The following is a 71,076-nucleotide window of genomic DNA, read 5'->3' on the forward strand; positions in this document are numbered from 1 at the left end:
CCAGTGACCATCTGACTTTTTTTTTTTTTCAATGTGGTTTTTGGGAACTGGATTCAGGATTTCATGCTTCTGAGGCAAGCACTTTTTTTTCTTTACTGAGTCTTCTCTCTAGCCCTAAAGTTCCTTTTGATTTCTTCTTAATCAGTGGCAAAGATGGGGTTTTCAATGTCCCCAGTCATCTCAGAACACTGTGCCCTCTGACACCAGGATATGCTGGTGCCGTAAATCACGGTGATTTCTGCTGACTGGGCCGCTGGGCTGACTCATCACTGTATTTCACTAGTGTATTATTAATGGGTCAGCAAGATGGCTCAGTGGTAAAGGGGCTGATGATGTGTGTTCAGTTGTGGAGACCCGTATGGCAGAAGGAGAGAACCAACTTCCATAAATCATCCTCCAACCTCCCAAAGCTAAATAAATGTAATAACAATTAAAAAATTACAACAATACACAAATGATTAGGATTCATTATGATATTTGGAAACACAATTAGTTTTTATTGGTCCTCCTCCCCTCCCTCCCCATCCCTCCTTCCCACTCCCTCCTGCCCTCACCCCTTCTTCCCCACCCTCCTCCCACCCCTTCTTCTCTACCCTCCTCCCCTCACCCCTTCTTCTCCACACCCTCCTCCCATCCCTTCTTCCCCACTCTCCTCCCCCACCCCCCTTCTCCACTCCCTCCTCCCCCCACTCTCCTTCCCCACTCCCTCCTCCCCCCACCCCCCTTCCCCACTCCCTCCTCCCCCACTCCCTCTTCTCCCCACCCCTTCTTCCCCACCCCCTCCCCTGATTCCAGGTCACATGCTCTAGTTCTCATATGTCCTCAGTACCTCTTTCTCTCCTCTCCTGGTCTTTTCCAGTTTCATAGTTTTTACCACACTCATAGCCACATACGCACATTAAATGTTGGGATTCACATGTGTGAGAGGACATGCAGTATTTGTGTTCCTGACTCTGAGTAACCTTAATACTTTGCAGACCCATGCATTATCCTGCAAATTTCATTTCCTATAGCGGAATAAAATTCCACGGTGTATATAGAGTACATCTTCATTATGCATTATGTTAAGTACATCTTCATTATGCATTCCTCTGTTGATGGGCATTTAGGCCGATTCCATCTCCTCGCTGCTGCGAGTAGTGCAGCAATCAACACGAATGAGGGCCTTTTCTAAAGTGCTTGGTATTTTCAATCATTTAACTGGTCTGACCCACCAAAATGACCACAGTCGGCTCATTTTGAGGAGCACCATGGCAGGTGATGGACCCAAGGTCTGGCAGTCAGAAGTGGTGGAGCAAGAAAGTGATAGGAGGGTCTCACGAGGCCCCTCCCTCTAGGAGGAGGCAGCTAATGGTTGCTGGGGCCCACGCTGCCCCGCCCTCCCTGAGGTTGCTAGACAGTTAGTGGTTGCCAGGGGTGTGGCTCACAGTGCCCCGCCCCCCGAGGATTGATAGGCAGTTAGTGATTGCCAGGGGAGGGGCTCACAGTGCCCCGCCCTCCCTGAGGATTGATAGACAGTTAGTGGTTGCCAGGGGAGGGGCTCACAGTGCCCCGCCCCCCGAGGATTGATAGGCAGTTAGTGATTGCCAGGGGAGGGGCTCACAGTGCCCCGCCCTCCCTGAGGTTGCTAGACAGTTAGTGGTTGCCAGGGGGAGGGGCTCACAGTGCCTGCCCCCCCAGGATTGATAGGCAGTTAGTGGTTGCGGGGGGGGGGGGGGGGGGGGGAGGCGGGGGGGGCGGGCTCACAGTGCCCCGCCCTCCCCAGGATTGATAGGCAGTTAGTGATTGCCATGGGAGGGGCTCACAGTGCCCCTCCCTCCCTGAAGGTTTACAGGCTCCTGGGAGCTGGAGATGGTATAGCCATTGATTAGATGCCCAAGTTCCTATAAGCAACTCCTCACCCATGTTTTGTAAATAATCCCTACTCATTGTGTTACCCAGAAAAGTACATGAGTGTGGATGGGAGGAAACAAGAGGATCTGCAAGAGTGGGGAGAGGACAGGGGAGGGCAAGGGGGGGAAATGCAATCAAAACGTGTTACATGGCAGGATGTGGTATCCAACGCCTTTAACTCCAGGACCTAGGAAGCAGAGGCAGGTGCATCTCTGTGAGCTTGAGGCCAGCCTGGTCTACAGAGTGAGTTCCAGGACAGCCAGGGCTACACAGAGAAACCGTGTCTCAAAAAAACAAACACAAAATGCATTATTTACATATGAAAAAAGGTCCTGATAAAAGCCACTATTGTGTATAATTAATATATCCTACTAAAACATTTAAAAAGAAAACTGTCCTAAGGATGATGAATTTTTGTTTCTGAAGGTCACAGCGTTAGAGACATGAGGATGGTGCTGACGACACATCTTTCAGCTGGAGTGTGACTGCATTGTACAGGGCATGCGTTGAGGACTCAGCTGTGGTGTGAGCTGGCACAGTTGCTTTCTCCTTGCTGTTGTGAGCTGCCAGGCGTGGTGGGCTGCAGTCTCTCCTGGGACTCCAGCCTGGTCTCTGCTCTGGCACAGATACAGTCGGGGACCCTGAGGTCTTGCCACATATCTGTTGGGGTAGTGATACACAATTCTAAACTTGCCGCTGGAAGTCATTCTTTGAAAACAGGGCCATGCAATGGCATGTTACTTCACCCAGCTTCTCTGCTGCAGTGGAAATGTTTCGAAACCCCGGAAAAAATATCCTAGTTTGTTTTCATGGAGCGCATTTGATTCAAAGGACATCACACAATCTTAAGGAGGAAACAAAAAGCTGCCTAGGCTATTTAGCATGGTCCTGTGTTGGGAAATCCCACGTGGCCATCAGTAAGTGACCGGAAGAGAAATAGTTCCTTGGCAGAGTGAAGATACACAGCTGTGAGAAAGATCTGATGAGGCAATGGCATGTGCAGATCTCCCAAAAGAGTGAAGCATTCAGAAATAAATCCTCCAGGAGCGGAGAGGTGACCCGGCCAGTAAAGGGCTTGCTGTGCAAACACAAGTACCCAAGTTCAAGCCCCACAACCTTTGTTTAAGAAAAAAAAAAAAAAAAAAAAAAGCCAGACATGGTGGTGAGTATTTACAATCCGTAGGGAGGCACAGACAGGTAGACCCCCAGGGCTTGTTGGTTAGCCTGTCGGGGTTTCATGGCCTCTCAGAAGACAATGACAGACCCTGTGTCAGTGAAGAAGGAGGTTTGTGTGGTGGGAGTGGGATGGCTCAGTGGGTAAAGCCGTTTGCGGCCACGTCTGTGACCTGCTTTGGCATGTGCTGGCCCCTTTCCCCCAGTAAACAAGTAATTGTAAAAAGGTTTTTAGAGAGGTGGACAGTTCCTTAAGAATGGCACCCTAGGTTGTCCTCCAGCTTCCTTACACATATACATACATGCATCCACACATGTGCACCTATATGCACATATGTATACACACCCACTAAAAGAAACTTAGATGAGTAGTTTTTACTTTTACGCTAGCTAGCGTGTGTGTGTGTGTGTGTGTGTGTGTGTGTGTGCATGTGTGTGTGTGTGTGTGCAATATGAGTGTCTTGGGGAGATATTCAAATGCCTGATAAGTGCCTTTAGACACAGAGGAAAGAGGACCAGTGGGTGGGTTGGTTCAGAAAGGAGCCGACACAAAGTTACGTCCAGGAATGAGAAAAGGGTACCATGGTGATGGGAGCCATGAACCACACTCCAGGTAGGAGGCATTGCGAAAGTAACAGTTCATTATATCTGAGAAAACAGGAGTGGAGCCTCAAAAGGAGGAGCGGTGTTCTGTAAATCCTGGGAGGAGGTGCATTAAGAAAGATAGCATAGCTGGGCCGTGGTGGCGCACACCTTTAATCCCAGCACTCGGGAGGCAGAGGCAGGTGGATCTCTATGAGTTCGAGGCCAGCCTAGTCTACAGAGTGAGTTCCAGGAAAACAAAACAAAACAACAACAACAACAAAAAGATAGCATAAAGTAAGAGGTAGGTAGCCATCATGGACAGGATGGTGGGGAGGCCCAGGCACCAGAACCGCCTCTGAGTCTGCCATTCCCATCATTTCAGTGGACATCCGGGAAGATGGAAGGAAGTTTGGGGGTGCTTGGATGAATGCCAGCAGCATGGGAAGTCTGAGGGTGCAATGGTGCTCGGGGACTAGTAGTATTGGGGACCCCCAAAGAACCATGTGGGTGTTTTCATCTCTGCTTGGCCAGTGGCCAAGCAAGCATGGGCCAGTCCATCGTGTGGATGGAAGCTCCCAGAAGGAAAGAAATAAAGAGAGAGAGACACGGGGGACCGTACCTCTTGTTAAAGATTCTACAAGGTCAAATGACAGAATTTTGAAATTATGGAGAATTAAAATGTTCCAGACCAGGGCTGGAGAGATGGCCCAGCAAATAAGAGCACTGACTGCTCTTCCAGAGGGCCAGGGTTCAATTCCCAGCACCCACATGGCAGCTCACAACTGTCTGTAACTGTCCAGTTTCAGGAGATCTGACACCTTCACACCAACGCACATAAAATAAAGTTAAATAAATTATTTTTCAAAATGTTTTAGGCCAGAGCCAAATTATGTTGGGCAATTTTTAGTCTCTTTGTGTGTTGTCCACTTCCCACCCCTGTGTCTGACCTAACACGGTGGTGACTCACCTTACAGTGTATTGCTAGCAGATCACTCACTTCCATCATCCCCAAAGCCAAGGACATCACCACACGGCACCTGAAATCTGCAATGAGGTTCTCCTGATTTACTGTGACCTGCCCACCCATGGCCCCACAAATGCATTTGGCAAATACTTTGATTTATGACTTTGTTATGTAACTAATAAATCTTATGTAGCCATTTCCACTGTAGAAGATAGACTCCAGGGAAAGATGAATGCGTGTTCCCAGGCCATTTGTTCATGCCTCACTCCAGAATGCGCCATTTCTTATTCTTCTTTAGATGAGAATTGTGCTTTTTACACCAACAAAGGTCAGGGGACAACTCCCTGTCAGGATCTGCTTGTCTCCCAGCCTCGGTGCTGGGTTGCTGAAGAGGCTCTGCACTGACCTCTCAAGTCTAGCCATCTTAAAAGTGCTGGCTCCTAGGGTAGCTGCTGGCCAGTGTGTGTGTCTTTATGCCACTAATACATTCAGCTAACACCATAGAGCAGCAGAGAGGGTGCGGCTCTCCCCACTCCTGCTGTAGAAATCTGGGGAAAGCGGGCCGAAGGGGCAGACGGGAGAGGTCCCCGTTGTGCGGAGCAGGAACAAGGGCGAGAGGGCACCCGCTGGCTGCAAGCCCCAGCTTCTACAGACCCCACGTGAGCAACCCCTGAAGTAAGCAGTAAGGCTCTTGCACTCCAAGGCAAAGAATTGGACATGTGGTTAGAAGGAGGAGAGGAGAGTGTGGGAGCTCACCAAGGTTTCCTAGTGAGATCTGAGCTTGCTGTACACAGCAGGCTGCATTAGGGGATGGCTTGACCACATGCATGGTCACCAGGTGTCTGGGTGTCTGCACTTGGCCGTGCCACCCCTTGGCATTCCTATACAAGTGGTAGAGACAGAAGGGGCTGGTGGGTTTTGACCCAGGCCCTCCCGAGGCTATCTTACGTTTCTAACTGTCTCTCTCCTCTGCACTTTTATCTACGTATTCCTCATTTCTCCCCGCTCAAGAGTACCCTGTGGGGGAAAGAGGGAGCTGGTCTCCCTCAGGAGAGTCGATTAAGAAAGGGGAAGCACTCACGGGAGTGGGAAAGCCCTAAGGTGCTCTCGGTTCTTCACAGGTCATTGCACAGCTGCCCCTCTGTCTCTGGGCTTTTCTTAGGCATGCTCTGTCACTTGGAGCCCACGTGTGGAAGGGTGTCCAGTGGCTTTTTTGTGTCAATCTTTAGGCTGCTGCCTCTAGTCCTTAATTTCTGAAAGTTCTTTCCTGTGGGGCCCAAGGGCAACACTGAGGCAGATTGTCTTTTTGAATAAGAAGTTTATTAGCAGAGTTATTAATGCCAAGAGAAGACAGACAGACAGACAGATGACAGTATGGGAGTTGAGGCCTGAACCCTACGGATAGGCAGGCAGACAGCGTGGAAGGGCTTCTAAGGATAATTCAGACCCATGAATCAGAGTGGGCTCATTTCTCATGAATCTCAGAGGAAGGTAGAAGATTGAGCAGTTAGTTTGTCTCTGACTCCCCACCCAGTGGCAAGGGAGGTGGGAAGACAGGAATTCCAGTGTAGGAGGAGGTATCTCCATCACTCGCCCCCCTCCCCCCATGTCTTAGGGAGTCTGGCAACCTGAGATCTGTGAACTTCCTGTGATTCTCCCGGGGTCCAGGCACCTGGGTTTAGAAACTCACTGATGGTTGGTATGGGCGCTGTGGCTGTGGCCTGGAAGCAGTTTAGTCTAGACTCTAACACTTCCCTTCAGCACCATCTCATGAGGGCCCGGTGAGTCTAGATCCTTGTTGTCCTGACCATGAGCGATGTCCAGGGAGAAGTCAGCTCCCTATATCAAAGCAAATGGGCCAGGGGTGACAGCTGCTTAAAAGGAGCTCCCGGAAGTTGGGAGACAAGTTCCTGAGCAGAGAGAGTTCCTCCTCAGGACCCAGCATGGAATCTCCATGACTAAAGGGAATAGGGGTATTCATATCCCAGTGTCCAACAGTCACTAACTGACCGGGAGGATTATTTCCTGGGTGCCTCAGTCTGCAGAACGGGCTACACCAACCAGGGAGGGTTCCCTGCTGTGGTGGTCACTCTCGTCACATATTATCCATAAAATCTGAAAATCCCCACGGAGATGACTTTCTGGAAGGGAGCTTCTAGATTCGGTTAATTGGGGTGGGAAGATACATCCTAACCACAGATGGCACCATTTCATGGTCTGTAGTCCCAGACTCTCTGCTCTCTGAATACAGCTGCAATGTGAGCTGCCTTAAACTCCTGCGCCACGCCTTCGCCTCCACGATGGATCTGCACCTGCAAACCGGGAGCCCAAGTACACCCCTCCCTCCTCAAGTTGGTTTTGACAGGTGTTTTGTCAGAGCAGGAAAAGTAAGACACCAGCCGCAGAGCTCAGAGGAGGTGGGGGAGGAACTGAGCAGAAGCACAAGAAGTGTGCGGTGTGGGACCGAGGCTCAGGGGACACTGCTGTGACATCACCCTGAAAAGGCAGCTGTGACATCACCCTGAAAAGGCGGCTGTGATGTCACAGTGAAAAGGCAGCTATGATGTCATCCTGAAAAGGCAGCTGTGACATCACCCTGAAAAGGCGGCTGTGATGTCATAGTGAAAAGGCAGCTATGATGTCATCCTGAAAAGGCAACTGTGACATCACCCTGAAAAGGCCGCTGTGACGTCACCCTGAAAAGGCAGCTGTGACATCACAGCGAGAAGGCAGCTGTGATGTCATCCTGAAAAGGCAGCTGTGACGTCACCCTGAAAAGGCAGCTGTGACATCACAGTGAAAAGGCAGCTGTGATGTCACACTGAAAAGGTAGCAGTGACATCACACTGAAAAGGCAGTTGTGACGTCACAGTGAAAATGCTCTGTTTTTTTGCAAGGAGGGCAGAGTTTTGATTAAAGTGAAGCACACAGGTCCTGAGTGTATCCTGTATTTGGTCACAATATTAACTTGCCAAGGTTGGGGACAACCACGAAACCTGAGCCACAGGAAACCTGAAGCACTCCGCGCCCCCCCCTGCCCCACCCACTGAAGCAGAAGCCCAAACCCATAGAGGATGAGGAATCTGACCGAGAAGAACAGGCGCTTTTATTACCATCCCAAGGCCACCAGACAAGAAGAAGGGGCATGGACATGAGTCAAGTTCTTCCACCTGGTATTGGGGTTTGGGATGCAGAGGCTGAGATGAACTGGCTTTCATTTGGTGTTGCATGATGAGGTTAAAGCTTTCTTACAGATCCAGAAATTTAGGGTGTCACATTTGATATCGTTCCAGCCATCCCTAGAGAACTCTGCGCAGTCTTCGTCCCCGACATTGTTGGGCTCCCCTTTATTCCAATACTGCACAAAGCTGCAAAGTCAGTGTGACAGTTAGTTTCCGTTGTCAAGCTGACACAGTCTACAATAAGTGGGGAACAGAGTCTCAGTGAGACATTGTCTAGATTAGGCTGGCTTGAGGAAATGTCTACGAGGGATTTTAAAAGTTGGATTAATTGAGACGGGAAAACACCCGAAAGTGGTGTCATGGTTTCATGGGCTGGTGCCTGAAATGAGTCCTCTCTCTCTGCTCCTGACTGTGGTTGTGACTAACTGCTTCAAGTTCCTGCTTTGACTTCCCTGTAAGAAAGGACTGTGTGCTGGTTAGTTTAATGTCAACTAGACACAGCCTAGAGTCATTGAAGAAGAGGGAGCCTAAATTGAGAAAATGCCTCAATAATATGGGCTGTGGGCAAGCCGTGGGACAGTTTCTTAATCTGTGATTGATGGGGGAAGGCCCAACCCATGTGGGTAGAAACACCCCTGGGCTGGTGATCCTGGATTCTATAGGAAAGCAGGCTGAATAAGGCATGGGGGGCAAGCCAGTAAGCAGCACCCATCATGGTCTCTGCAGCTCCTGCCTCCAGGTTCCCACCCTGTTTGAGTTCCTGTTCTGACTTCCTTCACTGATGGACTACAGATATGGAAATGTAAGTCATAAACCCTTTCCTCCCCAACTTGCTTTTGGTCATGGTGTTTCATTATAGCAATAGAAACAGTGACTAACACAGACTTTAACCTGAACTTGTGAGCCAAATAAACATGTTCTTCCTTAAAGGTGCTTCTGCTAGGATATTTTACCACAGCAACAAACCAAAAAGGAGAGAGAGAGAGAGAGAGAGAGAGAGAGAGAGAGAGAGAGAGAGACAGAGAGAGACAGAGAGAGACAGAGACAGAGAGAGACAGAGAGAGACAGAGACAGAGAGACAGAGAGAGACAGAGAGAGACACACACACAAAGAGAGAGAGAGAGAGACAGACAGACAGACAGACAGACAGAGAGGAGGGAGGAAAGAATGAAGGAATAATAAATACTAGGACACCAGTCCACAGAACATCAGTCTGCCCCAGTGGCACGCCACAATCCACAGCTTTAGCTTCCAGATGCTCAATGCCTTCACATCCTTCCTCGATGTACATGGCCTCCCTTCCTCTTCCTTTCCTTTCATCTTTTCTTTCTTATTTTGAGACAAGGCTGATCTCGAACTCATGATGTGGGCAAGGATGAACTCAAATTTCTGATTTTCCTATCTCTACCTCCCAAGTGCTGGGATCACAGGCATGTAACAGCACCACAGTTGGTGCATGGTGCTGGGTACTGAACCAGGGCTTTACGCATGTCAGGCAGCCACGAAGTCAGCAGCTAGCCTGATCTTTGCTTTGGTAATAGTCCCCTCACCCGTGGCCTTGCTTTATTTTGTATTTTCTATTAATACCCTACATTAAAACCCACACCCCTCAGGGGGAAGCTTCTCTTGCTGCTTTCCTGGGGGGATTTGCTTCTATTCTGTCTTTGCATGGGTACGGAGATCTCCTTCCATCAGCAAATGTGGGCATCTCTTATTCCTAAGGGGCCAGGGAGAGGGGTGAACCCCAAAGACAGCTCAGGCCTGAGTGTCAGAGACGCCCCTACTGCTGTAGAGAGTGTAGCTTTCATTCTAGACCTACCTGGGTGACAGAGGTGAGCCATCCACCCAGTGCCATGTGGCTTCATTATGCACGTCTGACAGCCCCATCCAGGTTGGTCCTTTAGCCTTAGAAGTCTGCTGCAGGAAGGTCTGGAGGGGAAGAGGAGGAGTCCGAAGAGGAGAGATTTTACCTCCCTGAACTCCTGCAGAAAGTTCTACTTGCAATCTGACCTTCCACCTTCTGTTCTATAGTGCCATGTGCAAGTCTCCCATGGGCTTGAACAAAGCATGGCACACCAAGTTGAGGCAGGAACCTGTTCCCCATGCAGGATTACCTTGGTCCAGCCATGATACAGGGGGAGGAGTTTGGCCCTGCCTCAACTTGATGTGCATATATGTATCTTACAGGCAGACAGACTATGGCACACAGACATACATGGCTGGCTTTTCTCCCAACATGCTTAGCAATGTGGCAAGGTTGTCTTGGGAGTTCTGAGCATGTCTGTAGTAGCTTTAATGCGGTGGAAGCATTTGTACCAGTGCATGGTTGCTAAAGATGCATATCAGCTCTGTCCAACTCTGCACTGGGTGATGTCCCACTGATGAGGATAAACACCAAGGAAATGGGTATCACTAGGCATTAAGACTGCTCTTTTTTTTTTTTTGCATGTGTGTGGTGTCTGTATGTGTATTTGTGTACATATTTCTGTCATATGTGAATGCAGATGTATGTGCAAATGGATATGGAGGTCAGAGGTCAGCATTTGGTGTCTTCTTCAGTTGCCCTTTATTATTTTTTGAGATAAATTTCCCACTGGACCTGTAGTTCACCAAATCAAGTAGACTAGCAGCTCAGCCAGACTCATGGAAACGCTGTCTCTGCCTCCCCAGTACAGGCATTGAAGGTGGGGTCTCCTAGCTTTCGAAGAACCCATAAGGGCTACACAGGCTGCTAGGGGTGAAGAGTCAACAACAGCCTTACCCAGCAGTGAACGCCATTAGCTGCAGTAGGAGCTGGCCTGGCAGGACAGACCCGTGGGTGCCATGTCAGCATGAATGCTATGGGGGTGACCAACTGCTTTCTGCTTGGATTTAAGGGCCACTCCACAAGAGGAAACGTGCTTGGTACTCTAAACCTGGCCAAGAACCCATGGTTGGGGAGCTTATAGGTCCCAGGGGAAAATCTATTACTGTTATTTTGCTAAATGGGAATACTATCAAACTACCCTCTAAATTCATGCCTCTATACCTATAGATTAGTGTAACTCTCAGCCCTTATCAGAGAAGTTTCTTTGTGTAGTGGATGGTGCCTACGACAGAATCTCACAACTGGTTAAATGCAGGGAGTACGTGTCTGTGCAGGGCGTAGCCCCAAATGGGACATCTATATGTTACCTACCCTCAAGGCTCTGGGAGCATCATGGAAGAGGAGGCAGAAAGACTGCAAGAGCCAGAGGCTGGGGAGGCCTGGACATGGCAGGACTGCTGGACTCATGGACTCACAGCAGTTCTGGTTGCCTACACAACAAGCTTGTTAACACTGCGGCATGGAGAGAGGAGGTGTTCATGAGGTGCTAGGACAGTTGACGGCTTTGGAGGGAAGAGGGAAAGCCAGTTTTCTCTGCTCTGCAGACCAAGCTTTAGTGGTTGGCCCCGTGTCCACGAGTATGTGGGCAACATAAACCTACTCAGTGGGATATACAAAAAGGGACGGGGCATGAAGTTGGGAGGGGATGGGAGATGGATTCAGGAAGAGTTAAAGGGAGAAGTGTGTGTGTGTGTGTGTGTGTGTGTGTGTGTGTGTGTGTGTGTGAATCAAATAATAAAAATACTATATTTTGGCCGGGCAGTGGTGGTACATGACTTTAATCCCAGCACTTGGGAGGCAGAGCCAGGAGGATCTTTGTGAGTTCGAGGCCAGCCTGGTCTACAGAGCGAGATCCAGGAAAGGCACAAAGCTACACAGAGAAACCCAGTCTTGAAAAAAAAAATATTATATTTTTTTAAAATGTGGGCACAATACCTGGCTTTGTGTGTACATGTGTGCGGTGTGTGTGTGTGTATGGTATGCATGCATATGTGTGTGCAGGTGCTCGCAACCGTGAGTGCACATGCAGAGCCACAGGGAGACATTAGGCATCCTGCGGTATTGCTTTCCACTTAGTTCTCTTGAATGAGGATTTCTTACTGGGCGTGGAGCTAGGCTGGCAGTCAGCGTGCCCTAGGGATCCTCCTGTCTGCAGGCCTCATGCCCAGCGTTGGGCTTAGAGGCACATGTGACCAAGCTTGGTTTTTCCCTGTGGGTGCTGAGGCTCCTAAGTCAGGTCTTCATGCCTAAGCAGCAAGCACTCTTACCCACTGAGATGCTGCCCCAAACCCCGTGACCAGCTTTCAAAACGTGGTTCCAAACTCAAGTCTTCGTGCTCACAAGGCAAGCACCTTCCTGACAGACGTTTCCCTAGTTTCTGCTCTAGCAGGACATCTGTCCCTTGGTGAGGAAGGGGTTTAATCCTGCCCAGAGCACAGGGTGGCAATTACATTTTAGGCATTCTGCAAAGCATTCAGCAATGTTCAAGTCTTGTGTGTGGTTCCTCGGAGAGTACGTGGGACCCCTCATTCCTGCCCTTCTCTAGTCAAGCAGAAAAAGCAGCGTCTTGCTCATACTCTTGTCTCACTCTCAGGTGACCACAGCCACATGTGTTCCAGACAAGGGTGGTACCCCACCAGTGTACCTGCTCCTCGTCAGTCTCTATGATGACCAGCTGGGCCCCCACTTCCTGGCAGGCAGTGATGGAGTTGTGCCAGTTCCGTTGAGACTTGGAGAAGAAGTAACAGCTTCTATGGAAGAACACCCAGTCCCTGGGGCAGGGCTGACACAAGCCATCTGTGGGGGGAAGCAGATCAGATGGACACACTTAGAAGCCTATGTTCCCGTTTCTCTTCAGCCTTCAAGGACCCTTCCTCACCAAGGCACTCTGGGAAGCCCTTCCTCTCTGTGTTCTTTATCCTCTTCTTCACCCAGAAGACTCTAGAAGTCCTGAGGCCATCTTCTCCAGACACAGAGAAGTAGAGCCCAGAGTGCGGAATAGAATCCAGGACTAGCTTGACTGAGACCTACTGTGTGCACAACCTCTGTGAACTTAGAGTGCCCATGATGTGTATGGCCCTTGTTAACACTGAATGCCTTCTGTGTGCAAGACTCCTGTGAACACTGAGTGCCTACTGTGTGGATAGCCCCCGTGAACACTGTACACCTACTGTGTGCACAATCCCTTTGAATATTGAATGTCTGTTGTGTGAAAGGATCCTGTGAACATTGTCTATTCTGCACACGATTCCTTTGAACGCTGAGTGCCTACTGTGCGCATGGCCCTGTAAATACCAAGTTCCTTTCTCAGTGTTATATTGTGATCTCAGTTCACAGAGATGGAAACTGAGGCTCAAAGCGGTCGGATGACTAAAGGAAATTGGTTCCTCTTTCCTGGAGACCCGAGGCCCTGGGTCCCTTGTTTCTGGTCACTCACCATGCACTTCCGTCTTCAGCTGTTTGAGCTCCTGGTAGATTCTGTCCTGATCCTGCGAGCTGGGGACCTCAGAGACTTAGCAAGAAAGAAAGAAAGAAAATCCCTGCAGTTATTAAATCCTACTTTTTTTCATGGCCTGCCCTGGGTCCCTTGGGACACTGTGTCATTTTTTAAAAGATGAGTCTCACTATGTTGTCAGTGATTTCTCCTGGGGACACGTCCTCATGCTATCTCAGCTTCACAAACAGGTAAGATTCCAGGCACATGCTTCCACCTCTGTCTAGAACAATATCTGCCCGATGTCTTTAAACATTTGTTATTATTTATTTTTGTTCTATATATATGAGTATTTTGCCTGCATGTGTGTGTGTGTGTATACACCAGATGCTTGTCTGGAGCCTGAGGTGGTCAGAAGAGGGTGTTGGATACCCTGGAACTGGAGTTATAGATGATTGTGAGCCACCATGTGTATGCTGGGAACCAAACCCAGGTCCTCTGGAGGAATAGACGTGTTCTTAACTGCTGAGCCAACTCTCCAGTCCTGGGTTAATAACATTTAAAGGCCTGGGAACTAGATGCCCAGAGACGGGTGAAGCAGTAGAAGCACGTGCCACAGCTCTTCTCCCACCAGAGGGGAGGGAGGTGTCTCTGAGAAGTTCCTCGAAGCCACTGAAGGTTGTGTTACCGCTTGCACTCCCCATATTTCCCATACAGGCCCTAGGGCTGGATCGGAGAGCGAGGCCTCCATTGTGTCTGACCTAGGACGAGAATGATCAGCAGGAGCCCGGCCAGGAACAGGAAGGAGAACAGCTGCAGGACCAAGGGGTTGCAGCTGCGCTTCAGATACTCTGCAGGAGAGAAGGTCAGGGCGTTAGAATCATAGTGCCCCTGCCTCAGCCTGGCCCCAGGACAGACTTCCTGCCACCATTCTCCTCCTGCAGGGCACGTGAGTCTGGATTCTCAGCCTCAACCTATGGCCCAGGATTCCACCCTCAGCATCCGTCTTCTCAGGACTGAGAAGTTTACGGTCCTGACTCCAATTTCCCAGGACCCACTTCCGGGAAGGGCCATCTACTTTTCCTCAGCCCCTCACCATTGTTGTACCTGCCAAACTTTTGATTCCAAACTTTGGTCGTAATCCAGAGCTGACAACAGAATGCCTGGTACCACTGATCAGGCAGTCTTCATCCTCTGGAGGAACAGAGCACCAGTCAGAGCCCTGGGCAAGCGCAACCGTGAGCTGCCTCTCAGGCCTCCCCCGCCTCAGCGACTCTCACAGCCCAGCCCATCCTCACCTGGAGAGCTCAGATGCTGTACCCTTGGTTCCGCGGTGTGGCTCATGATCACTGCTCTTGCTTCGTGTCTGGAACTTCCAGGTTCCAGCTTTGGACCACAGCTTTTATTTGTTGTCCCCGATGCCTACTCCCTAGACGTTCTGATAGGAAGAGAAAAGGGAACTGAGGGGGAGTGTGGAAGAGCTAGGAGGGGCTGTACCTCTGACACAGCACATCCGGTGCCAGATAATCTGAGAATTTTTAGGGAGAAGTTTGGGAAGTTTGGAGCATGTAGTGGAAAGATCTGGTTTATTCATGTTGTGACGAATTATGGGGTGCCTTTATCCAAGCTAATAGCCTGTAGATGACACCTACTTTGCTACAACCTTTCTGCTTGTGCTGAGAACCTTAACCCACATTCCCGGTAGTTCTGCCCACACGGACTTGTGTTTTCGTGCTTTGCTGGCATCCTGACTCACTGTGGTTTCTGCTGATTTTGATGTTCTCGTGGAATCACCATACTCTTGTTAATGCAGTGTTTGCTGCAGATGTACCCAATTAACCCTCTACGTGGTAACACATGATCCACTTTCATTTCTGCACGGCCAGATAATGTAACAGGCCCAAGTCACACAGCTATTTAACGGCGATCTGACATTTGAACATAGGTGATCTGACTCGACTGTCCTCATTGTAAACCGAGGAGAATAAAATAGTCCCAAGGGGGGAGGGTTCCTAATGGTCAACACATATCGAGTGAGATAAGGCTACATATTTTTGTTGTTGCTCTCGCAAACTGGAACCGTCTTCATGGGTAACAAAGAAACCCATGGAAACTGGGAGTTGGTTCCCTCCTTTCACTGTGTGGGATCTGGGGCTCAAATTCAGGCCAGCAGGATCAGAGGCAAGTGCCTTTATCCGTTGAGCCGTTTTGCTGATCCATTTCACCTTATTTTTGAGACAGGTTGTCACTGGGCCTTGAACTCACTGGTTCGGTTAGATTGGCTATCCAGTGATCCCCAAGAATCCGCCTATTTCTGCCTCCCCAGTATTGGGATTACAGATGTAATTCCCGCCATGCCTGGATTTTTACACTGGGGTCCAAACTCGTGCATCAGCCATAAGGCAAAGCACCACTGACTAAACCATCTTCCCAGCCTCGGATCTTTGCTATTAATTTGAAATGAAGATGACTTTAATGGGTAGGACAGAGACTGACCCGGTGCTTGAGGTGTAAAAGGACTTCAATATTATGGGAATATTTGATAATTTTATTGGAGTGGTGTAGTGTATGCACATGTAAGTGTCCAGGTGGGCATGAAGGCCTCTGCATCGCACTACCCGTGTGGTATAACCTCAGCACCAGAAAGCATGTACGTGAACCATGATCAGTGAGATTATTTCTGGCCTTGTATTTGTTTTACGAACTTAAAATAAAAATGTATGTTAACTGTGGCAGCATTCCTGCTGGGCTATACTGGATCTGGCTCTAGGGAGTAGCACCTAGTCCTTATCCATCTTTTGTTTCTCTTGTTGCCCTCTGTGTGAATCTTGTCTGAGAGTCTCCCAAGGATACAAGCCTATGCAAGAACTTGGTTCAGGAAACCCGCAGAACTGTGGTACCTGATGAATCGAGAAATTTGCACTTGGCATTGTATTTTTGGAGGCTTCATTCAGGTTGTTTCGAGCATATGGAAATCAACTGGTTAAACTGTAAGTATAGAGCAAAATAAAAATGTGCTGGGTGAAGGGAAAGTGCTTCAGTCCTTAGAGGTTGGATCCCCCTGCAGCCGGGAAAGGCTAGATTCATTCTTAAGGTTTCTCTGGGTCTTCATTCAATGGTCCAGACACTTGTGAACCCACACATCCGTGCCACCACAGTTAACTTTTGTTGGCTCAAAAACATAGCTCTCACCTCGAAGGAAATGGGAACTAGAATAAAATAAACTATCTATCTGGAGTCAACTATGAGTGACCAGGTCCCAGGAGCACACATTCAGGTTGCCCTAAATACCATGTTCTACTGTAGAAGAGGCCACATGAGATTTTACTAGTTGTAGAACAAAGAAAAGGTAGGGAGCTACAGGTAGGTGGGTTCAGCTGAAACAGGAAAACCTCCGCTGCAAATTTAAGTTCTCCGGTGACACTCTTGGACTGACGGAAGCTAGTGGTCTTCAAAGAATACATTTTAAAACTTTGGTAGTCATAAGGATGGTAGATCAGATACAGAGGTGGACAACAATGGTTTTCAGAGGGACTAAGCATGGCCGTTTACACTGGGGTCCAAACTCCACGCATTACTTTTTGGCTCTGATCTGTAACATTTTAACTCTCTACAATTTTTTTTTTTTTTTTTTTTTGGTTTTTTGAGACAGGGTTTCTCTGTGTAGCTTTGGAGCCTGTGCTGGAACTCGCTTTGCAGCCCAGGCTGCCACAGCCACAGCCACAGCCACTGCCACTGCCACAGTCACTGCCACTGCCACAGCCACAGCCACTGCCACAGCCACTGCATGCACAGTCCTGCCACTGCCACTGCCACAGCCACAGCTCAGCCACAGCCACTGCCACAGCCACTGCCACAGCACTCCTGCCACTGCCACAGCCACAGCCACAGCCACAGCCACTGCCACAGTCACTGCCACAGCCACAGCCAATGCCACTGTCACAGCCACAGCACTGCACTGCCACAGCCACTGCACAGCCACAGCACAGTCACTGCCACAGCCACAGCCACAGCCACTGCCACGCCACAGCACAGCCACAGCCACTGCCACTGCCACAGCCACAGCTACAGCCACACAGTCCTGCCACACCACCCCCCACTGCCACTGCCACAGCCACAGCCACAGCACTGCACAGCCACTGCCACAGCCACTGCCACTGCCAGCCACAGCACGCCACAGCCACAGCCACAGCACTGCCACAGCCACAGCCACTGCACAGCACAGCACAGCCACAGCCACAGTCACTGCCACTGCCACAGCCACAGCCACTAGCCACAGCCACAGCCACTGCCACTGCCACTGCCACAGTCACTGCCACAGCCACTGCCACTGCCACAGCCACGCCACGCCACGCCACCCACGCCACTGCCACAGCCACAGCCACAGCCACTGCCACTGCCACAGTCCACTGCCACAGCCACTGCCACAGCCACAGCCACTGCCACAGCCACAGCCACTGCCACAGCCACAGCCACAGTCACTGCCACAGCCACAGCCACTGCCACAGCCACTGCCACAGCCACTGCACAGCCACAGCCACTGCCACAGCCACAGCCACAGCCACTGCCACAGCCACTGCCACTGCCACGGCCACAGCCACTGCCACTGCCACAGCCACAGCCACTGCCACTGCCTACAGCCACAGTCACTGCCACAGCCACAGCTTAGGCCTGAACAGATTGTGTGAGATGCTGGCAAACCAGCTTTAAGGACATCTTTGGGAAAATGACAGAGTTTGTCAATAAGGATCTTACAAAAGGAGCCTCAGTGACTGCTGCCCCGGCCACAGGAATGAAAAACACTGTGGTACTGGCACATGCACAAAAGCGATCAGTGGAATAGAATAGGGGACTGAGCTATAGTTCCATACTCCTATAGCCACTTGAGTTTTTGACAAGAAGCTAACAATACATATTGGAGAAAAGACAGCTTCTTTATCAAATGGTGCTGGTCAAACTAGGTATGTACTTGCAAAAGATGGAAACTAAGTCCCTATTTCTCATTCTGCACAAAACCAAATTTCAAATGGACCATGGGTTCAGCATAAGACCTGAAACTCTAAAACTGCCCAAGGGAAAAGTAGGGAGTCCTCTTAAGAACATAGGGATGGATATATCGGGACTCATGGGTCATGGGTGAAGGGAGGGTATACCTATACCTATACACCAGGACTCAGGTATGTTATGGGTATAAGGAAGGTGTATCTATACCTATATACCTGAACACAGGTAGGTCATGGGCATAGGGAGGGTGTACCTATACCTATACACCAGGACTCAGGTATGTTATGTGCTGTGGGATTTATGACAAACATGTTGCTCTGATTGGTTAATAAATAAAACACTGATTGGCCAGTAGCCAGGCAGAAAGTATAGGTGGGACAAGGAGAAAGAAGAATTCTGGGAAATGGAAGGCTGGGGCAGAGAGATACTGCCAGCTGCCACCATGACAAGCAAGATGTAAGGTACTGGTAAGCCACAAGCCATGTGGCAAAATATAGATTAATAGAAATGGGTTAATTTAAGACAGAAGAAGTAGATAATAAGAAGCCTGCCATGGCCATACAGTTTGTAAGCAATATAAGTCTCTGTGTGTTTACTCAGTTGGGTCTGAGCCTCTGCAGGACTGGCGGGTTAGAGAAATTTGTCCTGACTGTGGGCCAGGCAGGACCAGAAAAATTCTAGCTATAAATGGCACCCAACATGGGGCAAGAGTTTCCACCTGAGAAAAAGATTCTAAAAGGGAGCTAAAAACAGCTTCCTAGTCGTCTCTCTCAAGTTAGCGGCAGCCTGTGGGTTTGAACTACTCTATGGCAGGTTCACAGTATGCGAGCTTGCCCAACAGTATGACGGGAAGGAGATGTCTCCAAGCTGCACATCACACTGCTGCTATGTAGTAGATTTAGCCTTTGTTAGTACAAAAAACAAAAAAAAAAACAAAAAAAAGAAAAAAAAAAAAAAAAAGAGGATTCTGGGCTACACACTGCTTTGATAAAAACATAGATCCACTGTTTCTAAGAGTTGATGTCTCCCAGAGCTGGTGGTGAACGCACCACCGCCATGTTGGAAAGCTGAGGTGGGCAGAGCCACCAGCCAAAGCTGCCATTTCAGTCTTAGAATGCTACAGTTTAAAGCAACAGGTTCACAATAAGACAGATTCAGATAAAATAGTTTACAATGTATGTAAAATATATGTAGGCTTAAAAGAAACAAAAAAAGTGATAAATACAGTTATATAAAGAAATAGATAGTTTTAAAAATAAAGTCTTTAAAGAGACAGTAAAGGTAGTATAAAAAATAAGCCATGTAAAGATGTATATTACACAGACAATCTGGATTGTGTTATCTTTGGGATTTTTAACTGAAGAGAGATATTTGATTGTAAAGTCAGTGGGGTTAAACTAATATGTATATTTTAAAGATACCATAACTTCAAAATTTGGATCTAAGGATATGTTGCTTTGGAAAAGAGGCTCTGCCTTTGTTTCCACAGAAAGCCAGAGGCTATGGATTTGTTCCAGACTAAGATACATCAGTCTTGACCAGCCAAGACCCCCTGAAAGGTCTCCAATGACACCATGGCCCAGATGATCCAATATCCAAAACAGTTTCAAGGCAACTGGCTCAGATGATACACCCTCACGGATTACTCCATAATCCTAAAATTTTCTTTGTGTCCCCATAAGATACAGTGCCCCCCTCCAGCGGGAAGTAGTAAGAAAAGCTATGCCCAAATTCCCAAATATACCAAGCTGGCTTTGGAGATGGAATTGGCTCACCCTTTCTCTAAATCCAAACATATTCCTAAAAAAACAAAACAAAACAAAAAAAAAGAGGTTAAGGGATTCTTATATCCCATATCAAAAGAGCCCTCTGATGTGGGACATAAAAACAAAAACAAAAATAATATTTTTATTTAAAACAGGTTGATTATAAATACAATCTCTTTCTCAAGAAAAAAGAGGATATGATATAGATATGATAGGGTGAAAGGGTAGATTAATGAACCTACTTTTAAAGAGCAACAACTTGTTTGAAATGTTTTACATTGGTATAGATTTTAGTTTATTGATATAAATTTGAAGTTAATTTTGTTATACTGTATATATATTTCTACTCTTATTTGAGGTATTATGTTTATGTAACTCATTTAAATTGTAATGGATAATTATAATTAGTCTTCTATGATAATCAAACTTATAGTCATGTTAGTTTAGTCTTCTAGGTATACATAGATGTATTTCAGATAGATAGGTAATCTTCAAATACTTCAAAGACCTACAGAATATGGCATTTAAAATGTTTTAAAAATTTAGACTTTCTGGTCAGTGAGGCATGTCTGCTCCTGGCAGCACCAATTTACTTCAGAGAAGAGGATGGACATCAAAGACACTCCATATGGAGTTTATCTTCATCTTGACAAAAATAGCCATTTGGGCAAGAAACTGTTCTTGCCTGGACTGCTTGATTGACTAGACATAAAGGACCCATGGGAAGGTGACCACTGAACTCTGCTTGACAAAATGGTCCTTTAGGTTCCTGCTTCACAGAGGAAACTGCCAGACATTCTACAGGACACACAACACAAAAAAACTAAAGACAAAAAAAAAAAACTAGCTGTCGACTAAAGACAAAGGACAAAAAAAAAAAAAAAAAAAAAAAAAAAAAAAAAAAAAAAAAAAAAAAAAAAAAAAAAAAAAAAAAAAAAAAAAAAAAAAAAAAAAAAAAAAAAAAAAAAAAAAAAAAAAAATGCTGGGACTTAGCATGTGGCTAAAAAAAAAAAAAAAAAAAAAAAAAAAAAAAAAAAAAAAAAAAAAAAAAAAAAAAAAAAAAAAAAAAAAAAAAAAAAAAAAAAAAAAAAAAAAAAAAAAAAAAGACCAGGACTCAGGTAGGTCAGGAAATTAGACCAACAATTGAGAAATGAGACTTCAGGAAATCCCAAAGCTTCTGTATATCAGAGGAAGCTGTTACAGAATGAAGGAGCAGATCACAGAAGGAGACAAAATATTCACCAGCTATACATTCTACAGATTAATATTCAGAATATACAAAGAATTAAAAAAAAACTTAAGAAAACAAACTAATAATGAACTACAGTCTTAAAAAAACAAACAGAACTCCCAAAACAAAGAAAGAACAAAGAGAAATGAACATTTAAAAAAGTGTTTCATATCTTTACCCAGGAGGAAAATGCAAATTAAAACCACGTGAGATCCCGTCGTACCTCAGTCAGAATGGCTAAGATCAAGAAAATAAATGACAGCAGAAGTCTGATGAGGCTGTGGGGAAATGACTTACTCACTGCTGGTGGGAATGCAAACTGGTGCAACCACTATGGAAAGCAGTACGGAGGGTCCTCAGAAAGCTAAACATAGAGCTACCATTGGACCCAACCATGCCATTGCTGGGCATGTACCCAAGGGATTCTGTCTCTCCACAGCAGAGATGCTTGCACATGATGTTCATTGCGACTCTATTCACAAATGCTATGAAACAGAATCGGCTTAGATGTTCCTCAGCTGATGAATAGATAAGGCAATGATGATGCAAATACACAGTGGAGTTTGAGTCATTTGTAGAGAAAGCCATAATTATGAAATTCACAGGTAAATAGATGGAACTGGAAAATAGTATACTGAATAAGGCGATCCAAACCCAGAAAGACAAACAGTACATGTTCCTTCTCCTATGCAGATCTTAGCTTCAAATTTTTGGATGTCTGTGTAACTTGTGCTTGTAAAGACCAGGAAGCTAGGAGGGGCCGCTGGGTGGGGACAGGGCACTAAAGGGTGGGGCTGAAAGAACACACACAGTATTAGAGTGGGGAGAGGAGAGTGGCGGTGGGAGGGTCCACTTGAGGGTGAGGGCGGAGGGTAGGGGGGTCAGGAGGGGTGGTGAGGTTAACCTAAGCAAAGGAGGCATGGAAAAAGCCATACGGAATTGCAGCAGTTTGTAAGCTGAGAGAGAGAGAAGAGAGAGAGAGGAGAGAGAGAAAAAAAAAAAAAAAAAAAAAAAGAGAGAGAGAGAGAGAGAGAGAGGGAGAGAGAGAGAGAGAGAGAGAGAAGCACATGAGAGAACCTGGCATGTGGGGAACAGAGAACAACCTGTACATGTCCATCATTCTTCCCTTCCACCATGGAAGTAGGAACCAACTCAGGTCATCAAGTTTGTTTGGCATCTCTATCTACTGAGCCAGCTTGCTAAAGGTATTTGGATGTCCTCTATAGTCTATGACAATCACTGGAAAGTGTGAAATAAGTATATGATTTTTATAAATGCTCACATGGAAGGGAAGATATGTTCATAAACAAATACGAAATGATATGGTGACTGTGGGTATCTGATTATTTTTTCTTTACTTCATTTATGTGTGCGTGTGCGTGTGTGCGTGTGTGCATGTGTGCGTGCATGCGTGTGTGTGTGTGTGTGTGTGTGTGTGTGTGTGTGTGTGCCTTCCCACACCTGTACAGGCTGCAAAACATCCACGTGTTGGCCAGAGGATAAGTTGTGGTGAGTTAGTTCTCTCCTCCCACCATGTGGCTCTCTGAGGACTGAACCTAGGTCCTCAGTTTCAGTGGCAAGTGACCTCATCCAGTGAGCTGCCTCACTAGCCTGGATGCTTAACTACAACCACAAAGCTGAAATACGTGAAAGGGGCTTTGGTGACGTGGGGGCAGGGCCTCAACAGACAAAGAATGGCAGAGACACTCTGTGGCATAATCTGGAACCAAAGACTGGGCATTGGGAGCACACTGGGGATGTTGGGCAGATATGTTGGATACACTGGTGATGTACTGAGAATACACTGGGGGTAAGGTGACTGTGATAAAACGATGATAAACATTGCGTTCTGTGGAATATCGTGTTAATACAGGTGATGAATAGCATGGAAACAAAACAAAGCTACCTGTCATAATTGCAGGAGAGAAAGAAACACCTCACAAAAAAAAAAACAGGCTAAGGATGTGTCTGGCTGCTCAGCGGTTAAACATAGAAAGGCTGTCATGAGAGAGGCCAGGGACAGGGAGGAGAACACACAAGCAATGGTGCTGATTTGTGGTGCAAGCAGATTGTATTCACAAGTGCATCTAGGAAGGGACCTATCTGACTCAAGTGAGCTGGTGGGAAGGTATGCAGAAGATTCCCCTAGTTTCAAACCAGATGGAGGTCCCAGGACTGCGAGGGGGTAGTGGACACAGGGTCCCACCTCTAAGCAACTCTCACCCACTGGCAAAGGGAAAAATCAGCTTTCCCCAGTGGAGTGTTGCTGGGTCTGTCCTCTGCTCTTCCAGCATGTTCCATGCCCAGAAATAGTTGACCAACACAAAACAAACTGTTTCGTTTCATAACTGTTTTGTCTTATTTGGTCTTTTGCTTATTAGTTTTGATTTTCATTTTGTGTTTTCATTTCATTTTTGGAGGGAGAGAGGGGGGAGAATATAAAGTTGGGTGGGTAGGGAGGTGGGGAGATTCTGGGAAGAGTTGGGGGAGGGGAGACATCAGGGGATGGCTAATACATGGTTTGCTGGCATCAGAAATCTGATCATTACTCAAGGTCAGGGCTGCAGAGGTAGGGAGGGACTTTGTCCACAGGCTCTGCCAGTTCCAAAGTCCTTAAGGACACCCCAGCCCCCCAGCCCCCCCCCCCTTCGGGGAGGCAGGACTAGGTCTCCTTTGCTATTGCTATTGCTCCTTTGGTATTGCTTCTTCCTTTTGCCCAGCAGAGGTGGTCAGCTCCAGGAGGGGGAGCGGCCTGGTTTCCTCAGCCTGTTAGACCTTAAAGCATCTTAAAGGTGCAGGTCCATAAGCTAGCAAAAGCCAGCACCATGGAGGATGTCAGGACTACTTGGGACTGAAGAAAAAGAGAAGTACATCCAAGATACCACACGGAAGAAGTAACACTAACACGTTTGTTAAGAAAAAGAGGAACTAAGGAACAGAAAAGACTACAGCATTGTCTCTCGTACACCTGAGCTGCCCCAGGCAGGAAGTCTCATGTTGAAGAAGTCTAAGCATTAGCAGGCTGACAGGTAACAGTTGCCTTCAACAGAATGTCTAGCAGCAGGGGAAACATGCTCTCCTCGGAGGGGAAATCTGGGAGATCCTCCTAGTATCCACCATGACATCTCTAAGACAGGAGAGAGTTGGTGTATTTATTACTTTATTTAGTTTTTATTTGTGTGCGTGTGCGTGTGCGTGTGCGTGTGCGTGTGTGTGCGTGTGCGTGTGTGTGTGTGTGTATGTGACAAACACATACATTTGCATGTTTGCCTCATGTAGTGCAAATGGCCATGGAGGCCGTATGAGGGTGATAGATTCTCCTGGAGACATGGGTGCTGAGAGCTGGACTCCTCTGGAGAGCAGTGAGTGCTCTTAACTGCTGAGCCATTTCTCTCAGCCCCTGAGCGCATGTATTTGTATGCCAGCGCCTGGAAGTCAGGGATGGATGGGAAGAATCATCTCCGTCATGCTTCAGTTTGCATGATGAGCTGCAGAGCCAGGGAAGCTTCCCAGCCAAAGGTTTCAGGCAAGTTGATGAAAACTGAAGAGATCAAGGAAAGTGTACCGGGATAGGATCAAGTCTCAGGGGACCAGGCAGCGATGACATGATGGAATGGTTAGCTTTAATTGTTAGTTTGACTCAACATTGAAGAATAGCCTTAACAAGGGATTGTCTACTTTGGGTGGGCTTGAAGGAGTGTCTGGAGGGCATTGTCTTAAGTCAGTTGAGGCGTCCTAATATGAGCAGCAATGTTCTCTAGGTTTGGGCGACTGTGGAAGAATAGAAAAAGCTAGGCATGTGTGCATTTATTCTTTCTTTTGGATGTGATGTGATTAGCTGCCTTGATTTCCCTGTAGTGATGACCTATAACCCAGAACTGTGAGCCAAAATAATCCCTTTTCCCCCCAACTTGCATTTTTTCAGGATGCGTTATTGAGCAACAGGAGGCAAGAACACCTGACAAGGGACCGAGGGCGGGGGAGAAACTCTGGATAGGAGTGCGGCTGTGCAAGCAAGAGGGCCTGAGCTCGCAACCCCAGCCCCTGGAAAAGGCCAGGCATGGCCACCTGTGCCTGCAGCCCCACTTTAGGAGGTGATGGAGACAGGAGGATGTCGGCATTTTCAGGTTGCCAGCCCTGCTGAAGAACACTGAACTCCAAGTTCTGTTTCAAAGGAATAAAGGGGAGAGCTATGGAGGACACCAATGTCTTCCTCTGGCCTCCAAGTGTATGTATCAACACACATGTGTACATCACACACACACACACACACACACACACACACACACACACACACACACACACACACTCCTCTGATCTCAGCAAGGAAGACAGAGAAAATTAATGGAAAACACTCAGGTTCTGAATGCATCCCATATCTGTTAACTATATGGAAGTGTTAAGGTGAGGGACGACCATGGTCTCTAAACCCAGTGAAACCTGAAAGCCAGAGAGCCAGTCCCATTGTGACAGTTAGCTTTAATTGTTACCCTGACATAATCCAGAGTCACCTGGGAAAAGAGTGTCAATGAGGAACTTCCTACATTGGGTTGGTCTGTGAGCTTGTGTGTGGGGGATTGTCTTAATTGACAGATGTGGGAATATCCAGCCCACTGTGGATGGTACCACTCCCTAGGCAGGGGTCCTAAACCGTGTGAGTGGGGAAATTGAGCTGAGCACCAGCAAGCGAGGGAGTGAGCATACAGGCGTGCATTTCTGTCTGTTCCTGACTGTTGATGTGATGTGACCAGTTGTCTCAAGCTTCCGCCATCCTGACTGTCCTGCGGTGATGGACCATCAGGTGGAATGTGAGGCAAAATACGCCCTTTTCTCCCTTGAGGTGCTTTTTGTCAGAGCATTTTATCACAGCAACAGGAATGAAACTAGGAGACACACAGAGGATGAGGAATCTCAGAGCTTTGTCAACATACTAAGGCCAACAGGCAGGGAGAGGAGCTGGCATGAGCCTGAGACAGGTTCGTCCACCTGTCAGAAGAGTATGGGAGCAGAAGCTGAGATGAGCTGGTCCTCAGCTGGCAGTGCACGGGACTGCAGACTTCTTGCAGATCCAGAACTTTTGGTGTTCACATTTGGAGTCATTCCAGCCATCCCCAGAGAATTCCACACAGTCCTCTTCCCCAATGTTGTTGGGCTCTCCTCTAATCCAATACTTCTGGAATCTGGACAGCCGGTCAACAACACATTAGTCTGCTGCAGTGGCATGCTGCCAAGCATGTTCTTAGCTTCCTGGAACTCAGTGTCTCACATCCCCCAGAATGCATATGGTTGGATGGGCCTTGTTCTGAATCCAGGGACATGCCAGAGTAGGGTGGCTTTGAATTCTGACTCTAGTTATATTTTATATTGAGAGAGCATGGTTTTCAAATGTAAACCAACCAATCCGGACTCCACTTCCTTACTGGGTTCTTGCACTCTGGACCACAATGTACCTACCCCATGCCAAGCAGCAGACAGCTAAAGGTCAGGACCCTGAAATGGCAAACTAATAGATACTAAGCCTGTCTCTTCTGTTCCTCTGCATGGACACCAAAGTAAAGGTTCTTTCCATTGTGTGTCCTTCCTGTATATTCTGGCTTATTGTGGTTCTTTCCCATGATCTCTCGTCATGCTGCAGGATCTGGGAGCATCTTTATAAACTACCTTTAAGCTATCTTTGTCCTCCCTTCCATTTCCTGCCCTACTCTCTTTCCCCTTCCTTCCTCCCATTTACTTCCTTTTTACTTTTCCTTTCCAAAAACTTTTTGAGACAGGGTCTCATGTATCCCAGGCTGGCTCAGAGTTCAATATGTAGCTGAAGATAACATTGAACTTCTGATTCTTCTCTCTTCTCCAAGTGCTGGGGTTACAGGCATGGACCACATACCAGATTACAAAGTGCTGGGGATTGGACCTATGGCTCCATCCTGCTACTGTATAAACACACTTATGTGTCCAGCCCAGCACGCCATCTTCCCTTGGTTATAGTCCCCTCACCCGTGGCCTTGCTTTATTTTGTATTTTCTATTAACATCCTGCATTAAAACCCATACCCCTCAGGGGGAAGCTTCTCTTGCTGCTTTCCTGGGGGGATTTGCTGCCATTCTGTCTGTGCATGGGTAGGGAGATCTCCTTCCTTCAGCAAATGTGGGCAGCTCTTATTCCTAAGGAGCCAGGGAGAGGGGAGTGAGCCCCAAAGACAGCTCAAGTCAGAGCATCGAAGACCTGTCTCCACTCCACTCTAACGGTTGTTCCCTTTTCCTGGATCTACCTGGATGACAGAGGTGAGCCATCCACCCACAGCCATGTGGCTTCCTTCTTCAGGTCTGACAGCCCCATCCAGGTTGGTCCTTTAGCCTTAGACGTCTGCTGCAGGAAGGTCTGGAGGGGAAGAGGAGGAGAGTCAGGGAAATCTCTTCTCTCCACTTTCAGCCTGTGCCTCCCCAAACTCTCCCAGGACGTTCTATTTGCAACCCCACCTTTCCCTTCCTCTTCTTCAGGCCATGGGCACTCATGTGGGCTTAGACGATATTAGCTATTTTTATGTCTGGAGACTATGGGCACGTGCACTCTGGCACAGGGTGGTACCCAGCTGGCTGGATGTGGAGGCACACGCCTTTAATCTCAGAACTCCACAGGATCTCTGTGAGTTCCAGATCAGCCATGGCTACTGAGTGAGACCTGTCTAAAACACAATAACACTATATTTTAAAAAAGGAAATACACAACTGGCCTCTCCACCCACATCTGCTAATGTTGCAGGGTCTCTCTTAAGAATTTTGAGTAAGTCAATAGAATTTCCTCATGACTACCCTTAATGTGCTGGAAGCAGATCATACTAATTCATGCTCACTTAAGATGTATGGCCCTTTTCAGTTCTTCAGTGACACTTCATTATAAATTTGATATTACCCACGGTGAGAATATTTACACCTGGGGAATTGGCAAGCACGTTGTGTATGAGAGTTGTGTGTCTATATATGTATGCATGTATGTGTATGTATATGTGAGTATTCATGCCACAGCACATACGTAGAGGTCAGGGGACAACTTGGGGTTAGTTCTTTCTTTCCACCATGGGGACCAAACCCAGGTAGCCAGGCTTGACAGCAAGCACCATCACCTGCTGAGCCATCCCACCCCATTCCTCCCTTTTCTTTGGATTTGAACCTCAAGCTTGTGATGCAGCCCCACACCAGGTCTTATTTCTTTTTTTTTTTTAATTTGAATTGCATCTACTTGTATGTTTGTTTGGATGGGTCATGCATATGCCACAGTGCAGGTATGTCTGTCAGAGGACAACTTGAAAGAGTCAATTGTCTCCTTTTACCACGTGGGGCCTAGGAATTGAACTCAGGCTGTGAGACTTAGTGTCAAGCACCTTTGTCTCCTGAGCTATCCAATCAGCCTGCATACCAAGACTTTTGTCTCTCAGAGAGCAGGTGGCTAAATACTGACCAGCACAGAGATGATATCTACTGCATTTCAGGTGTCTCCCAAACACTCACAAATGTTTAGTACATGATTCTATGCCGAGGGCTTGGGATCCCCCCATTTCTTCAAGTTACTTCTTTCCCTCATGTGACTCTGGCAAACTGTCTTCATCCCGGGTGATCAGGAGCCAGGTGTACAGACAGCCCAGGACGGCATCCCACCACATGTACCTGCTCTTCATCACTTTGGATGATGACCAGCTGGGCCTCCACTTCCTGGCAAGCCTTGACGGCATTGTTCCAGTTCCGCTGGGACTTGGAGAAGAAGTAACAGTTTCCTAGGAGGAACGTCCAGTCCCAGGGGCAGGGGCGGCACAGGCGGACTGTTGGGGAAGTGGGTTAGGATGGACTCACACCTGTGCCTGCTTAGCCTTCAAGCTCTTCAGAGTCAGGGCCCTCCCATGACACAGCATGTTGCCAAACCACTTCCTTTCCATTTCTGTGCCCCTTTGCAGCTCTAGGGGAACCCAGGAGTCCCCACTTCCTCCAGCCTGGAAGAAGTAGAGCCTTAGAGCTCAGAACAGAGGCCAGGAGATGGCTCATGGCCTTTGTAAACACTGAGTGCCTACTGTGTGCACAGGCCCTGTGAACATCGAGTGCCCAGGTTCCTGTGAACATTTAGTGCTTGCTGTTTTCATGACCCTTGCAAATACCAAGTGCTAATTCAGAGGAGGGAACTGAGGTCCAACGATGTCTGAGGACCCACAGTAAAGACTGCCTGAGGCCCTGAGGCCTCTGGTCTCTGTTCACTCACAGAGTTCAGCCTTCATCTGCACCAACTGCTGGTAGATCTTCTCCTGCTTAGAATCGATCTGCACCTGGAAGCTAGGGATCCTGGAAACTGGGCCAAGAAAAAAGAGGGGGAACTGCCGTTATTAAACAACTACTGTGTGCATTGACTCGAGATGGGTCCCAAGGGACATAATGCCATTTCTCTTTTGAGACAGATCTCACTCTGTTGCCAAAGCCTCTCAAACTCCTAGGCATAAGGACGAAACATCTCTCAGCTTCCCAAGAAGCTTGGACTTCAGGCATGTGCCACAGCCCAACGTCGGGGACTTCCTCCCCATGAAGATTAGGACACCTAACACCCAGTAGTCTTGGCCCCATTTCCTCTTCTAGATGGTGAGAAGTAGGGGCTTAGAGCTCAGAACAGAGGCTTAACTGAGTGCCTACTGTGTGCCTTGCTCTGTGAACGCTGGTGCCTACTATGCAGATACCTATGAACACTGAGTGCCTACTCTGTGCATAACTCCGTGAACATTGTGTGATGACTCTTCACAGTCCCTGTGATCACTGAATGCCTACTGTGTGCACAAATTCAGTGAAGATGGAGTCCCTACTGTGTTCATGGCACAGCTGATGTTAATGTGATTGGATCTGGAATGAACCAAGAGACACTTCTTGGGACAGGGAGGTGAGGGTATTTCCAGGAAAGAGTAACAGGACAGGGAAGACCCTCACCTAGTGGGCAGCACCTCGCAGTGCTGGCCCAGACATGCCAAGCCAAGGGAAAAGCAGGGCTGCAGCTGTCTGCCCATCTTCCCATCTACCCTGTTATTGTCTCTGGTGTTTCACTGACGTTGATCCAGCTCCTTCAGCCTTTCATTGTGACCTGAAGGTCTGTGGCTCTCCAGGAATCCTCCAGGACACCAGACTGGGACTCTGAGGCATCCAGATGTGTGGACTGGGTGACTAATAGGTTCTCGGCCTTTTGATAAATATTCATTCTTGGAGTCTGTTCTTCCAGAGAAGCTGACCAGTGCAGGCTTTGTAAATATTGAGTGCCTACTGTGTATATGGTCCCTTTGAACACTAAGTGCCTACTGTGTGCCTGGCCCCTGTAAACATTGAGTACTTATTGCGTGTGTGCTCCCTAAAGATACTGACTGCCTAGTGTGTGCACAAAGTTTCTGTGAACATAGAATACCTAGTGTATGCATGGTCCCTAAAACACTGAGTACCTCCTGTGTGCCCCTGTGAACAGTGAGTGCCTGGTGTATGCTTAGTCCTTATGAACCCTGAGTACCTAGTGTATGTATGGTCCCTGTCAACATGGAATGCCTAGTGGGTGGTAAACATCAAGTGCCATCCTTGTCACCTGTGGCCTCAATTCACAGGTGAGGAAACTGAGGCACAAAGAGCTCTGCAGGACCTCTAGTTTCTCACTCACGGAGCTCAGTCTTCAGCTGCGTCAGTTGATCAGTGATCTTCTGCTGCATGGACTCATTACATCCCTGGGAGCTGGGGATCCTGGAGACTGTGCCAAGAAAAAGAACGAACTGCCATTATTAAATACCTCCTGTTTGCCATGACCTACCCTGGGTCCCTGGGGGTCTTACATGGTGTTTTATGGACCAGACTGTGTCACAGATTGTTACAAATTGCCTGGCGCAAATGAGCACTCCCTTTCTACTTCCCAAGAGGCTAGGACTGCAGACACAGGCCACTGCCCCAGCTTCTGCAATGGTTTCTCATTGATGTCTTGTTTAATCTCCTTTGAAGACTGAGAAACTAAACATCTAGAAGGGTGTCTAGTCCCAGGGAGGGGGCTGGTCAGGATGAACCCACACTTGGATGCCTATGTGCCTTTTCGGCTCAACCTCCAGGCTGTCTGGAGTGAAGATCTTCCCTTGACACAGCACCCTGGGGAACTATTCCCTTCTCTGCTTCCTAAATCCCTCCCCAACCCCAGGAAAGCCCAGGAGTTCCCATCCATCTCCTTCAACTTAAAGCTCAGAACAGACCCCAAGAGATTGACTTAATTGAGTACCTACTGTGTGTACAGCACTTTGAACATTGAGTTCACATTGTGTATATGAATATTAAGAACCTCTGAACATTAAGCGCCTAATGTATGCATGGTGCTTGTGAGCACTGAGTGGCTATCCTGTATACAACTCCTATAAACTCAAGTGCCTACTGTGTGCACAGTCCCTGTAAACAGCAAATATCATCCTTGTTGTTACTCTGTGGTTTCAATTCACAGATGAGGACACTGAGGCTCAGAGAGGTCGATGGCTCAAGAAAATTGACCCTACAAAGACCCAAGGCCTTGGATCTCTAGTTTCTCACCATGGAGTTCAGTCTTCAGCTGTGCCAGTTGCTCAGAGATCTTCTGCTGCATGGACTCATTCTGCCCCTGGGGGATGGGGGTCTTGGGCACTGTGCCAAGAAAAAAAACTGCTATTATTAAATACCTACTGTGTGCCATGATCTGCACAGGGTCTTTAGGGACATTATGTCATTTTAAAAAGTGTGTGTGTGTGTGTGTGTGTGTGTGTGTGTGTGTGTATGTGTGTGTGTGTGCGCACATATGCATGTTTCTGTGCATGGAGGTCAGAGGACAGTTTGTAGGAGTCAGTTCTTTCCTTCTGCAAGTTTGAGGGCTTGAATTTAGGTCACCAGTCTTGGAAGCAAGCACTTTTATCTGCTAAGCTCCTGCACCAGCCAAGTGGCATTTTATTTTGTAGATAAGTCTCACTTGGTGTCAGCGCTTCTCAAACTCCTGTGGATCAATGGCCACCCCTCCTTCATCTTCCCAGGAGCTCAGACTGCAGGTAGGTGCTGCTAGTCCAGCACCCAGGACAGTTTCTGATTGGCGTCTTGTTTAATCTCCTTTGAAGACTGAGAAACTGAGCACCCTGAAGAGTGCCTAGTCTCAGGGAGGGGACGGGTCAGGATGAACGAACACTTGGACACCCATGTTCTTTGTCTGCTCCACCTCCAGGCCCTTCAGAGTGACCGAGCATCTGAGGGAACCATTCCCCTCTCCACTCCTCCTCCCCCAACCCCAACCCCAGGAGGCCCAAGGATTATCCTCCAGACTGGGAGAAACTGAGGCTTAGCAATCAGAGCAGAGACCAAGAGAACAGTTTAAATGGGTACCTACCATGTGTTTGGCCCCTGTGGACATCATCTGCAGAGATGTCCCAAGAGAACGTGTGGTGTCTGCTGTGTGCACCCTCTGTATGTATTACATGCCAAGTATGGGCATGTTCTTAGGGAACACTAAGTGCCTACTGTGTACATGACCCCTGTGAATGGTGAATGCTTACTGTGTACACAGCCCCCATGGACACCGAGTTCCTATTGTGTGCACAACCCCTGTAAATACGAAGTACCATTTTTTTTATTGCTATCCTGTGGTCTCAACTCAAGAGGAGAAAACTGAGACTCAAGGAGATCTGACAATTTAAGAAAATGGAGCCCTTCCCCATGGAGCCCTCCCCAGGCATAGAAGCTTCTGGGTTTTGGTCACTCACGGAGTTTATCTGTCAGCTGGGTCAGTTCCTGGTAGATCTCTTCAAGCTTGGATTCCTCCTGCCCCTGGGTGTTTGGGGTCTTGGAAACTGTGAGGAGGAAAAAAAGGAAAGTTTCATTATTAAATGCCCACTGTGTACCGAGTCCTGCACTGGGTTCTCTGAGACATTGTGTCACATTTTTATTTATTTATTTATTTATTTATTTTTGAGATGAGTCTCATTCTGTTGCCAAGGCTTCTCTCATATTCTTTGGCACAAATGATCATTGTGCCTCAGTTTCCCCAGCAGCTGGGACTGTAGGCACATGTCAGCACCCCACCGTCTAGGAAAGTTTCTCACTAATGTCTTCCTTAATCTTGTTCAAAGACTAGAAAACCTATCACTCAGAAAAAACTGAATCATAAGGAGAAATAGATCCAGGATCTAGGATCCACCCATGCCTCTTTTCTCATTCTCACAGCAGACATGGGGGAATCCTCAGAGGACATGCCATCCACTTGCTCACCCCACTTCCCTTCTAGACCTAGAGAAGGCCCTAGCTGGAGAACTGGGTCAGAGAGCCGAGGCCTCCATTGTGCCTGACCTTGGACGAGAATGACCAGCAGGAGCCCGGCCAAGAACAGGAAGGAGAACAGCTGCAGGACCAAGGGGCTGTGTCCCAGGCATCCTGCCCGAGAAAAAGTGGACTTTTAAGTATGATGATGTCCCTGCCTTATTCTGATTCCAGAACAGGTCATCAGCATCCTCCTCCCTCCGGCTGTGAATCCAGACTCTCAGATTCTACTCCCACGTGGTCCGTGATTTCATTCGCTGGCTTCAGTCTCCTCATGGTCTGTGATTTCCTACTCCATATTACATCTCCCCACACACTCAATTCCCTACCCTAGTTTCCACTTCCCCAAGACCCTTAATTTCTTGGTCTACCATCTATATTCCCAGGACCCTCAATTCCCTGTCCCAATTTCCACCATGGCCCACGATTCCCTTCCCTGGCCTTCTCTCCCCATAGCTTGTGATCTTTCCCCTAGCACCTCCTCCAGCGTTCCCAGTGGTCCACGATTCCTGCTCCAGTCTCTATCTACCAGGGAGAGAGAAGTTTAGAGTTCTAGCTTTCAACTCTTTGAGACCCACTCTGGGGAAGGCTTTCCACTTTGCCTCAGCCCCTCACTCTGCCATACCTGCCAAATTCTTGATTCCAGAATTTGATCGTAGCCTGGAGCTTTTACCAGAACACCTGGTGCCGCTGACCATCCACTCGTCATCCTCTGAGGGAACACAGTTCTAGTCAGAGCCTGGGCAGGCTCAACTCTGAGCTGCTCCAACTGGTCTCCCTCACCATGCCCTCACATCCCAGCCCAGCCTCACCCACAGAACCCAGCTGCTGCATCCTGGTTTCCGTGGAGCTGTGCATGGTCACCGCTGTCCCCTGGTGCCTGGGACTGCTGGAGACCTCAGCTTTTATCTGCTAGTGTTCTCTAAATGCCCTTTCGGTCAGGAAGGGGAAAAAAAGGAAGCCCATGAATTGCGGAAGAGCCTGAGGGAGGGACTGCACCTTTCACATGGCCTGTCTTGTGCCAGATAACTGAAGGTTGAGATTTTTTTTTTTTTTGCGGGGGTGGGGGTTGGAAAGTTTGGGGTTCTGTAGCAGAAAAATCTGATGTGTTCATGGTGTGATAAAATTATGGGTGCCCTTTCAAAGCCAATAACTTACACAATAAATCCATTTTGTTATGCCCTTTCCACCTATGCTGAGTGTAAGAGAGCAGCACCCATCATTGAAGTTCCTCTGTCCCCCCTGACTCCAGGCTGTCTTGCCTTGCTGGCTCCTGATTCATGGACATTTCTGCTGATTTTGTTGTTCTCACGTTCCTGTAAATTGAGTGCCTGCTGCTGTCAGGACATCTGACTGCTGGGTAGACTCATTCCTCAAACCTTTCCACACTGTGATAGCTGAGGAACTTCACAACCAGATTAGGTAACTTCTGATAATAGTCAGTCACACAGCTGGTTCATAGTGAAGCTGGGATTTGAACAGGGACAGTCCACCTCTATGTTGTGAACCTAGGAGAATCAAATAGGTCCAAGGAGGAATTAAAAAGTTCCCTAGATGTGTCAGGATCATAGAATTTTGAAAAACCAAGCTGGTGAGGAGGTTCCCTGGGTAAAGTGCTTGCTACACAGACATAAATACATGAGGTCAGATCTCAGCACTCAATTAAAAGGTCAGAAGTGGCCGTACACACCTGTAACTCCAGCGTGGTGGGGACTGGAGACAGAGTGGTCATGGAGTTCATTGTTCCACAAACCTAGTCAAATGATGAGTTCCAGGTTCACTGAGAGATCCTGTCTCAAAACATAAGGAGGGTGAGAGGTGGAGGATGACCTGATATAAGCCTTATGCACACACTTGTACCAACATGTATATGCAACACACACACACACACACACACACACACACACACACACACACACACACACAAGCTCTAACCATAGCTAAAAGACACATGGAACATAAAAGAAGAAAAGAGACTGAGAGGTTAGCATGGAGAGTAAGGGTTATCTTGGGAGTTGGAGAGACGAGGGTGACGTGGAAGGAACTCATAGTAATAGGACTGATTATTAAGGCTTTACTGATAGATTTACTCAGGAGATATTAAATCATATAAAGTAGAATTTGGCTTAGGGACGCCACCTCCAAAATACCTCAGAGATGAGTAACGTGCTAACCAGGCCTGTTAGAGATAAGCTGAATTCATGATTCTAGATATAGAAATGTTTGTTCACCAGGATCATCAGCCATCAGACTCCATTCTTGGAGCAAAGGAGACAACCCTGACCTACAACAGCCATTAGAAGCATCCCTATACCAACGCTGGCCTCTATGGTCGCTCAAGGGGGCGGCACAAAGTGACAGGCCGTGTTAAGTCCTGACCTGCCTTAGAGCCCCTTGCCCTCTCCTTGAGAAAAGCACAATTCTGCCAGGTAGGCAAGATGATCCCAGCCAACAACTGTTTGAAAAGAACAGCACTGATGCAGAGTTGCAGAGGTAATTCTGGCAGGATCTCAGCTGGGGGAAGCTCCCATTGGCCTGCAGCACCCTGTCGTCACTTCCACCAATCAAGAATAAGAGCACGGCCACAGTGTAAAGTGAAGTTTAAAGTAAGCTTTAATTAAAGACTGGCCAGGTGGACGGTCTCTGGCCAGGTCCATGCCCAGGTTCCTGGGATATGGCCCAGAATTAAGTAGGGCTTAAGAAGGAAAACCCATGATTCATTTCATTTCCCATTAGGTCCAATCAGGAGCAAGCATGCATCCTGACATATCTCCAGCCTACATCCAATCAGGGGCAAGCATGCATCCTGACATATCTCCAGCCTACATTCAATCAGGGGCAAGCATACATCCTGACTATTTCCTGCCTACGTACCCCCTGCCCACATGTGGTCAAGCACATCTGGTGCAAATGGGTCAAACACACTTGTTTAGGGGAGTGAAAACATGTGGCTTGTCATCTCCCATAAACAACAGCCTCCAGCATTTCGGGAACTGTCTGTCCTTGAGCAAGAGACTTGAGGATCAGAGGCATTTTTTTGTTTCATGGATCTCTTATGCATAGTAATTAAAATCTAAAATGTAACTTTGACTCTCACATTGCCCCCTTGAGTTGTATCCTGAGTCAAATCCTTGACTCTGTTTATATTAGGATCTAATAACCATCAGCTTAATGGTACCCAGACAGGAATCATCACTCAATGAAGGCATCAGTGATGCAAGAGCCAACTGCAATTAGAAGAAACAGACGGGCCAAAGGTCTTGTGATGGCTGACAGAGTTACTATCTAGAAGGAACCTGGAAACGAGAATGGGGACCAGTTATTTACTTCATCTCAGGTCCCTTTTTTGTAATAATTTTTTTTTCTGTAGCACTGCCAGATTATTTCTAATAATTCCTGAGTGGTTTATATAGAAACAACAATTTTCTCTTAAAGCTGTACAATAACCTCTCCGTTTTACATACAGCAGGTTGAGTGCCCTATAATATTACAGAAATATTTCAGCTAATGAATCTTCCTGTTGATAGATCTGGGTCTGTTTGGTTCTAACAGGTACCTTTCCTGGTATGCCAATAGGCACTATAGGTAGCTATTTTGTCCCCTGTGACAGGGAGTTTCCTTTTGATCTAGTATTCCAGCCTGTTAGCAAGACAAACCTGCCTACCTTTTCTTTAAAGGAGACCTAGTATTCTAGAAAAAGCAAGGCTTGATTTTTACCCATGAAATAAGCTAACAAGGTAGCTGTAGCCTTGGGGAAGAATCTGGTTGTCTGCTGCTGCTGCTGCTGCTGCTGCTGCTGCTGCTGCTGCTAAGTTGACAAAGTTATGGTCAGCCTAGTCATAAATAACATCAGACGTTTGAGAAGGATGAATTATAGCATGAAGTATAATCCAAATGGCCTGTGTATCCATTAAAATGACAGAGACTAGTCCATTACCTAGATAGCCAACCCATGCTCTTGTGGTCTCTATGGCATTGAGGGCAGAGGTACAGCATCAGTCTTTGTCTACCAGGTCCAGAAGGTAAGAGTTTTTCCTATGGAGGAGTAACATGGATGAGACTAATCTTACTTTGTCTAGGAAAAATGGACAATCAATTCTCCAGTGTCCTGCTTGCCTACAACTGGGGCTGGATCCTGGTGGCAGGTGCTGTATCAGGGCATTCTTGTCCAGTAGTTAGCATTACCACAATTCAGGCAGAGTCATTGTGGTACCTTGTTATTTTCTTTGGAGACTTTGGGATCACTGCTAAAAGCCAGGAGTCTCTCTCTGTTATAGTAAGCTTTTTCCATTCAATATTTTAAATGCCTTATTAATCAGATCTCTGACAAGTTTGAGGACCATTAGCTATTAAATATATTTAAGCTAAACAAACCAAGGCTTAATCGTGAGAGCATTTCTAACATGACTAAAAGTTTGATCATTATAAATGACTATTAACCTGTATTTTTAAATTATATATTACATTTTAAATGATCTGCATAGGTACAATACCTTAACCAAGAGTAGAAACATACATATAGTATAATAAAAATAACTTTAAATTTGTATCAATATAGAAAAATCCATACCAATGTGGAATATTTGAGACTAGTAGTTTTTTAAGTAGATTTATTAATATACCCTTTTATCTTATTATTTTTATTTAAAAAGTAGATTCAATAATCTACCTTTTCTTATCCCCCCCCCCCTGCCCCGTAGCTGGAGTTTTCCTGCCTTGCCCACAGTCAGGACAAATCTCTGTCACCCACCAGTCCCACGGCCGCTCAGACCCAACCAAGTAAACACAGAGACTTATATTGCTTACAAACTGTATGGCCGTGGCAGGCTTCTTGCTAACTGTTCTTATAGCTTAAATTAATCCATTCCCATAAATCTATACCCTGCCACGCGGCTCGTGGCTTACTGGCATCTTCACATTCTGCTTGTCCTGGCAGTGACTCCTTCTGCCTTCCTGTTCTTTCTTTTCTCCTCTCTATTAGTCCCGCCTATACTTCCTGCCTAGCCAGTGGCCAATCAGTGTTTTATTTATTGACCAATCAGAGCAACACATTTGCCATACAGAACATCCCACAGCATCCCCCGCCCTTTTATGAAAAAAGAACGCTGAATCTAATCTCCTTTGTTTAGTTTCCTCCCTGACCATAACCAGTAACAACTTGCAACCAACCCCCTAAACAATGACAAACATCCACTGAATGACTAGAAACAATCTACCCTGTGTCTTGGGAATGTGGGCATCCTGTTCTCTAGACTGCTTCCTGTTGTCTGGGGTGATGGCATATCAAGGGGACCCTGAGAAAATTGAGACAGTGGTCAAGTCCTGGAAAAACTATTTGTAACATTTGTTGTCCAGTCTCAGAACTGTTCCCATGCAGAGGGACCGTACATACGTCACCTGCCAAGTAGTTTTTCTTGGTTTACTTCTTTGTCTTCAGCCAAGATTTTCAGGAGGTCTCCCCTAATCAAACTTGATCTCTATTAACCTTGAAGGAATCCACAGCCTTTTATTTCCTGTGTAGACAAAGACATAACCTCTTCCCCAATGCACTACATTTCCTGGCTTCCATTCTGAAGCCAAGACATCCCTAAAGTATACAGGCTGATTTAGTTTAGCAGTTCCTATTATAATCCAATGTCTCTCAGCAGCTACCATTTACTCATCAGCATTTAAAAAATTTCCAAGTTAACAAAGCAACATATGAGATCCAGGTGCCCCATGTTGTTGTATGATGCTTTGTTTATGTTCTGACAAATAAAGCTTGCCTGGAGATCAGAGAGCAGACAGCCCCTAGGTAGCCATAGAGGTCAGGCAGTGGTGGCACACACCTTTAATCCTAGCACTTGGGAGAAGGAAGCAGAAAGATCAAGAGTTCAAGGTCACCCTGGGCTACAGGAGATGAAGCCAGTCTAAAGGAGAAACAGGGCTGGGTGGTGGTAGTGACATGCCTTTGATCCTAGCACATGGGAAGCTCAAGCCTTTGATCCCAGCACTAGGGAGGTAGAGACAGGAATATAAGGTGGGTGGAGACAGAATCTTGGCGCCATTCAGTCTGAGGATCCCTAGAGACAGGACTCTGCCCATTTACTCTGAGCTTCTGTAGAAGTCAGAAGTGACTGTGGCTGCTCTGCTTCTCTGATCTTTCAGCTTTCACCTTCAATATCTGACTCCAGGTTTTTATTATTAAGACTAATTAGGATCATGCATCACTGTGTATTTCCCATCCTTACATGGCTTATTTTTTTATATTACTTTGTTCTTTCTTTAAAGACTTCAGTCAATTTTTTTCTTAATTATCTTTAACAGTTTACAATGACTTATTAGCTTTCATAAGACTAGGACTTGCTGGGGTAGGGCTTGTGAGCAGGAGCTGAGGAAGACTAGAGGATAGTATTGCCCTCGACATGTTAATAGGCACCATAGTTGTATGTTAATGGGAGGGCCACAAGTTCCTTTTGGCAGAGATAAGGTGAATGACCCCCCTCTCCTTATTTTGGTGTTTTGAGACAGGGTTTCTCTGTGTAGTTTTGGTGCCTGTCCTGGATCTTGCTCTGTAGACCACGCTGACCTTGAACTCACAGAGATCCACTGCCTGGTTCTGCCTCCCGAGTGCTGGGATTAAAGGTGTGTGCCACCGCCGCCGCCGCCACCACCACCACCGGGTGAATGACTCCCTTTTTAGCAAGCAGGAATTTTCTTCAAGCCCATGAGGGAATGGGAGCTTTATCTAAATGACTGACCTTGGGAAAAGGACTTTATTATTTTATGTCCCATAGCCTTGTAAATTTAAATATTTTAAAAGCCGCTCTTTAAAAAGTATCCAGTTTTTAAATTTTTCTATAAAACTTTAAAATTTCCCCTTAAAAAAGTTTAAAATCTCTCAACTGTGTCTTCCTCAAACATCAAAAATAAAGTACCTTTTTTTACTTCAAGAGGGAGAAAACAGGACATAACCACAATCTGCATAAGGCAAAACCAAGCTCCAATAGAGCAAACAACCCAAAGCTTAGCATCTGGGATTCATTCACAATCCTTTTGGTTTTCTTGAGGGCCTGGGATCCTCTTTGGCCCCACCTCAGCAGCGTATACATAGCCTGCCTTTTAGATCCCAGCGGGCTGCTCCATTTCATTGTGGCTCCAGTTTCTGGTGACTGTCACGTGGCACCAGCATTTCCAAAACTGCCAAGGTCCACCATGGCGACTGGTCTCTCTTTAGGAACTCTAGCCTGCCACATATTTGCAAACCTCAGATGTTCTCCATGTTCACTTCATGTCTTTAAAACCATTACCTGGGTGACTCCTAAATTATAAAGTTTAGCTGCTAGAGCAAGGTACATTCTCATATAAACGCATGGAAGTGCAGCTCCAACACCTTATTAAACATGCACAGTTTTTAAATCCTATCTTTCATAAACCTTGTTTTCAGGACAGGAATTATCACACAAAAATCCATTCTAATTGTTAATATTCTGACCCACTCCTTGAAATCCCACCCCCTTGGCACCTCCCTGCATCCTGATGTAAAAGCCTCATTCTAAGGAAAAACTCCTCCCCTTCCTCTTTCTCTTCTGCTTTTGCTCCCACGAGGTGCACACCCCCTGTCTCTGCCTCTTTCTCTGTCTCTCTGTCTCTCTCTCTCTGCCTCTCTCTGTCTCTCTCTCTCTCCTACCTTTCTCTTCATCTCTATTATAATAAACTCTCCACGTGGATGAAGCATCTGGGTTGTGAATTACTGACCACCGCCGCAGTCAAAGCCATGCCCGAATGCCATGCATCTGCCCAGCTGGCTGCTGCATTTGCCCAGCATGGTTCCCTGCACTCCTGGGATACCCTGTCCTGGCCAGCTGGGGGTTTCCCATGCATGCATAATTCATATCACTAATCCAAAATATCTTATAGATCTATTGTTGCCTCCTTGGTAGGCCCACTCCACCTGGTCGCCTTTAGTCAAGGTGGTGGTGAAATCACATGACAAGTGTCTTCTCCATGCCCAAAGATGGTGAAGTCACATGATTTTCACCTTCTCCAACCTTAGCAAAGATGGCAATCAGCCTTGTGGCTTTGGCTCTCACACTGTCTCTGTTTAAAATGTTCAAAGTGTAAGCTGGGTCTGGGACCTGAAAGATATTTAAGGATGATAGTGTGTGTGTGTGTGTGTGTGTGTGTGTGTGTGTGTGTGTGTGTGTCTGTGTGTGTGTGATGCATATGTCTTAGGTGTGTGTAAGTTGGTAAGAGCATTAGCCAGAGCTGGACAAATGCTATTAAAGAACCTTTCCTTCATTAACTCTAAGTGTGCAGAGTAATTCCTAACTGAGAAGGCTGCTCAGCTGGTTGGGGAGTAGGAGTCTGGGAAGACAGGATTTTCCCTGCCGGGCACTCTGGACTCTCCTGACTGCTGATCACTAGTACAGACTCAGAGAGAAAAGAAAAAACTGAACAGGGAACCTGCAGGATAAGGTAAGCTGCAGAGACCTCCAGGTCTCAATCAGTGCCATCCTATGGGGTGGAAGAGGGCTCTGATCAAGCCCTAGGGTTCCTAGTACAGTCAACAGGTTGGGGAAGGCTGACAGTCAGATTTCCTGTTAGGAAGACACTAGGGAGGAATGTGCTGTAAGCTTCAAATGAATGGAGAGTGGATGGAGGCTTGTTTGTCAGGGAACGCTGTATGTGGTGGAGACGCCTCTGTGCAGGCTGTTTAAGAAGAATGAGTTTTCTGTGAGAAGATCGTTACTTGTTTTGGTTTGATTGATCTGGATTGATCCAGATAACCCAGATTGCAAACTCACTTGCATCCCTGAAGTCTGCTCCATCTGCCCTTGAGGGCTGAGCTTCTGACCCATAGATCTCTCTCTCTCTCTCTCTCTCTCTCTCTCTCTCTCTCTCTCTCTCTCTCTCTCTCTCTCTCTCTCTCTCTCTCTCTCTCTCTGACACAAAAGGTCCAATTAAGACCTGGGAGCCCCTCCCTAAGGAGGATGGAATCCTGGTCTAAAAGGAAAAGAATCCACCTATGCAACAATGGGAAAGCTGTTGTACTTACTGGGTAAAGGTCCTAACGAAAAAGACATTGCTTAACACCTCATCTTTTTTAGGGAAAACTTTTCTCAATGAATGGCAAATTTATTGTTATTGTATCTTATGGTACTTAAAAATGTTAAATTGTTTGATCAAGGGGATTTATATGTAAAGATTAAGATGGCTGGATGCTTTCAATCTAAAAAATGGTTTTTCATCTTGAAATAATCCATGTGAGAAAGATACAAACAACAGAGATTAAGCTAAGTAAGACTATATGAGTCCCAAAGGGCACAGTGGGCTCACACCTTTAATTCCAGCAATTGGGAGGCAAAGGTAGGTAGGTCTCTGAATTTGAGGTCAGCTTAGTCTACCTAGTGAGTTCCACACAAAACCAAAACCAAAAAACAAAACCAACCAAACAAACAAAGACCACCAAACAATAACAACAATGGACAAGTCCATGAGTCCTTTCATTTTGACTGGAGACTCACAACTCAGAATCTCCTGGTGTCAGAGCTCAAGGATGCAATGCTTTTAGAGGCAAAACCTGCAGCTGCATTAGTGGTACATGAGAGTCAGAGTAACTTTTGATTTGACAGAAAATAGTACTTATTTCAGACACGGCATGAAAATAATTTTGATCTATATTCTTTTCAGTTATTTTAGCTCATATAAATATTAATTACTTTGGTTATTGCATCTGAGCCATGATCAGGGTCATGGAAATTCCAAATGTGTTGCCAAAGTGGACGTGACTATTGGAGTTGAGGGCTGGGATGGAGAATCTAGGCACCTCGCTCTCCTGATCCTTTTATAGTATACTTTTGCAAAATCCAAACCAACTTAACATTTTTTTATTTAGCACCAAGAATATAATTACAGGAGAGAAGAGTGAGATTGGTTCTCATACAGGGACATCCATAAGAACAAAAGGTGTACAATTAGTTTTTACCACAGATCTTATATAACTAAGTTTCTCCAAATAGCTAAAGCTTAAGAAGGTTAGCAAAGATATACATAACTAGACATGGATCTTTAAGTCAGTTTATATTCATAGGAACATCTTAAAATTTTCAGCATTAAGTACATTATCTTTGCATATAACATATTCAGACCTTCACTGGCTTGGCTTCAAATTTTTTATGATTTTGTCCCTGTCTTTATTATCCTATCTCCATGAAATGTTAATCTGGGTGAGAATAAGACCATTACCACAACTTGTGAGCCAAATTTGAATCGAGCTTTAGTAAATACTGGACAGGAAGATGGATACTGGCCAGGTCCATAGCTGGGATTCCCAGAGAATGGCCACAAGTTACACTAGCCAGATGCTTATAAAGGCAAACTCACAAAGCGATATATTTCCCACCTTCATCCAATTAGGAACAAGCATACACCCTGACTTACTTTCTGCCTACATACCTCCATGAACTATATTTGTGGTTTAAAATATATTTTGGTACTAAAAAATCTTCATTTTAAAATTAGGTTTTTTTAAGACAAAATCTTAACAGGGACACATTTTCTTAGTTTATAAATTCTAATCTTGTGAGAGTTGCTAATTTATACTAAACTGTTGAAACAAAGGTAATTAAGGCATAATCTCCCAGAATTGTAGCCATGTCAAGTGAAATGTAACTTATTTGCAGAGACAGATTGGAGAGAGACCAATTTATATCTCCCACTATTCAGTCATTCTGGTTATGTCAAAGTTAAGCCTAAAACAGGTAACTCAAACAAGTTTAAAAGTAAATAAGATAATATTCAAAGTCAGGTGTATAAAAAAAAATTAATTATGGAGAATTAAATGTTCAATAAAGTGGGTTAAGTTTACAATACACTTACATGGAGGCATCCCCAGGCTCAAGGGCTCCCCTTTCCATTGGAAGGGACACAGACCCCATCAGAGCAAATTTGTATGCATACAGGGCAAGGATGCATGGGAAATAAGACTGCTGGAATCTGGTGCTCTGTCTTCTGCTGTGTAGATGAGACCAAGAAATGCCCCCCCGACCCCCGCCACCTATAGAGAGACCTGGACTGTGAAAATCCACCTAGCCCAGTTTATATGAGTCACCTTCCAGAGACATGGGACCAGCCTCAAGTTGTAAACTTGGATGCCAATAGGTCTAATCACTACAGAAAGTTTCAGAGTTCAGCAGGGGACATTTGGAGACAGGGATCATGATGGCCCTTTTTCCCTTTGGACTCATGGTGATATTGGTCATAATGCTTCCCATAGGGCTAGCCATGATGGCCCCCTAGGACTGGACTCTGGTATGATATGAGGAAGTTTACTAGCTCTGATATATCTGGAAATAATAGGTTTACAAAAAAGATATTATCTGATTTCTTTAACAAGCTATGGCTGGCTATGGATCCAAATAGCAGGTCCTTGTAGATGATATATATTTCTTACAGCTGTAAAAGGGGTCACGTGCCCGTTTGAAGGAAGAATGCTGTTCCTGTGCTAACAGGTCAGAAATGATTAGGAACACCGTGGAATAACTAACACAAAGGGAAGTCCTAGAGGCTCCTGGTGTTCTTGGAATGGCTGCTAGATTTAAAAAGCTTGGCTAATGTCTCTAACAGAACCCTTCCTTCTGACTGTTAGGATGGTCATTCAGACCATGCAGTCTGAGCTGTTTGACCAAGCTTATCATTGCTTGGATAGAGGCTGAGAAGCTCTGACAGGTAGTTCTGACCTCGGAGTCAGTTTGCTGGTGAAACAGGAGGACACTGAGTGTTTAGTTCCCTGTGGCACAGAATTTTAAATTGCAGCTTTATAAAAGATTTCTGATAGCTTTAACAGGTGGGAATGATGTAGAAGAAATGCAAAGTGATTGATATTATGAAGAATTTACCAACAGATTTGCCTAGGAGACATTAAATCACACAATGTAGAATTTAGCTAAGGGAGAGCATGGAGGTCAGAAGAGAGTGTCAGCTCCCCTGGAAAGGAAAATCTAGTAAAACATAGATTTATGTTATTATATTAAACTGTTAGGAAATTTCTAATGCCTAGCATGCTAATTTAAATGAAAACAAAAAATGTCAAGATGCCTTTGAGCCTCTTATAAGTAATCCCAATAAACTCATGGCTCACTGAGCTAGATTTGAGTGGAATTGTTTCTTTGATCCATCACTGTTGCCTTACCTGGGGTGAATAAAAGTCAGAAAACAGACCCCCGGGTTGACTGCCGTTCTTCATCGTCACTACTGCTACTATTGTTGCTAGTGTGTCAGGGGTACCCCAGCATGCACTCAAAGGTCGGAAGACAGTTCTGTGGAGTTGGTTCTCACTTTCCACCTTTATGTGAGTTCTGAGAATCAAATTCAGGTCCTCAGGCTTCCAGAGCAAGGGCTTTCCCCCTCCCCCACTGCCATTCTCATCCTGCCCTCCTACTGGGAGTCCAAGCCCCTGAGTGACTTACCACCAAGGAGGCACTGCCTGAGGTGAGATGCTGTGCTTCTCCGCATATGTATATCCTGAACAAACAGCCAGTCTTTAACTTGATCTCCAGTGATTCCTCACACCTATACAATGTATTTAGGTCATATCCACTCTCCTATGCCCCTCCCACCAACTCTCCCTGGACTCTCTCCTTCCCCTCTCAATTTTATCTCCTCCTTTTTTTATAACCCATTGACAGCTGACATTAACTCGGAAACTGGGTGTGACCATCTAATATCAGCACTGGGGTAGGAGTGGAGACAGGAGGATTGTTGTGTACATCGCTGGCTGCCAGCCTAGCTGAAAAGGAGGTGTTTTACAATTAGTCAGAGGAGACTTTGTTTCAAAGGCATAAAGCAGGCAGTGGTAGAGGAAGTTTCTGGTCTCCACATGCATGGGCATGGGCACGTGCATTCGAACACACACAGGTACACACACATGTATCACCCCCCCCACACACACACACACACTCACAGAAACCATAGTGAGCTTCATTCATATTGCAAAAAAGTTACCAGAATTCTCCTTGAAATCAGGAAGAATAATAAAAGAGAAACTCACAGATGGGAGAAAATGCTTACATATCATGAATTCTGTAAAGACTCCTATCTTCAGGCTGGGGATACTGCTTAGCTGGTAAAGTGTTTGCCATGTGAGCATGAGGAGCCAAGTTCAATCCTCAGAGCTCATGTAAAAAGGCAGGCATGGTAATTCATGCTTGTGACCCCAGACCTGAAAAGGCAGAGACAAGAGGATGGCTGCGGCACTCTGGCCAGCCTTATACAGCTTACACAGTCGGATGGCTGCGGCACTCTGGCCAGCCTTATGCAGCTTACGCAGTCGATGGAACAAGCTCCAGGTTCACCGAGAGATGCTGGGTCTTAATTAAGTTTCCTGTTGCTGTGATAAACTACTCCAAAACATTTTAGGGGAGAAAGGGTTTATTTAGCTTACAATTCCATGTTACAGTCTGTTATTGCTGGAACTTGACCAGAACAGAGAGCACATCTGCACCTCTCCACTGCCATACCAATCAGAATCCCCTTACTTCCAAAAAAACCCTCATGGTTGTGCCTGTCTCTTAGTTGACTGGAGATTGTTAGTTGACAACCAAGCTTAACATCACACACACACACACACACACACACACAATGGAATATTATTTGGGAGTGAATAGGAAAAAGTTATGATAGACTCCATATTGTGGGCCTTAGGGATACCATGCCAAGTAAAACAAACTAGCTGTAGAAAGAAAGGTGTTGCAGAATTGTGTGCAGGAGGACCCCGAAGTGGTGACTTTTACAGAGACAGGAAAGGGAACAGAGATTTCCAAGTGGCCATGAGAACTATTGCTTAATGGATACAGTTTTAATTTTGTTCTGATGAGGAGACAGAAATTGGCCAGCTGGGGCAGGGGCCGTCAACGCAGCAGTTCCCAGGATGTCCTTGATGGAGGCCAGGAATGGCAGAAGGGAATTCTGGGACCTGGTTTCTTCTTGTGTCTCAGCCTTGTCTGGAAGCTATGAGGATGTGACTGAGACTGAGAGGCACCTGGTGGGTGGGCCACCTGGACTGCCCGGCTCACCCCCTCCTTATGCCCCACTCAGTTTCTGTCATAAATCCTTTAAAAGATGCCCCTACCTAACAGCTCAATGGTACCCAATTTCCACGGGTCCTTCTTGCTACACAGCACCCCACCATCACTGTCTCTTAAGCTCCATCTGTGAATCAACCCCCCCCCATTTTAAAAGACATAGAATGCTGGCATATGTTTCCAATGCAAGCTCTGAGAAGGCAGAGATAGGAGGATTCCTAGGGTGTGTCGGCCAGCCAGCCTAGCCAAATTGGTCAGTACCAACAAGGCAAAAACAAGAGATCCTGTCTCAAAAAAACAAGATGGAGGCCAGGGAAGACACCTAAGACTGACCTTTGGTGCACGTGTGCATGGGCAGGCACCCCTCCCCCCCCAACACACAAACAGACACACACACTGGGCAAATGGGAGGGCAAATGAGGAACCAGTTAAGACCTTAATGTTCACAGAGGAAGGAGCTGGCATACATTGTGGGTTAAGTTCAGTCACCCTGCAGGGTCATTTTGGCACCAGGTGCTACAGACAGATGAGACATCATTTTTTGGTGCAGGACGTAGCAGACTTCTTGCAGATCCAGTATTTCTCAACTGTGCATGGGACATCGTTCCAGCCATCGTCTCTGAACTCCGCACAGTCTTCTTCCCCCTCGTTGTTGGGCTCTCCTTTGTTCCAATATTTCATGAAACTGCAAAACCAATTGTAGTGGTCTGGATGAGAACCCCACAGGCTCGTGCATTCGGATGCTTGGGCCCCATAGGTGGAACTGTTTGGGAAAGATGGGTGTGGCCTTGTTGGAGGAGGAGCATCACTGAGGGTGGACTTTGCAGTTTTAAAAGCCCACAACATTCCTAGTTAGCCCTCTCTGTCTTGTGCTTCTCCAGTACCATGCCTGCTTTCTTGCTGCCATGCTTCCTTACATGATGGTCATATGCTCTAACCCCCTGGAACCACAATCCCCAATTAAATGCTCCTTTTTTTTTTTCATAAATTTCCTTGGCTAACACCCATCAAAGTATGATAGTTAGTTCCACCTCCCTTTTATCAACCCTATTTCTCCCCACTTCCCTCTCCTGTGTGTGTGTGTGTGTGTGTGTGTGTGTGCGCGCGCGCGCGCGCGCAGAAATATACACACTTATGGTTGTACATATAGAGGCCATAGGTCAACCCCAGATATCTTTAGTTACTCTCCACTTCAATTTTTGAGAATTCACTAATCAGCGAGGCTGACCGTTTAGTGAGCATAAGGGATCCGTTTCTGCCTTTCCAGGCTGAGATGACAAACACTTGGCTTTCTTAAGTGGATTCAGGGGATGGAACTCAGGTCCTCACACTTGTACCATGTGATGGTTAGTTTTCATTGTCAACTTGACACAACTTAGAGTCCCCTGCAAAGACAGTTTTAGGGATTGTCTGTATTGGGTTGGCCTGTGGGACTGTGTGGAGGATTTTCTTAGTTATGTTAAGACCTAGCCCACCGTGAGCAGTGCCCCCACCTGGGCAGGAGGTCCTGAACTGCATGAGAGTGGAGAAATCCAGCATGCAAGTGAGCATGTACGCTTTCAGTCCTTTCTCCTCCTAACTATGGATGTGATGTTAGTAGCTGCCCCAACTTCCCCACAATGAAATTAGAAAATTATAAATGATGAACTAAGCCATTTTCTCCCCTAACTTGCTTTCAGTCAGTTTATTTTATCATAGCAACAGAAATGAAGCTAGAATACACGACAAGCAATTTATCAACTCATCCATCGCCTGGCCCCTCGACCATGTTTCTATTACTGAAACGGGGATGCTGTCACATCTGCCCTTCATACATCACAGCAGATGTGACCTGTTCTGGGTTCAATGAGATACCCAAGTCCTTTGACCTTGGCCCATGATCCTTGTGATCTTCCATGATTGAAGGGGGTCAAATTTTACTGAAGTTTCTTCTTCAAATATAACCAGCCAACTCATATTCCACAGACTTAACCATCTCCATTCCCAGATTTTGTACTTTTGGCCCCTATGTACCTATCCAGAGTCAAAGACCATAGAACCGGGAATAGCGTCTACATCCTAGAAACCATGGACACTCCATACTAGCCAGTCCTAAGCCCAGTATACAGCTTTAATTGTTCATTCCCACAGACACCAGAATAAGAGTTTTTGCCTTCAACCCGTCCCTGTGTACATGCACATGCTCCCACACATGTGCACATGTACCCGCCCCACACATGTGTGTACACATAATGGAGAAAGTAGTCTGGGGTTGGTTTTGCTTTGCTTTGTTTGTTTGTTTTTGTTTGTTTTGTTTTGTTTTTTTGGAGACAGGGTTTCTCTGTGTAGTTTTGGTGCCTGTCCTGGAACTCGCTCTGTAGACCAGGCTGGCTTCGAACTCACAGAGATCTGCCTGGCTCTGCCTCCTGAGTGCTGGCATTAAAGAAAGGTGTGCGCCACCACTGCTCTGTGCCTGTTTGTTTTTAACCAGCATCCATATCTCTTCCTCTGCTTCCTGACTATGGATGGCATGGAACCAGTTTCAACCACTTTCCTCAAGCTCCTGCCAGCATGCCTTTTACCATTGTGGTGGACTGTACCCTCAAACTGTGAGCCAAATCTATCACTCCTCACATTGATTTTGTCAGGTATTTAGTTACAGCAACAAGAATACATTATCCCATAGACTTTCCATTAATATACTTCATTTAGATGACTCATGAGGGCTACAAACCCTTCCTCTATATCTGCTGGTGGATTTCCAGGCACTTGGCATCTTGTCAGCACATGATTATGAAGAATTCCTTCCTTCATGAGTAAATGTCTTTTATGCCTAGAGGGCTAGGGTATGGAGAAATACCCAAAGGAGTATTTTATGCAGCATTTGCTGATGCCACTGTGGTTTGAGTGTGAAGTGCCTCCTGCAGGCTCAGTGTTTGAGGGCCTGGTCCCCAGCTGGTGCTGTTTGAGAAGGCTGTGGAACCTTTAGCCCCTGGGGGAAGCAGATCAGTGGGGCCTCAAGCTCTTATAGCCTGGCCCACTTGATTACTCTCAGCTTCCTGATGGCCATTGCCATGTGACCAGCCACCTCAGGCTCCTACTGCTATGCATCCCCACCATGACGCAACATGTCCCCTGGATCTGTGAACCAGGTAAATTCTTTCTCTCTTATAGACATTCAGCTGTATATAATAAAGCTATACCTAGAAAGGTTAAGGATCCATCAAGAGGGAAGCCATTTATAAAGGAATATTTGGTGTTATTCAGCTTTTAATATTCAGCTGTTTCTTGCACTCATATACTACTAGACCTTAAGGCAAAAAGTATAAGCTCAGACCTACTGCTGATCTACTAGGTAACACCCCTACAGAGCTTAGGAGACAGGTGAACTGTAGATGCATAGCTTTGTTTCTTGTGCAAATGAAGCTCAGACCATCCCTTTCCTTCAGGCCTAGTAGCATTACAGAGCTATTGACTCAGGACAATAGGGCTTTTTGCATAACCAGGTGCAGTAAAGACTGGAGCAGGATTCCTGGTCTGCTCCAGTTGCATGGCTGGAGGGAAGAGAACAAGACACAATTTCTGTAGATGGTAGGGCTGAGGAGTTGCATGGCCAGAGAGAAAGGAACAAGGTAGATCTTCTGTAGAGAATAAGGATGGGTCAGGTCAAGAGAGTAGGAAGAGAAGAAATGAGTATGGATGGAGAAACCAAAGCTGAAGATGAGATCAAAAGCATGGGAGCTTACAAGGGCTGTGAGAGGACAGAGAAGAAGGGACAGAGAGGAACTGAATGTCAGCATGCAACTGAAGCTATATAGACAGAAGTTTTTTTAGAGATATAAAGTAAATGAATGTAAGAAACTGGTGATTCTTTTCCCTCAGATAACCCCACATAGGACATAGCACCTTCCCCAGGATTCTGGGAAGGATTTTCTCAGGGCAGGCTCCTGGGGAAATTCTGATGTTAAGCCAAATATCTTTACCAAAGCAACAGAAGTAAGTAACTGCCCACGATAGGCTGCTCCTCTTCTTCCAGGTTTACCTGAACAGCAGATGTGAACCATCCACCCAGTGCCACACGCCTTCATGCTTCAGGTCTGACAGACCCATCCAGGCATAGCCTTTCTCTTTAGAAGTCTGCTGCAAGAAGCTCTGGAGGGGCACAGAAGCAGTCAGGAGAGGCTACCTACCTTGTGGTCCACCTATAGTTCTCCTGCCCCACCTCTTAGCAGAAAGTTCTGCTTGTAGTCTGATATTCATCTTTCCAGGGTAGCACAAGGTCTCATGGCTTCCACATCTGTATCTTGCTTGTTCTGAGTTGCCTCTCATTGAACATGCTAATATTGCCTGCTTTATGAGGGGTTCTGAGTACGTTCAGATGGATTGTCTGCCTGCCTTATGAGGAGTTCTGAGCATGCTCAGATGGATTAATTCAATACTGGGTATACCAGTTCTTCATTTCTGATCATGCACATGACCTTTTGAGCTCTGCATTGAGGAATGTCCCACTGATAACTTGAATTCAGTCAGGATGGCAAGATTTACAATAGGCGAACTGGCAAATGGTAGACATAGGAGTTTCTTTTAAAGTCCAATAAAGGAAGTCATTCAGTGCTTCCCAGTATATCAACAGAAACCACTTACATTTTGTGTTACCTAAAGCACCCACTCATATCCAGATGCTGTATGATGGTGGTGGAGGTGGTGGTGGTGGTGGTGGTGGTGGTGGTGGTGGTGGTGGTGTGTGTGAAACATGGTGCTTGGGACCTTTCATTCCTACTCTTCTCTACTTCCTTTCCCAAGTGGAGCAAGCAGCACTCATCCATAATCCAAACTAGCAAACTGTATCTCCTCAGACGCCTGTGGTCAGTTTGGATCCCACCAGATGTACCTGCTCATCATCACTTTTGATGACCACTAGTTGGGCCCCCACTTCTCTGCAGGCGGTGACAGAGTCATGCCAGTTCTGTTGGAACTTGGAGAAGAAGTAACAGTTTCCTTGGAAGAGAGTCCAGTCCCAGGGGCAGGGGCAGCACAGGCGATCTGTTGGGGGAGGTTGGTCGGGATGGACATGCACTTGGTTGCTCATGTTCCTGTATCCCCCAGCCCTCCCCACCCCCCAGCCTTCAAGTCCTGCAGGAGCTTCTGATACACAGCATCCTGGGAATCTCTACTCCCTGAGAGATCCTGGAAGTCCTGGTATCTCCTCAAGACAGGGAGATGTATGAACTTAGAGCTCAGAACCAACCTTTGGAGACTAGCTAACTGAGTTCCAACCATGTACACAGTTCTCTTTGAATACTAGCTTCCATTGGTCCTAATATCAACCAACCAGCCAATCAACTAACTAATTTATGTGTCTCTGTGTGTATTTATGCCCATGCCATGGCATGTATGTGGAAGTTAGATGATAACTTGATGGGGTGGGTTCCCTCTTTCCACCTTGGGAGTCCTGGGAATGAAACTTTGGTCATTAGGCTTGATGGCAAGTGGTTTTAACTGCTGAGCCACACTGCCAACCCCTTCATTATCTCCTCTTTACACAAAGTTATCAAATCAAGTGACAGGAGGTGGAGGTTCAGAGATGGGTAGTAGCTGAAACCAAGCACTGTAACATGGAGACCCTCTGAGTCCCTGGGGCCTCCTGCCTTCCAGTCACTTACTTATTTGAGGCTTCAGTTGGGTCATCTCCTGGTTTACTCTTCTCCTTCTCTGCCTGTTCTTGTTCCTTGGAGTTGGCAATACTGGAGACTATGACAAGAAAAGAAATCTGCAGTTATTAAACACTTATTATAAATCTTGGCCTGCACTGGTCTCCTAGGGACATTTTTTTTTTAAAGTAAAGTACCTTGTTTAAAATCTCTTTTTAAAAATTGAAGGTGGGTGTGCATATGTGTGAATGTTTGTGACCATGGACATGCTGTCACACACCTTAGGAGTCCGAGGATAGACAACTCTGGGTGTCAGTCCTGACCTTCTACCTTGTTTGATACGGGTCTCTTGTCCATCACTGTGTACACCAGGTTAGCTGGCCTGCAAGCTTCCAGGATTCTCCTGTCTCTGCCACACATCTCACCCTAGCTACGGTACAGAAACATGCCTGACATGTCCTGCTTCACATGTGTTCTGGGATCCAAACTCAGGTCCTCATGTTTCTTTGACAAGAGCTTTATCCAGTAAGCCGTCTATCTAACTTCTAGTTTAATACCTCTTGGGGATGAAGAAATCTGATATTCAGAGAAGACTGAACAGCCAAGCTAGTGGAGCCAGGACTCTCCTCTACGACAGAGATGAGAAGGGCTCTGAGAAATTCCTGGAAGCTCCTAGCCTTTAGCCTACCTCCCTCATGGGCCTTCAGCCCAACTGGAAGGTCTTAACAGGCAGCCCCAGCCCTCAGATCTGCCTGACCTTTTACAAGGACAGCCAGAAGGAGAACAGCATAAAGTGTGAGGCAGAACAGTTGCAGCACGAAGGGGACATGACCATGGCACAGATGCCCTGCAGGAGAGAAGGTAGAAGTTCCATCACAAGTGTCCCATAGACACACTATGACCCATAGACACCAGCATCCTCTTCCCAGATCCACAGCTTCCATTCCCCTGGGATCCACTGTGTCTGTGTTCCAACCTTCACTTCCCTAGGATACGAGACTCTTTTCTAGCTCGAGCATCCCATAATTGAATAGTTCAATCCTCATTTTTCTTTTTTCTCTCTAGAATCCCAAAGGAATGCCCAGCATGTCCTTCTTCAGGACCAGGAGTTCATATCCTAGACAATCACTCTATGTTTTCAGCCACCATCATTCCCAGGAGCTGGGGGTCCAGAACCTCATCTTCTATCTTTCCAGAACCCAGGAGGACAAATTTCTTCAGAATATCATTCAATCCCTCCAGACTCAACACCCCAGGACTTAAGAGCCTAAGTTTCCATCCCTGAACATTTCAGAGCCTCTCCTTGGACCCAGGAATTCAGTCTCCCAGATGGTCACCCAAGGACCCAGGACTCTAAAAGCTCAGCTTCCACTTGCAGAATACCAAGAATCTAAATGCACAATCTCTGCTTAGTAGAACTGAGGAGTCTAGTTCTAGTCTCTACTTCTACAGGACCCAGGAGTCCAGCCTTCAGGCTCCACATCCTCAGGATCTAGGATCCAGCTGTCAGTTCCCACCTCCATTAGACTGAGAAGTCCAGTTTTCAGCCTCCAACTCCACAGCACCCACAGCGTTCCCCTTCCTAAGACTTGAGTTCAGTCACACCTTACAGAACCCAGGAGGCCAGTCCTTAGCCTCTACCTCCACAGTACCCAGAGGTCCCGTTTCCATCCTCCTCCTCCCTCAGTCTTTGAGATCCAGACTTCCACTCTCCCACTCCGCAGGGCACAGAGAGCTGAGGAAACCTGTCTTTCCCCGACTCCTTTACCTGCAGCTCTCTTGAGGACATAGGGTGGTTGGAATCTGAAGCCTTTGATGGAGTATCTGGTGCCGCTGGTTATCAGGTGTTCCTCATCTGAGTGGACAGAGAGTCAGTTACTGCCTTCCAAATGGAGACTCAAGGTGGCCCTACCGAAACCCCTCTCCAAGCCCCCAGAATCCAGGTCCAGTCTTACCCAGGGGGCCCAGCTGCTGTCCTCTCCCTTCCTCGGAGTCATTCATGTTGCACGGCTGTCCTACTGTGCTGGAGGCTGTTGGGGACAACGGCAGCTATTTACTGTCTGCTGTTGTTCACTCCTTGAATCTATTCTGAGTCAGGAAGTGAAACAAGGAACTGCGAGACAGCAAGATGCTGGAGGGAGGTGACAGAGCCTCTGACACACCATTCCATGAAGCTACCATTCCTGGAATGGAAGGGCATGCAGCTGCTCTGCTGTTCCCAGAAACACGGTTCTCTCTGATTAGTGATTTGTTGTCTTGATTTGAAGATGTCATCACTTCTGGTCCATTTCTGATGACTTGGGAGAGGGGTTTTGTGTTGATTAGCTTTAACTGTGAACTTAACACAACATAGAACCCCCTAGAAAGAGAGTCTCCCTGAGAGGTTGTCTATACTGGGTTAATTAACTGATGTGGGAAGACCCAGCCCATTATGAGCCACCGTTCCCTAGATAGGGTGTCAAGCACTGTGTAAGTGTGGAAAATGCAGCTGAGTGCAAGGAAGCATGAACTCATTTCTCTGTGCTCTTGACTGTGGATATGACCCACTGTCTTAAGCTCTTGCTACTTTAACTCCCCACAATGATGGGCTGAAACCTGGAAATGTGAGCTAAAATAAATAAATGCTTCCTCCAAGCTGCTTTTTGTCAGGGCATTTCCTGTGACTGTATTTTACCATAAGGTCTGTTTGAAGTGCAAAACAGTCATGTACCTGGCCCAAGGTTACACAACTGTTAATTAGTGGACCTGGAAATGGACCCTAAACAGTGTTTTCTACGGGTCACAAAGTGGTCCAAAAATAGTCACAGAGGCTCAAGGAGGAAACAAAATGATTCTTAGCAGCTTGGTGCAGAATTGTCCCAACCTGGAAAAGCTCAAGTGGCCAGCACTGGATGAATAAATAAGAGCAGCTTTTTGTCAGAAGAAAGACTATGCCACAATAGAAAGAAATTCTTTTTCAGGTGTGAGGGGCTGGTGGGGATGAGCAAATGTGTGTGGATGCAAGGGGTCAGCCTGAGCTGCCATTCCTCAGGTGCTCCCATCTTGCTTGAAATGATCATCATTATCACTATTATTATTAGCGTGTGCTATGGTGTGTGTATAGTGAGTGGTGTGTGCGAGTGCTAGTTTTTGAGAAAGGGCTCTCACTGGCTAGGGTTCACCACATGCCACCATACCCACCATACCCAGCTTTCTTACATGGCTTATGGGATCGAACTCAGGTCTTTACCAACGCACTGATCTCCTAGCACGCATGAATGTTCTGAAGCAATGGAAACACTCAGATATAGAGAAAATATACTAAGGGGCCACTGAGAACATGTGCGCACTCCAGAGCTTGCACATACATGCATGCACGCATACTACACACATGCACACACACCCCACACCTTATTCCCCCAGATACACACATACAGATTTATAAAGAAGATAGACTCTGGGGAGAGAAGATGACAGATTGGAGACAGCCATTGCTTTTCTGTGTCCTTATGAGTCTGAGACAAATTATCAGCTGCACGACTTCAGGGAGAGCTGGCTGGCTCGGCTGTGCGGCAGCACACAGCAGAAGACGGGAGATCTGGTGAAGCCCAGACACATCGAAGTTTATATCTGCAAAGTAAAATGAAATGAAAACAAAGGTCCTCAGATCTCAGGTGCTTTGGTCCTAGCTTCATTCTCCTGCTGTGCTAAAGCACAGTGGCGAAAGCAACTAAAGGGAGAAATGTTTCCTTGGCTCAACAATCCCAGGTCACAGTCCACTGTGACGAGGGCAGGGCAGGAACGTGAAGCAGCTGGTCACAGTCGCAGTCAAGAGCAGAGAGGAAAGCGGAGACGGCGTGTCTCTCATGCTCATCTCCCTTTCCACCTGCACAGTCCAAAACGCACACCCAGAGAAATAGTGCTGCCCAGGTGGGTGGGGCTCCCCACTTCAATTACTATAATGAAGACAGCCTCCCGGAGAGTGGCCCACAGGCCAACCTGACTTAGGCAATTCTGTGTCAGGTTGACAAAATTAACCATCATAATTGCCCTCGCTAGGGCTTGAGGCAAAGGAGAGAAAAGAATGCCAGAGTGAGTCCCACAGGCACACAGCCCGGTACTCTGCAAACTGCGCTTTCAGATGGAGGAAGCGGGTGCTGAGGAAAGGGCTCCTGTTCCTCCCGGCTTGCTCACTGGTGCTGGGCCGGGTGTCGTATTTAGACAGGTCTTACAATCAAGTCTTCGACTTGGAAGAGCAGAAGCCCCTGCATTTATTTCTCTCTCGCTCTCTCTCTTTTATTTTAAATTTATTTATTTTTTTTACATCTAGACCACAGTTCCCCCTCCCTCCCATCCTCTTATTCCTTCTTCACGACATCCCCTCTGCCTCCCCACCCACTCCTCCTCCACTTCTGTTCAGAAAGGGGCAGACCTCCCGCACAAAGTGACAAAAAAATGGACTATCAAGTTGCAGTAAGACTAAGCACCTCCCCTTGTGTTAAGGCCAGGCAAGGTGACCAAAAGCAGGTGAAACAGTTAGAGACAACCTCCGCTCCACCTGTTAGGAGTCCCATAATTAGACCAAGCTACACAACTGTAATACATATGCGGAGGGCCTAGGTATTGAGAGCTGCTGGTAGCCAAAGTCCATGGAGTATACAGCAGTGACAACTAGAGTTCAGAAGGTCAACCTGTCAGAACTAAGGGTTCTGTTAGAGGAAACCATCATGCAAGGTGTTATGGAGTTACTGCCTTTTGAATGAACTGGCTGTCTCTGGTTACAAACTTCTTCTGCAATAACAGTTATGATTCTCCCCATTTACCATGCATCTCCATGTTAGTGTACATGTAATCTCAAGATTGCATCTCAATCTTGGACACAACTTTCCCAGTACATTTGGGTTTAATTGGACAACTATCCCCAGCTGAGTTTATTTTTCATTAACATACATCTGGCTAGGGCCATTCTCAGACAAAAGTATTTCAGCAAAGATACCTTTTTCCAAAGACAAATGTAGAGAAATAAACATTAGCTCATCTCACTCACAGAGAAAAGAACCGCTAACAAATTCTCAACCCCTTACCTTCACCCTGGGTTATTTACACAAGACCTTAAACTTAAGAGATTTACTGCTCCCATTCCTGGGATGATGTTTTAGGCATTTGTTAGATACTGAGTTAAGGCAGTTACTTCCTACTGACCCAAGGAGATTGCCTACAAGGCCAGGCAGGCAATAGGTGCCAAGCTTCTTTCTTATGCAAATTAAGTTTTTATTCCTTCTCAGCCAGGTGTTATTCCTAGATTTTCTCCTCAGCAACTACTCTGAGTGAAAGTGCTTTTACTAACCAAATACTACACGCTCTGACAGGTTGCTTAGCCACCTAACATATGTCCCCCTCCCTATCAGAAAGCAGCTGCAGCCAGGAGCAGGAAAAGCGGTACCAAAGACAGTTTACTTTCTTGTGACTTACTGACCCCTAACATTCTATGTAGCCATTTCTAGATTATAGTTTGAGCACATAAATTCCCTAATTGATCTTAGCCTTTAGTTGACCCTACCAGAGAAGTCCCCTTTAGTCACTCCCCTTTTGGGTTGTAATTGGAAGCTGACAATTAATTGCTTTATGAGTGGGTCCTTATCACCTCTCTCTGTGACCCTGAAAACTTCAAGCCTCACATTGTTTTACCAAAGAATTACTGTGTGGGTATTATGGTGAGAGAAGACAGTGGTGGGTGACCCAAAGGTTAGTTTCTTTGATTCCCGAATAAGGAGCTCAATGGCCGCTAAAGCACTGGTTCTCTGAGAGCACTGGGAGGAGAGAATTGATGGAGAAGAACAAGGATGAGGACAGAGATGGAAAGAACTAGGTAGAATGATGAGAAAACAGCAGAAGGGACTGAGAGCAGGAGAGACCGAGAGGAGCTAAGTAAGAGAGCAGAAAAGAAGCTGTGTAGATAGAATCACCATAGAAGAATAAAGTGAATGGACTAACAAACTCAGTGTGCTTAGATTCATTGAACATCCCTCAGATTAGAATCCTCAGCTGGTTGGTAGACTCTTCTGTGGACCCTGGGAGCAGACAATCCAGGCTGGACCTATTATTGTTTGCATTACCTAGGTCAGTCCCCTGCAGGCTCCCTGGCTGGCAGTTCAGACTCTATGAACCCAGGTTAGTTGATTCTGTGGGTTTCTCTTGATATCCTCAGAACCCTCCAACAGGCTGTCCTCCAGGCCCCAGCACTTCACCTCCCAGACCTAACTCGTCCCTTCTCCCTCTATGTAACAGAAAAAGAGGGGTATGCCCTTGGAACCCTAGGCACCAGCTGGGACCCTTCTTTGCACCTGTAGCCTACCTGTCAAAGAAACTAGACCTCACCACTCAGGGATGGGCACCCTGCATTCATGCTTTAGCAGCTGCTGAGCTCCTTATTCGGGAATCAAAGAAGCTAACCTTTGGGTCACCCACCACAGTCTTCTCTCACCATAACCTTTCCCATCTCTTAACTTATAAATGCTTACAAACTTTACCTCCTTCCTGGGTTCTTTCTCTCCAGGTGGCATTACTGGAAGATGTCACACTTACTTTCCAGACATGCCCACCCTTTAATATTTCAAGCCTCCTCCCTCAACCTAATGCTGACGATTCTCCATCTCATTCCTGCACTGAAACCTTAGAGGATCTACTGCCCCACTCTTCACACATACAGGAGGGCACATTGCCTCAGGCCACTTATACCTGGTACACAGATGGCAGCTCCTTCTTACATAAAGGGACCCGTAAAGTGGGCTATGCCATAGTGTCAGATACTGGGGAGGTAGAAGCACAGGCATTACCTGCACACACCACTAACCAACAGGCTGGGCTGATAGCTCTCACCCGTGCCTTCCAATTGGCACAGGGGCAATCCCTAAATGTTTATACAGACCCCAAATGTGCTTTTCATATCCTCCTGTCCCACACTACTATCTGGAGAGAGTGTGGACTCCTTACAGTAAAGGGAGGATCCATATCTAACTCAGACCAAATGATGGCCATGCTAAAAGCTTCCTACCTCCCCAAGGCTGTAAAATTGTCCATTGCCGGTCTCATCAGACCAACAGCTCCATCACCTCTAAGGAAAATAACCGGGCTGAGCAGGCAGCTAGGACAGCGGACCCCCACGGCCAAGACCCACCCCACCCACCACAGGGAATCCATACAATGCAGCTCACACCCTCACAGGCAGTTCCTGACACTAGGCAACTTCTGTCCTATCTACACCAGCTCTTTCACCCTAATAGTCTTGCTCTGTCTCAGTTTGAAAAAGCCCAACTGCAGCCCACCGCTGAGGACTTACAGTTCTTAAGAACTATTACTGCCTCTTGTGAAATTTGCCAAAAGTCAGACCCTAACACCAGATATCAGAGCCAATCTTTCCCCATCAATCAGGCTAGAGGGTCCCTTCCAGGAACTGACTGGCAGCTCAGTTTTACCCACATGTCCACTGTCAGGAGAATTAAATATCAACTCGTGATGGTGGACTCATTTTTGAATTGGGTTCAGGCGTATCCGGTTTCTAATAAGTGGGCTCAGACAGTTGCAGATCTCCTTCCCCAGGCAATTATTCCGCGATTTGGGATTCCTGCCTCTCTTCAGTCTGACAATGGTCTGGAGTTCACCTTCCAGGTTTCCCAGACACTAGCTAAGGCTCTTAATATTCCTTGGCATTTTCATATCCCGTACCGTCCTCAGTCCTCAGGGAAGGTGGAGCACACCAACTGGTCTTTAAAATCCATCCTTACTAAGATGTCACAGGAACTTCACCTTGACTGGGTAAAATTATTGCCTCTTGCTCTTTTTAGGTTCCGGCCCTTCCCATGCAGCCTCTTCAGTTTCCCCATTTGAACTGATATATGAGAGACCGGCCCTAACACCAGGCCTCAGATCCAAACCTTCACCCCTCCCAGACAGCCTGTTAATTCCCTTACTCTGTCATCTCAGGTCTGTCCTGTGGAACTTCACAGACCATTCCTTACCTCAGCCATGTGATAATTCATGCCCACCCACAATCCACATTGGGGATCAGGTTCTTCTTTCTCCTCCAGGCCAGCACCCTCCACCCCTTTCCCTTAAATGGCAGGAACGCTTCAAGGTGGTTCTTGTAACCCCAACAGCTGCTAAGCTCAAGAACTTTCCTCCTGGATTCACCTGTCCCACCTGAAGCCTTTTATCTCAACTTCGCCCCAGAAAAATTTCTCTTCATACACAGTGACACAGACAGAGCCCTGCTCTCTCAAGTTCCAGAGGACACCAGAATCCACTACCTTGTCACCAATTCCAGAAGAATGAGGTTTCACCCCACAAGCTCTTACTTTCTGGCTCCCTCTCCTAATTAACTACTCAGCTAATTGTTACAGGACCACCATAGAGCCAGAGGCCAAGGACCATCAAATATACCCAGATTGTAAGGAACACTAACAGTCCAGAGATATTCACACCCTCAGATCCAAAAAGGTCTGGACTCTGCAAAAAACAGACTTTAATGCAACAATCCATTACTGTTAAATGTCCTCAGCAATTGATCACCCATGTCTTCTGGATGCTAAACTACAAAGGAAAACAGGTGCCTTGAGGTTTGTCTGAGATAAGGCTTATGTCAGATAAAAATTAAAAGCATGTTCCAAATCTCTTCCTCTCGCTCTCACTAACATTAACCAATGAAATTTTGATAGCAGAGTATAAACATTATAATATCATGTCATATAATCATCAGCTCAAGATTTTAAATTCCTGTCATGGCTGCTTCTTAATACATTTAAAATTTCTTCTGAGTTCCAGAACCAGCTTGAATTCACCTGGACAAGTTGGATCCACTTCAGATAAGTGTAACCCAAACCTTCCTGGTCCTGGGACCCCCTCCCTCACCCTGGGATCCCCCAAGGAAATTTTTTTTCCTGAGCTTCCTCCTCTGTCTCACCAGCACCTTCTCAGACCCAAAGAGCCACAGAACCCCAAGCCGAGGAAGATGATGGGTGATTCCAAAGCAGCAGATGGCAATCTACTACTACCCCAGGATGTCCGGCTACCTCAGAAACCCCCTTCCCTACCCCCGCCCAGAATTAACTGATGCTCACAAAGTCAGCTGGAAGAAGTTTTGGGAAACACAATGCCCCCCCACCCCTGCTCGTCTGCCATTTTTTTTTTTTTTTTTTTAAGAACAAAGAGTCCGGGATGATAGGATTCCTAGCCACATCCGCATGACTGCACACGTGCTGGCGAGATGCTTAGTCATTTCCGGGGCCATACGTCCTATGTAATCTGTGTGCATAATTTGTGCACAGTGTGATCATGTAATCTCTGCACATGCATGGCATAGCTATTTAAGCCCATATGTGCACACATGGGGGGCTCCATAAAAGGCAGATCCCACGTACCCTCCCCTTCTTTATGCACAAGTCTTCCAGACAGGCCTAAGCACATTCTTTTCTGTCTCTCCCTTCTCCTAACAAACTCTTACAGTGAGTTTTGCTGTGCCTTGTGACTTTTTCTTGCAGGGTAAACAGCACTGCATAAAACTAACATTAGTGCCTCAGAGACACTTGGTGGAACCAGGTGTCTGCTTAGCAATTTTCTGTGTCTGGGCTGTCCTGGCAGTGTCTCTGGTATGAGGAGACTACTTAAAGTAGGTAGTCCCTGTGCTGAGCTGATGGAGTAGCTTAAGTGTCCCTGTTTCCTCCTGTCAGATGCTCAGGGCCTCAGGCCCAGCCTGGGAAGGCTGACAGCCCAGCTGGCCCTCACTGCATCCTCTCTTCAAGCTCTCAGAGCCTCACACTCTCCAGGCCAGGTCTGCTGATTGCTGGCAGGAATTCAACACAAAGTGGCTGCTGGAGCCTGTGAGCTCTGGCCTTGAAACAGCCCTTTAGTATAAGTCATCTTAGTTGGATTTGAGGGCAAGAACGACTCACTGCCTCTCTCTGCTGCTCATTTAGGAAAATTGCAAAATGATAAGCCTGGGGAAAATCTAGCTCCATCTGAGTTGTTATTTAGTTCTCTCTCTCTCTCTCTCTCTCTCTCTCTCTCTCTCTCTCTCTCTCTCTCTCTCTCTCCTACTTCCTTCTTTCCTCTCTTTTTGTTCCCCCTCTCTCTCCTTCCTTCCTTCTTTTTTTCTTCTTCTTCTTGTACTGGTGATGGAACCCCAGGCCTCATGAGTACCACCAAACAAGCACTCTGTCACTGACCTCCACCTCCCATCAATCTATTTTACTTCTTATTTTCAGACAGAGTTCCACCAAGCTACCCAGGCTGGCTTTGCACTTGCTGTGCTCCTGCCTTAAACTCCGTGCAGCTGAGATTGCAGGCTTGTGCCTCCAGGCTTGGCTTCTGTAATCTGCCTTTTGTCCTCAGAGTGGCAGTGGTGATTGAGACCTCGTGGTAAGATTGTTCACTAAATCCAGCTCTAAATGGGACTCCATATCCTTTCTCCTCTCATCACGGCTCAAAGAATGTTGTGGTAGAGTGGGCAACCGGATGTTCAGAGTCAAAGGTCCTGGTGGGGGTTCGGGGTGTACTGTGAGGCAGTGTCTTCATAACAGGGGGTTACATCCAGAAACTCACAGCAGCTGTGGTTGCCTGCACAAGATTAGGCCAGTCAGCATTCTAGCATGCATGGCTTGAAGTGGAGGGCCCTGAGACCACGTCTCCACTTGAGGAGCTATTGGTGGTTGATGGCTGTCAGGGAAGAGGGTCAGTTTTTATCAGAATTGTGGTCCCTGGTAGGCTGTCCATGCTCCTGTTGATGACTCTCTATCCTTGTGCACATGGGCAGCACTAATTGGAGTTAGTGTGTTTTAATTTAGAAAAAGACCCCCAAAACAAGAGAGCATGAAGTTGGGGGCCATTCCTATTCAAACCACCACAAGGGACAAAGTAGTCAAACTGTCTCTGATTTTCCATTGGAGGGGTAGACAGGAAGTCAGGGTAGGGAATTCCAGGGTTGGAATGTGCAGCTCTAAGATGTGAGGGAAGTGAGGAGGGGGTATGTCTAATTGAGGTGCATGCATCCTATGTGTGGGGATGGGAAGGATATGCTGCCACAGGAGCCACTGATAGTCCTCTGATGTCTCAGAGCCTGGCAACCTGAATTCTGTAGCTTCCTTGGAGGAGAGATAATGGAGCCTGCCATTCTCCTGAAATCCAAGCACCTGCTAGCTTAGACATTCAAAGGCATGTTCTTAGCAGAAGACCTGCTATTTCTCTGACAGCTGCTACTACAGATGTTCCTGATTCAAGCAGCAGTCTTGTGTAGACTCTAACAGAAAGAGCAACAGACACCAGAAAAATCTGCAAGTCAACGGAGCAGACAGCCAAGGTTAAGGCTCCAGCATCACCTGTCACTCCATGGACTGCCTGCCTCCGAGGCGTACTGAATCAGCTGTGCACGTGCAGTCCCTGCCAATCCCACCCAACAGGTGGGCTGGGTTATTCATGCTGCAAGTCTGATGCCTGGGCTCTGCTGTCTTCAGAGTTCCCAGTACATACTGCACACTGCTGGTGGCTCTGCATTTATGGGATTTTGGTGGAATCCTTGCTCCTGCAACTCTGTTATTCATTGTCATATTGGGAACTTAGCAACAGTTTTGCCTCTGTGATTGGTTCTCTCTGGGCCGCTAGATTTTCTGCAACATTGTTTGATGTCACAGTAGTTATTTATCTACAGAAGCAACAGAAGGAAGGAAGGGTTTATTCTGGCTCAGAATTCAAAGGAACAGTCCATCATGGCAGGGAATTCATGATTGCAGGACCTTGCGGCAAATGGTTACAACGATTCTGCACCCATGAAGCAGAGAAAGATGGATACTGGTGCTCAGCTCTCTCTCTTTCTGCATGTGTGTTGTATGAATATGTGCATGTGTGTGTGTGTGCGCAGAACAATGTCAGGTGTATTCTTCAATCACTCCCACCTTATTTTTATGTATTTATTTATTTATTTATTTTGAGACAGGATCGCTCACAAAACCTGGACCTTACTGTTTGGGCTTGACTAGCAGGCCAGTGAGCCCCAAGATCTATCTCTGTCCCTTCTGCTATGGCTATGCACCATTACGACCAGCTTTTTACATGAGTAATGTGGTTCTAAACTTACATCTTGTGCTCGTGCTTTACCCATTGAACCATCTGCCTATCCCGTCTTTCTCCTTTGTGTGCAATCCTGACCCTAACCCAGGGAATGGCCCCACTCACATTTAGAATGGGCTTTCCCATCTCAATTAACTTCATTTAGGAACTCCCTCACAGACATGCATAAAAGTTTGTCTCCTAGGTGATTCTAGATTCCATATGATTGACAATATTAAAAATCACATGTATTGAGAAGGAGGAATCCTGTTTCAAAAGCTCTTAAATTCTGTATACCTGTAGAACTGCCACCACATAAAAGGTACCAGGAGAGCCATATAAAAGGGACTGAGTGACATAAGGAGCAGCTAAGAATTGCTATGCTAGGACACAAGGAGGAGATACCCAAGTGACCTTCAAAAGCATGTGCTTCCTGCTCTCAAGGCCTGGGAAAGGATGGGCTTCTATTAAGATCTGAAATGCCTTTGAAGCCTATTGTGTGACATTATTCCTGATTCCTCAGGAAAATGTTGTTGTTTGTATTTTACTCTTTTTGAGGGGCCCACCACCCAGCTCCCAAATAAATTCACACATGTATGCTTATTCTTAATTATGAATGGCTGGCCTTAGCTTGGCTTAGTTTCTTGCCTGCTTTTCTAACTTAAATTATCCCATCTATTTTTTGCCTCTGGGCTTTTCCCATTCTCTTACTCTGTAAATCTTACTCTTACTCCATGGCTTGCTGTGTAGCTGGGTGGCTGGCCCCTTGAGTCCTCCTCCTTCTCTGGCTGCTAGGTCTCCTCCCTCCTCTATATCTTTTTTTCTTCTCCTCCCAGATTTCTCCTTCTATATATCCTCTCTGCCTGACAGCCATGCCTAGCCTTTCTCCTGCCTTGCTATTGGCAAGTTCTTTATTAGACCACCAGGTGTTTTACACAGGCACAGTAACACAGCTTCACAGAGTTAAACAAGTGCAACATAAACAGCCGGATGGTGGTGGTGCACGCCTTTAATCCCAGCACTTGGGAGGCAGAGCCAGGTAGATCTCTGTGAGTTAGAGGCCAGCCTGGTCCACAGAGCAAGATCCAGAAGAGGCACCAAAACTACACAGAGAAACCCTGTCTTGAAAAAAGAAAAAAAAAATGCAACATAAACAAAAGTAACATACCTTAAATCATATTCTACAACAGGAACATTCAAACATCTACTGCCACCTTGATAGGAAGCCAAAAACAGGCCAAAGTATGGATATCACCAAAGCCCAGCTTGGTAAACCAATGAATTTATTGGGATTACTCACAGGAGCATGTGTGAGGGTCTCCTTACAGAAGCAGAAATGACTCAAAGGCAGCTGTACCATCAAAATCCCCCCTAGCATGGGTGAATACTCACAGAAGCTGGAAATCTAGGGCCCTCTGCATGACCTGCAGACAACTGGAAGAATCAGAGAGTCTCTCTCATCAGAAGTCCTTACTGCTTATGTAACCCTGGGGAGGGAGAAGCCTTGTGAATCAGGCTTTAGGAACTTCCTGAGACTTGTGAGTTGTTGATTTCCTGAGTCTTTACTTTAGAACTTCCTGAATCTTTAATCGGCTTCCCTCCAAGGTGGAATGTTTCAATTAAGAGGAAATTGCTACACAACAATATCATTGTCCAGACTCCCTTCTATCCCTGTTGACGTCATTATCAGAAAGCTGCTCCGTCACACCCTTGCATGCGTTTTTACTCATTGCATGTCCAAAGTGAGAATTTTTCCTATTTTATGTTTTGGTGTCCATTTAGGTATAAAATCTACTTTCAGGGCACTGCATTAAAGGCAAAAAGAAGCTGTCTGAATGTCTTTGGTTTACCTTTTCTTCTAAGTTCATCACTCTTATCTTCAGTCTTCCACAAAGCCCTATGGTCTGGACACAATGCACATAATTCTTTATAACTTCATAGCAAGGATGGCCTTTGCTCCTGTTTCCAAGAATTTCCATCTGGGACCACAGATGGCATTTGCTGTTTGTATTTACTTCTGTTCTCCCCCCACTTTTCTAAGATCATAATATAATTACATCTCTCTTCGTTTCTTCCCTTCAAGCCCTTCCATATACTCTTCTGCACTTTCTTTCAAATTTATGGCTCTTTTCTTTCATTAATTGTTGCTACATGCATACATATTTATGTATATAAACATATATATATTCCTAAATATAACCTGCTCAGTCTGTACAATTTCACTCATACATATGTTTTCAGGGCTGACCGCTTGGTATTGAAAAACCAGTTGGTGTGCTTTTTCCTGGGGAGACTCTTTCTCCTGCTCTCAGCACTCCTTAGTTGCCTGTGGTTCTTTGTGTGGTGCTGAGGCCATGTGGGATTTCTCCCACCTGCTTTGGCATGTATATTGGTCTTATTCATGTTCAGTTTATTTTTGGGCAGTCATGCCTGTGAGAATTTGTGGGTGTAGCTTCTGACATTACTAGGAGACACAATCTTATTGCAAACTCCCTGATCCTCTGGCTCTTACATTCTTCCTGCTCACTCTTCCGTAATGTTCCCTGAGCCTTAGGTGCAGGAGTGTTTTGTAGATGTATCCGTTGAGACTGGGCCGCACAACTCTGCATTTTGATTGGTTGTAGTTTTCTGAAGAGGTTTCTGTCTGTTGCAAAGAGAAGTTTCCTTGATGAGGGGTGAGGACTCTGTAACTGTGAGCATAAGGACACATGTTTCGAATGTAGTTGGGTGTTATGCTGACTTAGTACGTGGTGGTTGTAGGTTTTCCATAAGATGCTACTCCATAGTTGGCTAGGTTTCTAGTACCAGGCGTGTTTTCCCTCTTGTTGAAGTAGTCGTACAATTAGAGAACTGTTGGTTACCCTCAAGGTGTGTGTGCCACTGCTGTACTGTTAGGGTTATCCATGTGTAAGTGTTACACTCAGACGGACAGGTGTCCTGGCAGCCTACACCATGTGGATTATTATTGTGGTTCATAGGCACCGTAGCTGGGTAGGACTGTCGATGGCTTCTTTCCTTTGGAAGCTTGCATGGCACCTTATGGTACCATGAATGCTAGTCCTCAGAGAGGAGGCATTTGGGTCAGTTCCAGCTCAGGGGCCTCTGAGCCCTGTTTCTGAAGTGCATGGTGTCTTCAGCAATAGAAACTCACCTTCCGCCTCTGGGGCATGACCAAGGGTAATAGCAATAGGCTGTATGTTTTAGAAGTCTCTTGGACAGCTCTGACCAATAACTCAGAAGAAAGTGTCTCGAAACTGGTGTTGGGGTTTTTGTTAGGTGGCATTGGCATTATGAGCCTAGATGAGAAAAGTTTATTTAAGCTATATATGTATGTTCATAATCCTTATTATGTGTAGTATGAGTTTTTGAAAGATAAATAGTTAATAGTGTGGTTATTTATGACTTTTCAGAATTCTTACTGTTATTTTACCCTCTTCTTCTGTATTTGCCTTTCTCACCCTTCCCTAAAGAGCCCTCCTTTCTCATTTCCCTGATCAGATTACTTGTACCATACTATTCTTCCATTCTATTGCTCTCCCTACCCCAGCAATGGTCCTGTTTTATGTTCAGTTACTATTGGAGTTTTCCCAAGGGCCTGTCCTGAGAAAATCCCTCCCAGAGTCCCGGGGAAGATACTATATCTGGTGTGGGGTTATCTGAGGGAAAAGAATCTATGTACAGCATGCTCTTTCATCTGTTTACTTTATTTCTTTAAGACAAAATTCTGTCTATACAGCTTCAGCTCTGACCTCACATACAGCTCCCCTCTGTAGCTACTTTTCTTGTTTTCTCATAGTCCTAACTAAGCTCCTATGCTTTTGACCTCATCTTCGTCCTCTGTTCCTTCACCCTCCAACTTTCCTCCCTTGCTCTTTACCCCCTAGCCCTGAGAAACTCTGCCTTCTTCTCTTCTTCCCAGCTGCACAGCTCTGCCTACCATCTACAGAAACTGCCTTGTTCTTTCTCTCCTGGCCACGTGACTCTGCCTGGTCCAGGAGTTCCACTCCAGTATTTACTGCCCCTGGTTATGCAAAAAGCCCTATTGTCCTGAGAATTGCTCTGCAACTGCTACTAGGCCTGAAGGAAGGGGATGGTCTGAGCTTCATTTGCACAAGAAACAAAGCTATGCATCTACAGCCCGCCTGTCTGCTAGGCCCTGCAGGGGTATTAGTACCTAGTGGATCAGCAGCAGTCTGAAAAACTAAACTGTTGCCATAATGTCTAGTAGTATATGGACACAAGAATTTCATGCAGAAGACAGCTGGTATAAATTAAAAGCTAAATAACACCAAATATTCCTTGATCAATGGCTTTCCTCTAGAAAAATTCCTTGATTTTTCTAGGTATAGCTTTAATATACAGCTGAGTCTCTATAATATATTCTTGTGGCCTGCTGTAAGTTACTCTAGGACATGTACTCACATCTGAAAATTTGGAGTTAGGAGCCTCCAATGAGAGAGAACATGCAATATTTGTCCTTCTGGATCTGGGTTATCTCACTCAGTATGATCTTTTCTAGTACCATTCATTTTCCTGTAAAGTTCATGAGTTCATTTTTCGTTAAAGCTGAATAGTATTCCACTGTGCATATGTACCATATTTTCATTATCCATTCATCTGTTGAAGGACATTTAGGTTGTTTCCTTTCCCGGCTTGTGTGAGTAGAGCAGCAATGAATGTAGCTGAACAAGTAACTGTGCAGAAGGATGACACATATTCCACTTCAGGCTTATGCCAAGAAGTATAGCTAGGACATATGGCAGATTTATTTCTAGCTTTCTGAGACTCATTCCCTACACTAAACTCCAGAGAGGCCACATCAGTTTACAATCTCACCCACAGTGGAATTTTTCCACTTTTCCCACATCCCCTCCATCATTTGTTGTTGGTTATGTTGTGCCCAGATCACGACCCTCAGAGAGACCACCAAAGACGAGCATGCCGGAATGCAAAAGCAAGGTTTAATTCTGAATACACAAGTCTAGGCAGGGACTTCGCCCAATACATCCAACACAGTGGAGACTGGAGGAAGTGCCTGCCTGTCTGCAAGCTCAGTTTTTAAAGGAAAAAAATCACAAGGTTACATCATTTAGGGGTGCTAGTATGGGTACAATTCTGATTGGCTCACTTCTAGGGGCTTTCTAGAAATCATGGCTTAATCTTACTTCTAAGGGAGTGGTTACCCGCCACCATTTCTCATTGGCTGCCCTCAGGTGGGGGTATTTTATGGTTGGTTACCTTGGAAACCAGGCTTGGAACATTCTATAGTCTGGCAGTCATTACCTTGTGACTATCTTGTGACTCTGTACTTTTATACTTCCTGGTTTCTGGAGTCTGACCTGACTGGTTTCAATAACTAATGGCCTATTCCCAGAAGGAGAAATCTTAGGCCTTAATTTTTGGGTGAAAGCATCTTGGTCTTATTTCTAAGATGGCTCATTTTGGTCTCACAGTTATTTTGCTGGAAAATTCAATGTTGTTTTTAATTGTACTTCTCTAATTGCTAAGGACGATGAACATATTTTGTGATAGTTCTTAGCTATTTTTTTCCTCTTTTGATAACGCTCTATTCTTGTCACAGGCCCATTTTTTAAATGAACAATTGGCCTTTTTTGCTTGTTTTTGATTTTGCTTTTCAAGATAGAGTTTTTCTTTATAGTCCTGGCTGTTCTAGAACTTACTCTGTAGACCATGCTGGCCTTGAACTCAGAGATAAACCTGACTCTGCCTCCTGAGGTGTGTACCACTATCACCCAGCAGGTTTATTTGTTTGTCTGTTATTTTCAGTTCTTCATATATTCTGGATACAAAAACTCTGTCAGATATCTAGCTGGTAAAGATTCTCTCCCATTCTGTGGGATTCCTCTTTTTTTTTTTTTTTTTTTTTTTTGAGTTCATATTT

At 46.3% G+C, this 71,076-nt stretch overlaps 3 protein-coding genes across 4 annotated transcripts; all 3 read right to left on the reverse strand.

Annotated features, from left to right (window-relative positions):
* Positions 1–7,699: 7,699 nt before the first annotated feature.
* LOC114683180 (CD209 antigen-like protein D) lies at positions 7,700–14,542 on the reverse strand. The gene is made up of 7 exons (XM_028857379.2): positions 14,396–14,542; positions 14,205–14,291; positions 13,859–13,948; positions 13,101–13,175; positions 12,309–12,460; positions 9,617–9,726; positions 7,700–7,983 (listed from the first exon to the last, which is right to left on the reverse strand). The coding sequence occupies exons 1-7, from the start codon at positions 14,439–14,441 to the stop codon at positions 7,830–7,832; spliced, it is 714 nt and encodes a 237-aa protein (XP_028713212.1). The 5' UTR covers positions 14,442–14,542; the 3' UTR covers positions 7,700–7,829.
* Positions 14,543–25,557: 11,015 nt separating this feature from the next.
* Positions 25,558–34,337, reverse strand: LOC114683179 (CD209 antigen-like protein B). 2 transcript variants are annotated; one of them, XM_028857376.2, is made up of 10 exons: positions 34,219–34,337; positions 34,032–34,118; positions 33,437–33,520; positions 32,854–32,940; positions 31,664–31,753; positions 30,762–30,848; positions 29,343–29,429; positions 28,760–28,911; positions 27,367–27,476; positions 25,558–26,278 (listed from the first exon to the last, which is right to left on the reverse strand). In XM_028857376.2, exons 1-10 carry the CDS (start codon positions 34,262–34,264, stop codon positions 26,128–26,130), a joined length of 981 nt encoding a protein of 326 aa, XP_028713209.1. In that variant the 5' UTR covers positions 34,265–34,337; the 3' UTR covers positions 25,558–26,127. The 2 variants fall into 2 exon arrangements, with proteins under 2 accessions (XP_028713209.1, XP_028713210.1); XM_028857377.2 differs by lacking the exon at positions 33,437–33,520.
* Positions 34,338–46,798: 12,461 nt separating this feature from the next.
* Positions 46,799–55,100, reverse strand: LOC114683166 (CD209 antigen-like protein C). Its single transcript, XM_028857343.2, is given in 7 exon segments — positions 46,799–48,154; positions 51,491–51,600; positions 52,340–52,491; positions 53,112–53,148; positions 53,150–53,199; positions 54,868–54,954; positions 55,055–55,100. Coding segments are annotated over 7 exon segments (633 nt in total). The 3' UTR covers positions 46,799–48,003.
* Between the last annotated feature and the right edge of the window lie 15,976 nt (positions 55,101–71,076).

Source organism: Peromyscus leucopus, chromosome 23, assembly GCF_004664715.2.
Source record: "Peromyscus leucopus breed LL Stock chromosome 23, UCI_PerLeu_2.1, whole genome shotgun sequence".
NCBI classification, from domain to species: Eukaryota; Metazoa; Chordata; class Mammalia; order Rodentia; family Cricetidae; genus Peromyscus; species Peromyscus leucopus.

Excerpts from the sequence above, each read along its gene's own strand:
- LOC114683180 (XM_028857379.2), bottom strand. The coding sequence starts at position 14,441 with ATGAGCCACACCGCGGAACCAAGGGTACAGCATCTGAGCTCTCCAG. Across the intron at positions 13,949-14,204 it reads TGGAATCAAAAGTTTGGCAG|AGTATCTGAAGCGCAGCTGC; the intron begins GTACAACAATGG and ends TCTCTCCTGCAG. Across the intron at positions 13,176-13,858 it reads GCTGATCATTCTCGTCCTAG|TCTCTGAGGTCCCCAGCTCG; the intron begins GTCAGACACAAT and ends TTTCTTGCTAAG.
- LOC114683179 (XM_028857376.2), bottom strand. The coding sequence starts at position 34,264 with ATGCACAGCTCCACGGAAACCAGGATGCAGCAGCTGGGTTCTGTGG. Across the intron at positions 31,754-32,853 it reads CCAGCTGACAGATAAACTCC|TGCCCAAGACCCCCATCCCC; the intron begins GTGAGTGACCAA and ends TTCTTGGCACAG. Across the intron at positions 28,912-29,342 it reads GCAGATGAAGGCTGAACTCT|TCCGCCTGTGCCGCCCCTGC; the intron begins GTGAGTGAACAG and ends CTTCCCCAACAG.